At 41.4% G+C, this 60,948-nt stretch overlaps 1 protein-coding gene across 4 annotated transcripts; it reads right to left on the minus strand.

The window, feature by feature from the left end:
• Positions 1-10,176: 10,176 nt before the first annotated feature.
• Positions 10,177-59,428, minus strand: LOC101165044 (multiple C2 and transmembrane domain-containing protein 2). 4 transcript variants are annotated; one of them, XM_023953687.1, is made up of 23 exons: positions 59,205-59,428; positions 44,340-44,868; positions 36,388-36,502; positions 33,957-34,099; positions 33,793-33,869; positions 32,114-32,228; positions 31,953-31,979; positions 31,094-31,150; positions 30,657-30,827; positions 28,132-28,262; positions 26,107-26,293; positions 24,215-24,308; positions 24,045-24,147; positions 23,837-23,939; positions 23,552-23,653; positions 23,389-23,463; positions 22,244-22,363; positions 18,579-18,692; positions 14,310-14,351; positions 12,576-12,685; positions 12,333-12,442; positions 11,024-11,121; positions 10,177-10,643 (listed from the first exon to the last, which is right to left on the minus strand). In XM_023953687.1, exons 1-23 carry the CDS (start codon positions 59,210-59,212, stop codon positions 10,596-10,598), a joined length of 2,679 nt encoding a protein of 892 aa, XP_023809455.1. In that variant the 5' UTR covers positions 59,213-59,428; the 3' UTR covers positions 10,177-10,595. The 4 variants fall into 4 exon arrangements, with proteins under 4 accessions (XP_023809455.1, XP_023809456.1, XP_023809457.1 ...); XM_023953688.1 differs by having other exon boundaries at positions 59,266-59,427; XM_023953689.1 differs by lacking the exon at positions 31,094-31,150 and having other exon boundaries at positions 59,205-59,427.
• Between the last annotated feature and the right edge of the window lie 1,520 nt (positions 59,429-60,948).

Here is a 60,948-nt window from a genome sequence, read left to right on the forward strand (position 1 = left end):
ATGCACAAACGAAGCTTCTCTAAAGGAAATTATTATCGCTGCTAATTAGTTGAGTCAAAGCGAGGACGAGACTTCCTTTAATGCTCAAGTCTGCCATGAAAACAGCTTTTCATGGCAGACCACGCTGACACATGTGAGGAGGTTTTGTTTTCTGGCGTCTGAAAACACGGACGCAACTTCTGCTACAAGCAAAAAACAAAAAAACACACAAGCGTTTCCCAGAAAATCTGAGTCAAACGACTTCTGACGTTTTACATGTGTCCCACAATCGTGACAAAAGAAGAATAATTCACAAAATTAAACCTGCATGAGTAAAAAAAGTAGTTTTTTATGGTCACAAAAGGAAAAAAAACAGCCATTTTTAAGTTTGCTGATGCTCTGCAGCATCTTCCTCCTCAAAGACCCACTCTGATGAAAGTGGGGTTTTGAACATGTTTTTGTGGCATTTTTCCTAATGACTTTATGAAAAAAATGGCATTTTTTAAGTATTTTCTTTATTCAATTCTGGAATCAGTAGCAGACAAAATAATGTTGTTTAAAAATGAAGCTAATTGTGGCTCCGCTCCATTCTGATGACACACCCGTGTGTTTATTTTCCTCCTCCGAGCTGGAATCTGGCTCAAAACTGTGAAACGACTGGACAGCTCAGTTATGGGTGACGGGAACAGGGGGCGGGGTTGCTCTGCACCGAACTTCCAACGAACTGCAGAAAGTACGTTCTAGAAAGCAACATTTTGGGGGGATTTTGGCCAAAAACTGAGTCCTCTTCATGTTTTTATTTTTAAATCCCTGCACGAGTCTTCAATGGTTTCTCAGTCGCATCGAGAAGGTTCCTCATTTCTTTCTCCAGTCTTTTCTCCATTTGTGGTCGTGTGCGAAAGCTAAAAGTTTCCTTTTCAGCTTCTTCAACTGTGTAACTTTTTCTTTCTTTTCTGTAGCTGCGTGAGACGTTCCCCTGCAGTTTGGCAGGAATCAAAGAAAAAGGCTCATTTCTGTTACACATCCTTGCAGACGCTGACGCATCCGTAGAAGTTCAAATCCTGAAGGGCTCCATGTCTAAACCCTGGGGTGCTCCCATGATGCTTTGTGCTTGATGCTGGGATTGAGGCACACTGATGGTCCCAGCCCACAAATGCAGTGGTTTTTGGGACCAACATCCCATAATATCTCCATTAAACTTTACAGTTCTGACAAGCTCCCACCTGTTTGACCATATTAAACACAAAAGATCCATTTGATAACAGACTGGAACTCTAAAAAATCGTCCCAATGAGTGTCATCTTTAATTGAAATGTCGATCCTCATGTCATGTTGACCCCCCCATGCCCCCCGAAAGGTCCTGGATTTTGAGATCTGTGCGACAAAGTCCTGAAATTCCTCCATGGCTGCAGACAGAGGTGTTATTAAGCATCCTGAAATGACGCGGCCCGCAGGGGGTCCCGCCCGTGGAAAGGCGCTGTCCATTAGCTGTCAACAATGACCAGAGGGTCAGCCCCCCCATGGGATCGGTGAGAAAGGTATCGTCTCGTTCTGGGATCACACAGGCCCCATTGTCTCAAGCAGCCCGGGGTGTCATTGTGGGAACGGACGGCCTTCGCGTCCGCGGTTCGCCGAAGAATGGTCTTTCTCTGAGCCAAGGCCGCCAGGACTGTAAGGGATGAACGCCGAGAGGCTACGGAGCAGATTTGGAATGAGGCGCCCCCTCCTCAGCCGGGTTTGGACTCCCTCTTCCAGCGCTGACCTCCCATCTCCACCCCTGCTTAATAATGCCCGGGCCTTGGTCATTATTTTGGGCAGATGGAGACGGGGGCAGGCGGTGAAAGGAGTTGGTGTCACTCCTGAGGAGAGGATGGTAGGGATGACAGAGAAGAAAAAGCAAATCAGAGAAAAGATCAAAAGCAGAAGCTCTCCTTTCACTGGCCTGAAAGCGCTAAAGAGGATAAGGAACGATCGGGCCCGGAGTCCGCTGTCCTCTCTGGCAATTAGACTCAGCTGATGGAGAGAAAGGCTTGAATGGCAGGGTTCAAGGCCCTCTCTAGGACTCACACAACGGGAAGGAGTTCTTTCCCCGACGCCTCCTTTATCTGCCGCTCCTTTCAGAGTGTCACAAATGCAGCTGAAATATCTCTGAAAATAGACGGCACAATCCCCAATGCCAAACCTTAATCACGGTGGCTGATGAGATTGAGATGTGGTGGGGCGGGGGGGGCTCCCGTTCAAGAAAAAAAACAACGTTTTTTCTTGTTTTTCAGTCTATCTCCTCCATGCTTTACGTTTGAACATTTTCGTCTTCCGCTAAAGTTCTGCAGATCTTCTACTGTTTAGCATTCGCTTTCGAGGGGCCGCAGCCACGGGAACGCGTCCCCCAGGAGCCCATTACCGTCCTCTGCATATGCAGCAGTTTCAACGGGCCGTCGATCATCCTCAAGCAGCTTTGCGGCAAACTTTAGCAGCTTGTCACGCCGGAGACTCTGGGGGATTTCGGCTGCATCAGACATGGAAAAGAAAAAAGAGAATTATGACTATTTGGGTCAAGCAAATGTGATATGATAGAGGTTGTGCTGGGAAAGTTCTGGTTAGCAGGTGGAAGGAGCCTCGGCGAATTCAATCCAAAAGTCTGGTGATCGGATGAAAAGTCTGTTTGTCTTTCTGAGGGTTTGCTTAAAAACCCACTCAGATTTTTTTTTATAACTTTATTTTTAGTAGTTTTTGTCACAAGAAAACTAAACACAAACCAAAACAGAGGTGGGTTCTTGGTGCTTCATGGGTCTATTTGTTGGACAGGGTCCATTTCCCCCCACTTTTGGATGTAATCTCAGTCTGTATGTCTTTGTTTCAGTTGAATAAATGTCGTTAATTGTTGATGAGATGGGATCGACGTGCCCCCCACTTCCTGGTTAATGTTTTTTATTTTGGGGGCTAATGACACAACTTCAAGTAAATATTTGTCGCTTTGGTGGCTTGAGTTTCCCAAATAAAATAGTTCTGGTGCCAAAGGAGTTGCATATCCCAGCACTTTTGCATGTTACATCACCCACCACCTTCCAAAATCCTGTTACATTCGGACACTTCCAAAAATACACGGGAACAGCCCCCATCTGCTTCTCCACATCCTCGCCAACAGCTCTGGTTTGGTGGTATGGCGGTGTCTCCACCTGCTCAGTTTTGTTTACGATTAGTTATTTTTCCTGGTTATTTTTTCCTTTTAAAACTGTGTTTTTGTCAGATTTATAGAGTGTACTAATCAATTTATTATTGCTGTCTTTATATGCCTTCCTCCGCCCCCGAAGAGCCACTCTGTATCGCTGTCTTATAATAGTTTCTCATTTGTGTCTAAATCTAAATCCTATTGTGTGTTTAACCTAATAGATTGTATAAATAAATGTAAATAGATTGGTGGACGTCTTCGTTTTCCACTTCTGAGCTGCCATCTGCCTCAAAACTGTACGTCTGGATATTTTTTCTTGTTAGATTGGGGTCGTGACGGGCTGTGAGCTACAGGGAGAGCTCCTGAACCAAAGGGATGATGGGAAGGGGGGTCGGACTTACTCCATGCCAACAATTCCACCCACAACTCAGAGCTGAATTTCTAATGAACTCCTACCATTTTGCAGAAACTACGTCCAAGAAAACGACACAGGTTTTACGATTTTGGCATAATCGTAATGAAAAGAGAACACTTGGGTTAAACCCGAAGAGAAGCCGTTTGGGGTAGGGGAAGAATTCGAATTTGGCCTTTGAAAATAGATCAGAACATGATCAGAGTGGATCTGTGAAAATAAAATCCCGTAATTCAGCTGAACAGGTGAGTAAAGGTGGGCCGGAGGACTCTCTTCCCAATGATCCTGAATGTTCCTCTTCCTTCTGAAGGTGCTGCAACTGAGAATTCAAGCAGGAAAAGTCCGTCTCAAATTCTCCACAGGACATTTTAGGCATCCAGCTTCTGCTTTGTTGCAGTCACTAACTTGTTTTCCTCATAGCAGATGTTCCAGTTGTTGTGCTTCATCTTTCAAAGCCTTCTTTTTCTTCTGACAGATGTATTTGAGTTGGTTTGACCGCCTCAGCCTCTCAAAATCCCACCACTTGTGGAATCTTTTCCTCTTTCTATGCTTTTATTTTGAAGTAGACGTCGTAGACTGTCACTCTTTTCTTGTTCCTTACAGGGATTTGACCAGAAACCTTAAGATGTCTTCTTCTGTAAAACGCTGTACTACAGTGACATACTATGTACTACTACTTACCCACACAGTGTATTTTCCATTTTTGGTTGCTGTTGTTGTTTCTATCGTTTTGGTTCCTACAAAAGCGGTTCGGTGTGTATTTTTATTTAATTTATTTCTGTCATGTAAGTTACAGATGTTCTTCTGTTCCCCATTGTGGGATAAAAAGAAAACTTCTGGTTACTTTACCGACTGAAATACAGTCTTATTGGAATGACCTGGACCGAATTGTAAGGTAATGATCTGGAATGACTTGGTTTGTGACGTTGTATGATTTGTTTCCTTAGTTTGGTGTGGCTCCTTGAGATAACTTTGGTTGTGAACTGAAGATAAAGAACCGGCGTTCTCCGACGCATCCAGAACTGGAAACAGCTCAACGTTGGTTTTGTTTGAATGTCCTCACTTCTTCCTAAAAGACTATCTCACACTTTTTATTTTAATGCCAAATATGACATCACCCCAAAGTAAAAACAAAACAATTATGAACATTTTGCAGAGAATATTTATGAATCCACTGTGTTCTGATGATGGAAACTCGGATGATTTATAAAAAAGTAGGTTTTTGAATGACTAATGATCTGTATTTGCTAATCTAGTGAACATTGATGCCCTCTAGACTCTTGCAGAGACTTCTGGGAAATGTCTAGCCTCTGAACTTTGGAATTATAAATTCGGACAGCATGTAAAAATGGCGAAGCCTCTATGTAGAGCTTAAAGCACTGAATAGTTGGGACATTTCAAACATCTTGTTGAAACATTTCCTCTGTTCCGTCATGAATACTTTTTACTTTTACTTCGCTGTGATTTTGAGTTTGGTACATTTTGTAACTATGAAAGGTCCCCCACCCCCCCACCCCCCCCCCCCCCCCATCAAAAACGGTAACTGGATCATCTTGAAGCTTCAGCGTTTTTGGTTCAAAGCACCTGAAAAATGTGACCGACTTGGATGTATGACCACTAGATCCATGTTTTGGGGGGAGTACTACGTTCTTCCACGTCTGTCCTTCACAGTTAGGTTTGTGAGGAACATCTGCAGCAGAACCTGAACGTGTGGAGGAACCGTGTGTTCCAGCAGCTGGACCGTGAGGTCAGAGCGTGGAGGAGGCAGCGAGGGCACCACCCTGGCAGGAACATCCATCCGCTCCATCAACCGTCGTCCTGCAGATTCTCCAACTCAAACCATCGTTGGTCTCCCTGACCCGCCTGTGCTGACTCTCTCTGCGGGATCTTAAGGGCCCGTCGCACTCACGGGTCGTCCAAAATGATCCGGTTCTCCTCATAAATATTTTTTTTGTTTGGCGTTTCATGTCGCTCTGAGCGGTCGTCGCCTCAGGCTCTCATGGATGAAGGGCTTTGATGTGGGTCTGCTCTGGGACGGCTCGGCCACTCCCCCGCCCCCCTCCAGGTCTGGGTTCTGGACCCAAAATCCCTTCAGAGCAGTTTCAGATGAATGCGAGGGAGCAGTGGGAGGTGTCAACATGAAAATGAAGCCTATTATGGCTCACAGCCAATGAATTTAGATGAAATAAAGAGCAGAAAAATCAGAGGTTTCGGACAAAAGGAGGCTTGAAGTGACAGATGTTGATTCATCAGTTCTGACATTTTCAGAGTAAAACCCAGAAACTTCACCCGTTCTGCCGTCTGCAGTCAACAAAGAGCTTTGATGGATCTTAATAAATTGACAATCATCCAAATCATCTTTAGAAGGTTTTAAATCGTTTTTAGGATCCGTGTTGAAGAAAATCACCTCAAAATTTCTGCTTTTCGTGGAGTTCCAGAGTAAACGTGTTTGAATTTTCATCGTTAAGTTCACAAGACAAAAAAATGGTAAAAATATGAGATGATTCTGTGGATCACATGGTTCAAACGTTCACATTGGGAGTGGGGTCATCTGGACCCCACAAGATAGTGCATTGAACCTTCTTTCTTCAATGATTCTTGATCTTCATTGGTATCACCTTTATCCACCTTTGTCATGGTAGGGATAACGCGGCAATGTAAGGGTGGGGTCATCTGGACCCCACAAGATAGCACAAGGGTTAAGAAAATATTCTTCAGTGTTTTGTTTACATTAAGGCCTGATGCTAAATTAAGAGGAGGCCTGGAGGAAATGGGATTTTGCAAATTATCGACGTATGGCATGAAGGGGTTAATCCACACCAATATCAGAGTCTGCTTCATGAGTCAGACGTAAAAAAAATATATATATATATATTGATGATCAAACCAGAGGACGTCCACTTCATGGCGTCCTAAAATTCACTTGCAGATGAACTCTGATGCGATTCATTTCAGTGCGAGTGCAGAGCCAAACGGGGTAAATGATGCAACTTTTCATGTCATGGCACGATCACAAATCCAACTGCCACCCTCATCAAAAACCTTCAGGTTTTGTTGAGATTGAACAAAAAATCTGGTCTGAGTTTAAACTAAAGTCATGAATTTGACTTTGACAATAAACTGTAGCAGCCCCGTCAGATAATGGCTTTAATCAACATAATGTCCAAAGTGAAACATCTTTAGAATTTTTTTTTTATTAAAATAACTGAAATCAAACAATTGAAATAGTTTTCTGCAAATTAAGTTTTTGGATTTACTTTCCAAAGATGCTAAAGGAAAATCATCTCTTTGAAGGGACAGAAAATGACCAAACACACGGAATCCACGCAAACCGCTAATGATTTTGGGTAAATTGAACTGAAATACACTCCATTTCCAGAATATTAACTGGGTCGTGATCACTGACCCAGAAATGACTGGTCAACTCTGCAGCCTGTGACAAACAGTTGGTTTCTTCCAACTTTTGCAGAGAAGTCTCGCAGACTTTGTTTTTGATGCTTCATCTTCTAGAACAGACGGTACCGATCCAGAACCGTCACCCGAGCTACGACAGGCCCAACTGCCCCTGCAATCATCTACGACAAACGTATAACTTCCCTTTAAACCTTCAAACTGCCTCAGCTGCATGGAGAACAGTCTTGAACCAACAGAAGGAGACTCTCCTTCAGGATTTTCTGACAGAAAACAGAACTTCTGTTTTGGTTTAAATCCACATTATCACACTTCCACCACCGTGTTTGGCAGTTGCTGTGAGGAGATTTTTCAAGAACGGATTTCTTTGAAAAGTAAAGTTTGTGTTTACGGCTGTGAAATCAGGAATTCAGTTCAGTTCCGTTTGAATGCAGGAAAACTCATCCTACTTTGACACCATATCTCAGTCCATCCTCTTGGTATGACGTCCAGCCCCCTCCGCTGGTTTCATTCTTACTTGTCCAGTCGCCCTCAGTTTATCCAACTGAAATCCTCTAAGTCTCAACCCTCTCTCATTTTCTCTGGTGTCCCTCAAGGGTCTGTTCTCGGTTCCCTCCTCTTCATCACCTACCTTCAACCCTTGGCAATATATTCTGTAATTTCAACATTGATTTTAATTGTTTCGCTGATGACACTCAGCTCTACCTGTCCTATTTCACTCTAGTTTCTGAAGGAATATATATTTTAAAAACAGCTTTACCCGAACCCGAAGTAAGGCCGAATCTAAATTGCTTTCCTACCTCTCTGGTTCCTCCCTATTGCTCCAATTGCATGGGGGTTTGAAGCTGTAGTGGTGTCCGACAGAGTTTTTTATTTTTCTAAGGAGGAGCCGTGACAACTCAGTGAACTCTTCTCTTCCTCCTGCATGTCTGAAATAGAAGCCTGGTTCACCTTAAACTTCCTCAAACTTAACAGGGATAAAACCGAATTACTTCTTGGCGGTTCTAAATCCACCCGTGCCAAAGTTTCCAAATGAATATTTTCTATTGACTCCTCTTCAGGAGAGTTTGTTCTCCTCTCAGTCTCACATCAACAGCATTACTCGCTCTGCCTACTTTCATTTCCGTATCATTAATCGTCTCTGCCTCTCCGCTGCCATCTTGGTTCATAGTCTCTACTTCACTTCTCGCCTCGACTATTGCAATGCACTTCTCTCTGGTTTCCCCATAAACCTCGGAATAAACTTCACTTGGTCCAGAATCCAGCAGCTGCACTGGCTTCTGGTGGTTTTCAGGATTCAATTCTAACTTCTTCTCTCCACGTTCAAAGCCATCCGTAACCTGACTCCCTCTCATCTTTCTAACCTCCTCCATATTAGCACTCCCTCTCGCTCCGTCCCGTATGGTCACCATGGGATCGTACCTTCAGCTGCTCGGCTCCCCGACTCTGGAACTCTCTCCCCCCTGAACTCCGTAACATTGAATACTTTTCAATTTTTAAATCCAGACTCATTTGCTTTTCCAAATCCCAAATTTTTCTTCATCCGTTATCCGATTTTATTAAGAGGTCAATTTATTTATTGTGTTCTTAAAATGTTGTTAAAGTGATTTTGTGTTTTGCTTATGAATCTGTAAAGTGTCCTTGAGTGTTTTAAAAGGCGCTTTTAAATAAAATGATTATCATTGTTATTATTATTGCTTTGACCCGGTTCCTTCCAGATGGTTTACATCAAATCCAAATGATAAACTGTTTCTTACGGTGGGGGAGAGGTGCAAGACACACTGACGTTTAAGATACAACAACAAATCCCAGTACAAATGGACAAATGCTGAAACACAACAGCAAATCACAGAACAGATTACCGTTAAGCAGCTGCTCGCTTCCGTTCGTTTTTCTCTCCGTCTTCTGCTGTCGTGTTTTGCTGCTTAACGGAAAGGGAATACCCCCTTCTACCGGACGCGACGCCAAAACTTTACCTGGCATTGTTGTCACTTTTACTGTAGTAATGCAATTGAAAAAAATGTTTTGGACTGTTTTGTGTGTTTATGATGTCCACATAAAGAAAACCATAATAAATAACTTTAACTTGGTTGTCGTTTCCGGATTTGGTAATTTGCAACAGGATTCATTTTTTGTTCATTTAGTGCCGAGTTAGTGCTGGGATTTGTTGTTGTTGCATTTTAAATGTCTTGGCCATCGTAGCATCTTCACGATGGGCCACAAAAGGGATCAACAGAGCTTTAGCAGAGGATGGAAAGGAGCGAATGAGGAATGAAAAAGAGAAACAAACAAACCAAACACTTTCTGCAGAAACAGATTCTGTACATTCAGGAACCTAAAAGTGTAAACCGAATGAGGGATGTGCGTAGAGGAACAGAGCGGTCAGGAGAGCCTTTAACCAACAAACCTGCGTGTTCGCCAACAGATCCCCCCATCTGATGAAATCCGTGGACTTCCAAACGCTCCAGAGGCGGATCGCCCGGCTCCTCCCGGCATTAGTCCCCACACGATTTCACTTGGTAATGTGTAGCTCCTCGCCACTATACATATTCATGCGGGCCTATAAGTGGCAGATTGAGACGTCCTTGCAGTGTCCGTGACAGCAGGTTATTAATATTGAATGCTTGAGTCAACATTATGAGGAGACCAGGAGACACCCGGGTCATCGTCTCCACCTCCATCCTGCAGACTCTTGAACAAATTGTACTTCTTTAAAAAACAATGTATTCCTGTTAAGAGTTTGTGCAACTTATTTCACCATAAATTATCTTTAACACTGTATATATATATATATATATATATATATATATATATATTTAAGGACGTTTGTAGAAATTAACATCCAGGCTCAATTTTTTCCACACAAACTGAAGCCTTCTGAGAAGTTTCACACAGCTCCTGGATTTTTGTTGTTTGTTTCGTTTGTAATAGGGTGGTGGTGATGATGGTGTGTGTGTGTGTGTGTGTGTGGGGGGGGGGTTATCACGGCTGGCATGTTGTCACAGAAGCTGAGAGAAGGTCGCCGAGGTCCTCCTGCTCGTGGCGACGCCCAAGGGCCATCAACACGGCAGGAGGGTCCCGGGGAGGTCTCCCACCGCCTCGCTTCGTTTCATGAAAGCCTAATGAAGAGTCGGGGGGGAGGGGGGGTGGGTGCTGGTGGACGCCCACACTCTGAACACGAGAGAGCATTTAATGCAGCTGCAAATGAAGGATGAACCACCTTTTATGAAGCATATTTCACAATAAATAAACATGTTTACAGAGAGAGAGAGGCTGAAACATCGGATGAAAGTCTGCAGCGGAGACACCGCCTCGCTAATCCCTTCACATTTGACACAGAATAAAAACATAATTGGCTGTAAAAATTGATCAAAATGATAAATATATTAAGTGTTTTTTTTTTAAATGAACAATAATAAACAAAAAAAACAAGATTTACATTCATTTTGGGGAGGAAAAAAAAAAAAGATCATTTTTGGTTTCATGAGAATCCATTTCTGGACTAAAAAGTGTAGAAATGTTCCAAGAATGTAAATCAGCAGGATCTGATTGATATTCCTTCACTTATTAAAAAATAATAAAGACACTTGTCGATCCTCTTTGGTTTCCGTGGTCCCTCTTGTCCTAGAGAAGCTTCTTCTTCTTGCTGATCTTCAGCTCGTTGAACTGAACCTGCAGGAGAAAGCGGGTTTAGTGGAACGCAAAGCAAGTCCTCCAGAGTTCAGGATCGACCCGAGGGGAAGAATTCATCAAAAAATAAAACAGCGCTATTTTATTTATTTATGTTTTCCTGAGCTGGTGACCTAATGACGCCTCTCTCCGGCAGCGAAACCCGAGGACACGCGGGCCGCGTCAGGAGGAGTTCAGGCCTGGGAACCTGCAGCATCACAACCGAAAACTGAAATTATAGCGGCCCGCGTAATTATACAGACACGGCTAATTATACAGACGGGCCTGAAGAATATGCCTGCCGGTTGTGTCGCGGCGAGCAGCGAAGCCGGCGGTTCTCGGGGATTTGGGGCTTCCTGAGCGGCTGATCTCGCCCGGCTTACCTTCTGCACATCTGAGGGCGCCCGCGACAGGAAATCAACCAGCTCATTGTTGTCGATGCTGTACGGGTTCCGCAGTTTCTTGGTGAATTTATGGATACCTAAAACAAAGATCCAAACCAACACATCATTACGGGCGCTGTCACAGAGGAGCTCTTTGTTTCTGCATAAACAGACACTCATGCTGACCAAGAAACGCTGCTTCGGCACAGTTTTACTTTCTCTTAGGAAATTCTTTTTTTTGTTGTTGCACATTTGTCATTTAAGAGGAATTACAAAGACATTTCTGCAGCTTTAACCCTATCTTGTGGGGTCCAGATGACCCCACTCCCAACGTTAACGTGCCTCCGAGGCACGTTAACGTTGGGAGTGGGGTCATCTGGACCCCACAAGATAGCACAAGGGTTAAGGACTCACAGTCAGAACATTTATCCATGCAGAGAAAACCCTGGGGGAGTGGAGAACCTTCCCGGTTCTGAGCGCTCGACTCCGTTCAAACCAGAGTTCAACCGTCAGAGATCAGACTTTTGGACAAAAATGGATTTGAGTTTAGGAGAAAAAAAACATCTGGACGATCCATACGATCTGGACAAAAAGCTCGGAAAATTTCAGGAAAGTTCTGTTACGTTTGAAGTAAAAAAAAATTACCATTATTTTGGAAAAAAACAAAAACAACCTTCACAGCAACTGCCAAACACAGTGGTGGTAGTGTAATAATGTGGATTTAAACCAAGCCAGGAGTTCTGTTTTCTACCAGAAAAACCCTGGAGAAGAATCAAGAACTGAAGGTTCTCCAGCAGAACAATGATCCAAACAGCTACAATATCACCTCCAGATGGATTAGAAGACAGAAAACGAAGGTTTTGGAGCTGTTAAATCAAAGTGTGCGCCTTTTTTATAATGTTTTGTCTCCTTAAACAGCCGTTAATGGTGGAAAATCCTCACTATCACCACAAACTTGCTGTTTGAGTCGTTTTTTCCAAATATTTCATTCTGTCATGACTCTGATCACCCGTTTGTGTTTTTAAAACTGGTTTGACAAATACAAAAAGAATATCTCGAACGGGGAGAAATTACGGAGCCCCTAAAGGGACATCAAAGAAAAAAAAAACATTTCAAGTAAAATAGAAATAAAAAAAAACTAACTGGTGCGCACCAGTTATTACTGGTAAAAACAACGTTTTTTTTTTTTTGCTTCAACTGGTTTTTTTTTTCTTCAGTGGCCCTTTAGGGGCTCTGTAAGAATTCGTTTTTGGAAGTATGAAAGAATTAAAAATATAACTTCAGGAGGGACAACAAAGATGAAACTCACCCCAAATCAAGATGATGTAGCGCAGGGGAACGTAGAAGAGGAGAACCGTCGCCAGGGTGAAGATGAGCAGCGCCAGGCCAGACAGGAACGGCACCGACCAGTTGAACGTGCTGGAGGTCAAAAGACTCACTTAAAATCCACTGAAATGCTTCCCCTCTCAAGTTCCAGGGAAACCAAATGGCTCATCCCGAGGAACCAAGCCGTAGGAATCGATCAAAAGCTGGACATTTAATCCCGTCTCACTTTTTGATCCGTTCTCCAAAGGAGGCGATCTGGTCCAGCAGGTTCTGCAGCATCAGGATGGTGTCCTGGATCATGTAGATTTTACTGATCAGCCCTTTCTTCTCGGACTCCTGCAGGACAAACAAAGCCGCTGGTTCAGTCCTGAAAACAGCTGACACCACTTCTCCCTTTTAAAAGACCCACTTTGATCATCATTTGAGCTTTATTTTCTTCTTTTTAAACATTTCCTGTGGTCTTTTAATTTCGAATATGCGGTTTTTAGCCGCATATTGTTTATTTTCTAGAACCACCACATCACGCCAATATTCCAGCTTCTGCACTGTCTCCCGCTTCAATCCGTAATATCCTTCAAAATTCTCCTTTATCCTTTTAAAGCCGTCCACAACCACTTCCATTGCAGCACCGTCCCTAAGATCAGCATCCTCTCTGCACGTCCTTCAGCTGCTCTGACCCCAAACTCTAGAGTCCACCTCCACCTGACATTAGGAATCTAGACTGCCTTCCTACCTTTAAAACAAAACTCATCTGTTCAAGCCATCATATTCTTGGTTGTAACTTCATTTTTTTTACTCTCTTTGTTGCTTTTAATTCTGTTTTTAACTCGTCTTTTGTACAGTGTCCTTGAGGGCCCTGACAGGCGCTTTCAAACAAAACGCATCACTATTAATAGAGTTTCTGCAGGGCAGCAGGAGTTCGTCAGAAATTCACCTGGGTTGTGAGTGGAGCAACCCCGCCCCCACTTCCCCTCCTCTTCGCTTAGAACTCTCTGTTGACACGCTCTCCTGCTACCTTAGCGGATGCTTCAGAATGGAGCTTGTGGCCCGCCCAGCGTATTTTCTACGTCACAAATACGATCTTTTTCATACGATTCACAAGGATTTGAATACATAAATACAAACTTAAGCTTCATTTTCTTTCTATGTGTCCTCCATCAGACAGAATGTTATAAAATGTGTTTATTTAGGCTTAAAATTCTAAAAGATGACCTTCTCTTTGGGATATTTATTTGAAATGGAACTGGGCTGAGACATTCCCAGAGCCGCAGATTGAATCTGTGCTGGAAAGTCCTGCGGGGGGGGGGGGGGGCCTCGAAGATCACAATAAAGCCAAAAGCTCCAGCGGGAGGAGGGCTCGAAAGTAAACGTCTGTTCTCTCGGGTGAGGAGACTTAAGGGGGGGGAACATGTCCACATCAAACGCCCGTAGATGAACGCAGCATGAAGAGGAGGGGGCTCTGCCGGGACGCTGCGGGGGCGGGACGGATATTCCAGATGCGCAGTGACTGGAAAACCACATGCAGGACAAATACTTGTCAAATATCCATCACCGCGGCAGAGCTCTCAGGCCGATTGGAGGTCAAGTTCCCACTAGAAACCCCCCCCCCTAAATCAGAGCTAAACGGACCACTCCGAGCCCCCCCACAATAAACCGCTGTCACTCTGAAGAAACATGTCACGTCTTAAAAGCATTTCAACACAAACTTTCCAAAGGCGGCCTGGAAAAGCGTGCCAAAGAGCCGTCATTGGTTCCATACTGTCGGTGTTATGTGGCGTGTTAAGCTCTGAGCCCCCCCTACATTTGAACGCACAGCGGCGAGCAGAAACAGGTCAGGGAGGTCTTCATTAAGCCTAAATGCCTCTTGGTGTCGGAGAAAGTACAACCTGGCGGGAATCAGGATCACTCTGTGGAAGCCGAGGCGCTTAAAATAAATTAAAAAAAAAATTAAAAAACTCACCTTGTCATCCTCATCCTCCTCGTCCGCCAGGTCGATGTTGTCCTGAAAGAATAAAAATACCGTCACCACGGAGATCCAGACGGAGATCCAGACGGGGTCAGGTTCTGATCATTTTAGGAACCTAGACCCTAGCGGACTCCAACCGGATCAGAATAACGTCTCGAACCGCAATTCAAAACTGAGTTTTTCAAATTAAAAGCTGCATGTTTCTGGACTGAAAGGGAATGACCCACTTCATTTGACTCTTCTTTGCAACCTGAATTAGTGTCCTGTGGAGACTCCTTTGAGGGTGGAGCCCTTATCAACAGATGGATCATTACTTTATTCATTTATATTAAGAAAATAAATATTTATCAATGTTTTAGCGCAGCTAGAACAAACATTTTGAAACCTTTACTACATGTATCATCGCTTCATTTCCTAAGACAACTGGCTGATTGTTTGACAGATTCAAATCTCCCCTCTCCTCTTCTGTTCCCAAAATTCGACGATGCTCCATCACACAAGCATGTGAAGGTGGGGACCACCAGTTCTGCTCACATTTGTTCATAAACCCCCTCAGGGACCCCTTTTTGAATTCCTGTTAGAGGTTCCTCTGTCGGAAATCTTGGATCATCTTTGATCCACATGTTTAACACATCTGCACATCCTTTTCTTCCAGCAGCTGTGAAATCTCAACAAACTGCATTTCTGAGTCTCTCTGTGAAAAAAACAACTCATGTGTCTGTTTCTTCAAATCCAAAAAAAAAAAAAAAAAAAACGATTTTAGGGACAAGACCTGGCTTGAGAGACCACATCGGTCCAGCTCTACACTGATTTCAGTTTAATGATGAACTCATAATGATCTGTCACTTCGATTTTATCGACTAGAGCACCGGTCCCCAACCCCGGGCCGCGGACCTGTACCGGTCCGTGGGTCATTTGGTACCGGGCCGCAAAGAAAAAAAAAAAATCAAATAACTTACATGACTTCAGTTTTATTTATTTCGGAATCTGAAAGATGTTTTATTTTGAAAAATTGCCCAATTCTCTGTTCCATCCGTCTATGTCACTCTTGACGCAGGTCAATTCGCTCGTCTCCATCATGTGATCGGATACCGCTAAAATAAAACCCAGGAACTAGCAAAATGAAGTTGGAAAAGTTTCTTTGGCCAGTGGAAAAGGCTCAGCCAGGAGACAGAAGAGGAGCTCACATTTAATAGACAGCATCAGGAGTCCTACTTATAATACGGATTTATCCCAACGGGATATTCCCTCCAAACATTCAGCATTGTGGTCAGTCGGATTTTCCATGCACTTATTTGGAAGGCATGTTTAAATGTTATAATAATAGCGACCAGGGAGTGTTGCGGGCAGAGAGGACGCTGCTCATGTCATAATTCGTGTTTATTGTTATGTTTAGAAAATACCACAGTTTTCATGTAAGTCATATTATTGTGACTACGGGTCCTTTCATCTGGCAGTTAAGTTGTTTCAGCCTTAGTTATTTCTTCCTGTTGTGTTTACTTCTTTTTAGCACCATGAGTGTGGGGAGGGAAGGGGGGGAGAGGCCTGTGCGATGTACAATGTTTAGCGTGTCAAAATAAAAGCGCAGAGTACGTCTAATCACGTGTCTCTGCCTTTATTGCAGCGTTGCTGCAGCGTGTGTCCGCCACATTCAACATACCGGTCCGTGAGAATTTTGCCAGACATCAAACCGGTCCGTGGTGCAATAAAGGTTGGGGACCGCTGGACTAAAACATGTTTTTTCTTTGTTTTTCTTGACCCACAGGATGCTGCTTTACTGTCGTACCCAGGACGTCCTGGTCCAGAACCAGCGTCTGGCCTGTTTTGTGCTCAGAATCTTCTACAGAATAACTTTTAGATAGATCACCATTTATTGTCGAGTCACTTGGACAGTGAAATTGAAGAATTAGAAGCAAACAAAAATGAAAATAGAAGAGAAAAGGTATGGAAAAAGTACTAAAAAGGCTTGAAAATTACATTTTTGTGCTTTAAAAACCTTTTTTTAATTAACTGATTTTTGTTTGATTTATTATCTTTACATGAATCTGACTGTTTTGTTGCTATTCTGAGTGTTTGATTTATTTTCAAAGATTTTCAAACAAAGATGAACTGAAATAGAGACACAAAAAAGGAAAAAAAGTGTAAATTACATAGAAAAGTTTGAATCTGTGTTGAACAAATCTATTAAAGCGACTTTAGCAGAAGATTTCTGCTGCTGTGAAGTCAGATGTCCGCTTAGTGACTCGCTCAAAGTAGCCTCGTTTTTTTTAATTAATAATAATAATTCATAAATATATAATGAGTGGTTAATTTAGTTCCTTGGTTGGATCAATTATGAATTAAGAATATGAACCTTTATGAGACATTTCAATAAACAACGAGGTTCAGAAAAGACGGTGTCCTGCAAATCCTGAAGCTCTCATGATCTTCAGCTTAAAGTTGGCCGGAAAATCTTTGGTTTTTTTCATTTTTTAAATCTCACAACTTTGAGGGAAACTCTTCAGCCGTTTCAGGGTCTAAAATTAAAAATCATTCTAAATATATCCGTTAGAATTTGAACTTTTACAATATCTGAAAAGGACTGTGGTTAGGAAAATAAACCTCAAATGAGAGTATTTGTCGTGCTGAATCTCTTGAGAAATTCCAATTTGATGAGTGATTTTCTCCTAATCTTTATTTAAAATGTTCCCAGAAACACATAAGAGGGAGTTTTCCTTTTGAAACAAGTTCAGACACGCTTCACAGCTGATTCCTCAGAACGATCATTTTTCCTGTAGAAAATGTTTTCGAAAATCAAATAAATCTGCAGCAAAAAGGTCTTTAAATGTTTTTATAGAAGGTCCTGAACTTCTGCAAATGTTTTTAAGGTAATTTATCAAAGAAACACAACTCAACATGAGTCTGTTTACCAACTTGCTTCACTTTACGTCAATTCAGCTTAAAGTGAAAAAAAAAACAGAATTTTAAAAAAAAATTTGAAAACAGTTTTAAACTTAAAAGACAGTAAACTAAAAATAAATATTAAAAAAAAAAACTGGGGGGAAAAGTAAACTGAAGAAAATAAATTCTATTTTTGAAACCATACTAAAAATTAGATTTCTATAAAAAACCTAAAACTAAACCAAAAAGAAGTTTATTTGTAAAGGCTGCTATTTTGTATTTTCAACCTTTGTTTTTTTTGTTTCTCTCCCTCTTTTGCTTTCAGTCTTCAATTTACAGTTTCCATTCAGACTTTTTGTTTACGAAATTCATCCCATTTATATGTGGGGGCGGGGCTTTGTGCTCATTGGCTACTGGGATGTGATTGACACTGGGTGATCTCATTTCTGCTCCAGCAACATTTCTACATAAACAGTTTTCGGTTTATTGATTTTTTAGTTTCAAGTGTTCAATATTTCTTCAAATGTTGAAATATTTGTTTTTTTATGTTTCTGTATTTCTTTCAAGTTTCTAAATCCATTTTTTTTCCAGATATACAATCTTATTTTTCATTGACTTTAAGATTATCCTGATTTGACCATATTCCTTTCTTTTTTTTAAATTCTAGTTTACTGCTTTTTTTTTGTTTCAAATCCGATTTTTTTAAATAAACCAAGCTGTACAGAGGAGAGAATATGGAAAAGAGTTTATTACAGTCATTATTTGGTCAAAAATCCTTGTTAGCATCAGTCGTGCTTTTCCATAATGGCATTTCTTACGACTCCTGTAAAACGGTGGGAGGATTAAATCTCCATTTGAAGGGAGCCGCATTAAACTATTACAGCTGTTGTTCCTCCGTTGGGGCTCACCGCTCACTTTCAATGGGGAAAAAGCGACAGCAGTCAAAGTGGAGGGGGAAAAAACAAAAAAGCAGAACACACCGTGACCTTTTCAAAAGTGCTAAACATTTTTTTTTTCTCCCTGTTTGATCCGTCAAAACAAGAGCAGAGCTGCAGACCAATTACAGGGAGAAAGAGGCCGGACAAAAAAAAAACTAGAGGTGGAACGGAGAGAAAGGAAGTCGCGTTAGAAAACGGACAAGCACTGTAAATTGGCTGCAGACCATAATGCTCTCCTGGTCTATTCATAGAGTTTTCTATGCTTTTTGTGTGTGTTATTTCATTATTATGTATTATCAAGTCCAACTGGTTGCTATGGCAACATATCAGCTTTTTAACTGTGAGCACCAGTGTAGTTTTGGGGGCTCTTTATTTACTTATTTTTTAATTCTAAAGTGAAGAAGAAGAAGAAGAAGAAGAAAAGTTGAAGCTGATGAAAACTCACCAGATCCTCGGTGACTCTTCCGGACCGGACCTGGATGTAGTTCCACAGGAGGAGCAGAACCAGAGACAAAGGCAGCATGTAGGAGTCCCAGTACCAGATGGTCAAAGTGAAAACCTGTCAGATATGAAACATAGTCAAGCATTTGGCAGATTGACAACACCAGCCTCACATCTCTGCGGGACTGGAGCCACATGCAGGGCGACTGTCACCTCACCTGTGTGGCTCAGGTGAGTCCAAATTAACCCAAACATATAGTCAGCAGTCAGGGGGAGGGGGGGGTAAAAAAAAGGGGGTTACAGGTCACTTTAGGGGCTAATAAAAACAGAGGTGAACATCTGTGAAACACATCACTCTCCTCTGAGGCACCACCAACATAAAAGATATCAGATCAGACCCCTCCCACTCGGGAGTCGCCATTACCGCGACCACCACGGCTAAAAAAAAAGAAAACACAAACCCTCTCGCCTGTGTTATCGCAAGCCAAAACAGAGCCTGGGAGAGGAGATGAAACCGCTTCCTCGCCGCCGGCGTTCTGCTTTATTGGCGAGGACTCCATGAGAGTCACGCTTTAGTGCAACTGTACACCCCAGCCATAAAGATTGTGATAATTACAGCTCATTTCAGCTGGAGAGGAAGGGAAGACAATCCAGATCACAGCGGACTTAAGGGGGGGGGGCAACAAAAACAAAGGGACACCTAATGCTGGGGCAGCTACTGAAGAATAATTAGCAGAGAGCCGCAGGATTTTCACACAAGCGTTTTGGGGGGAGGGTTGGCGTGTAACAGAAATCCCTCCACACTGAAACCACAACACGGAGGGAGGAGCCTGTTCCGAGCCGCTAACATCAGACGGGTTTGGGGAGCGACAGTCCGAGTGAAACACTTCCAGAATCTGTGGCTCGGAATTGGAATGTTTTTAATACCAACTATCTAATAGAGGATCTGACATTTGGAACGTGGATTTAATGTGGGAACTGGAACGTCTCAAAGTTTCCTCAGAAGTCACAGAACCTCAGTCTTTTCATACCAGACTTTCTAACATGTTCAAAAATGTAATTTAAAAGAAATATTTTCTGATTAACAAACTAAATTGAGACGAGTTTGACAAACCGTCAACCACCCCGAAAGTCCTTTACGTTAAAGACTTCTATTATCGTCAAATCAGTAAAGATCTACAATTGGTACAAAGATTCAAGAACATTTTTAGTCTCCAACAATTAAGGAAGTATTACAGTCAAGTGAAATGAATATTAATAGGACGAAAAAAATACTTAACCTAAAAACAACAAAAATAACTTTTGTGTCTTCATGCAAAGAATAACGACAGCTCTCATCCAACAACCATCATCTGATGACTTTTTGTGTTTTTACAGTTTTATATATTTAGGAAAGATTTGTGTTTCCAAAAAGATTCAATACATTTTTAATAAATTAAAAATTAAGGATTTTTAGTTTTAAGATTTTATTACTTAAAACATTTTCGTAATTTGGTGTCTAATTTAATGAGTTATAAACAAATAGAGACAAATACAGACACACACCTGTGAGTCTCTCACACACACACACACACCTGTGAGTCTCTCACACACACACACCTGTGAGTGTCTCACACACACCTGTGAGTCTCTCACACAAACACACCTGTGAGTCTCTCACACAAACACACCTGTGAGTCTCTCACACCCACACACCTGTGAGTCTCTCACACCCACACACCTGTGAGTCCCTCACACACACATGTGAGTCCCTCACACACACATGTGAGTCTCTCACACACACACACACACCTGTGAGTCTCTCACCCGTACCTGTGAGTCCCTCACACACACATGTGAGTCTCTCACACAAACACACCTGTGAGTGTCTCACACACACCTGTGAGTCTCTCACACCCACACACCTGTGAGTCTCTCATCTGTACCTGTGAGTCCCTCACCCGTACCTGTGAGTCCCTCACCCGTACCTGTGAGTCCCTCACACACACACCTGTGAGTCTCTCACACCCACACACCTGTGAGTCTCTCACACCCACACACCTGTGAGTCTCTCACACCCACACACCTGTGAGTCTCTCATCTGTACCTGTGAGTCCCTCACCCGTACCTGTGAGTCCCTCACCCGTACCTGTGAGTCCCTCACACACACACCTGTGAGTCTCTCATTTGAGTCTGAACATTTATTATTGTGATGTGAACAAAAATGTAAACACAGAATCAGACAGAAAAGGTTCTGGTTTAATCCAAATGAATCCATCTCTTTGGATTTTCATGACTTTTGATTTGTTTTCTTTAAAGTGGTTCAGGATTAATCTGCTCATCTTCCCTAAACGCTGCCGCCGTAACTCTGCTAAAAAAGTTCTCTTCTACTCTGAAACCATTTCTCTGCTTTCATACTGAAATTTGACTGAGCTGTAAATAAAACATCGCTTTGTGATGTGAGGAATTCCGACAGAACCTTGAATATTTGATTATCCGGGCTTTCATGTATTATATGTTTGAGCGCTGCGAGGCTGACCTGGAGCAGCAGCAGCAATAAGAGCAGTGTGGGACTAATGCGAATAAACGTTTTCTGATGAAAAACTTTGTATCTGTAAATAAAACAGATCTGCTGATCAGGGGAGGGGCCCGGAGCCGCCGGGTTTGGAGCTTCTCGGCGGCGAAGCCCGCACCGCCGCCTCCACTCTGTCTGACAGCCGGCAGATGGTGCAGGTGGTTTGTCACTTCGTCTTGTCATACGGAGTGAAGCCGCGGTTCATGAGGCCTGCGTGGCGGTTTCCAGCAGCCATTCATTTCTCCTCGCCGCGGCTTAGCGAGCATTAGTGCTAGAACACGAGTACAGATGGTGCTGTCTGTCAAGCAGCAGTGGGAGGACGTGCGTCCGGGATCGCGCTCTCTTTCCGGCTCCCGTGATTTCTCCCTTCATCTGAGCTGACGGGTGAAAACATCTCCGTCTCTGATAGGCGCCGGAACATAAACGGTACAAGTGGAGGGTGGAGTTTTAAAAATAAATAAACACGCAAACAATCGCTGATTAAAGCGCACGGCGACCCCTGAACTCATCATACTGCCGTGCAGTTCATGCAGATGTAATCCTGCAATCTAAAACTAAATGCATCATAACTGCTGCCCGGCTCACGGCGCAAAACTTTACCGCCATCTACAGGACGAGAGCCGCAGAGCCGAAGGAACTTTCCGTGACCCTGGCCGCCTGAATATTTAATGAACAACTTGCGGAGTCCTTTTTTCTTTTTTATCGCGTAAGATCTGTGAGAGAGCGATGACGGGAGATCATGCCAAGAGCGGCTTCTCTCCGTCTGTACCTGCGCATCCAACATCTGCAGGACAGGGAGTCTGCCTCAACTGGGAACGCTTCCTTAATTGAAGCTACTCCTTAAATAAGCCAGCCCAGCTCGGTGTGGACGGGGTTAATGAGCTGTCAGGGAAGTAGAGCAAAAATAGACTCCGCTGGGACTGGACTCTCTCCAGCTGAGGCTCAAGTCTGCATCCAGGAGACGTGCAGACGCTCCGACAAAGAGTTTCTGGATTAAGATGCTCTCTGGGAGAGTTCAGGAAAGGGTTGGCCAGACTGTGGCTGAAGGGGGGGGGGGGGGGGGGGGGGGGGGGGGGTTGCAAAAAGTGCGTTGATAAGCAGTGCAAATACTTCACCAGGAAGGCCAGCAGGCTCCTCTGCACACTCTCCCACTGAAAGCAGCTTTTGATGTAGTGGATGGTCGAAAGGATGGCTCTGACCACGGCTTTTACTCGATTCACGTTTCTGGACAGAGCCTGAAAGACACAGACCGTTGAAATGACGACAAATTATTTCCAAACATTGGGACAGTTCTGAGCATTTTGGCAGTGGTTGGTAACAAAACAAAAACATAAAGGAATGAATTCTGGCATAAAAGCGGAGCTGCACGTCGTGAGCAGCGTCCTCGCTGCGAAAGGCGGCTTGGCCGTCGTACTGCCTGACAACAATGAGTCTTTGTGGGAAGCACAGACAGTCAGACTCCCCGTCTCGCACCCTGTCCTGCACGCTGTGTATCAAAGCGGTGCAGCCGAACAGCCAGCAGGAATTTGGACTTTAGCCTGAATCCTCTGATCTGAGCTCGAACTGCAACCTCTTCTTCAAAAGTTAATTTAGAATTCACTGCCATTTCCCCCTTTTTTTTTAATGGGGATATTTTATAATTTTACAGTATTTTAGGACTTTTTCTGTCTCTCAAAAAAGAAACCAAACGTGTTTATCGACAATCAATTTTAAATATTTTAGATAAAACTAGCTATTTGGTTTTAAAACCAAACTAATGTCGGAAAATTCCCAAAATGTTAAACCAATAAATAAAAGTAAGTTCTTTTTTTGTGGCTTTTTTTCTTTGTTTTTAAAATTGTACAATGATTTTTCTGCTTTTCTATTCAATCTTTGAGTTAATAATAATAAATTTGTATTTATTTGTCATTAAAAACCAATCCTTTGACATTTTGCACATCTTGTATTTGTATGCATATTTTGCACAAACAAACAAAGAAGATTAAATAATTAAATGTGTAATTTAATATATAAAGCTAATGTCAAATTGGCTAAACATGATGATGAATTTTTGTCTTTGCTGAATAATGAAAGTGCTTGGATCTTCTCTGTACGATGGTATTTTACTGCTTATTTTTGGCATTTTATTTGTTTTTACATCACACAAGTTGATTTACTTAATAATTGACTTCTTTAAATGTATTTTTGGCAGTTTATATCCTCTGAATTCAACTCTAAAATCAAACAATTGATGCGTCTTGGTGACAAAAGTGAAGCAAACCTTTTTGGAAAATTTGGGAGAATCCTCCAGGAAGATCCGCTCTCTGGGCTCAAATGTTCTCAAACTTGCTCTGACCTACAAACACAGAGACGACAGCGTGAAAGGCCCCTCAGAAATCCTGGTGTTTGTGTGAGTCGTCACTGCGGGCTGAACTCTTACTTACTGGGTTAAAAATAACCTCCATCTCCAGAGTGATGCTCCCCTTCATCAGCCTCCCCAGGTCCGGTTTCCTCAGCGGGTAGGTGGTCTGCTGTCTGTTGCGGATCTGCGGGACGGAGAGGGCATCAGGTGCTGAACTCGGCCATGAACCTGACCGTCAGTCGCCCCGGATCACATCTCAACAAGTCCTCAACCCGCTGACGTGTTAGCGCCCTCTTCACTTTCATTTAGGCGCAGAGTGTAAACAGATTGGCTGATGTTCTGCGTTGGGATGGCGGCGGCGGCGTACCGAGAGCAGAGGAATGGCGACTCTTCCTAGAAAGTCTGGCGCCTTGTCTCCGTCCTCATCAAAGACGGTCAGCAACAGGACGTCGTGAATGTCTTTGACAGGGCTGCGGGGACAGCGGGGGGGAGGACAGCAGACCCCCACAAAGCATCTGTTCAGTGGCGACGTTCCGTAAAAACTTTCACACGACGCGGAGGAAAAGCAAACTCACAACGTGAAGACCTTGTTCCACTCTGGGTGCAGGTTCTTGTAGACCGTGTTGCTCTGCAGTCGGTCGTTGCCCAGCTGCAACACGCAGTAAGGGTCGCTCTTACCTGCGGAAAACGCAAAAATGGTTAAGATGCGGCATCTGGAATAACTAAATCCAGATGTTGGAGGTACCATTCAGATCAGCGGACGTCAGATCAGTTGCCCGGATGAGTTTGACCTGAAGTAATCCAACGTCTCGCAGGTTCTTCAGCGAGCACTTCCAGCTCTGAGGAGACAGCAGGAGAGCATTCAAGCTGAAACACATCTGGATTAAAGGTTCCATCCAGCTGAGCCCAACCAAACTCCTCGTGTTCCACTTTGCTAGTCTGACATGAACAAAAGCGTCTCATAACTCTCATCTGTGGCTTGAACGACACTTCCTTCTACAGAAACGTCCCCTGAATCTAAACATGGAGGGCCTTAGGGCGCGTTTTTGGTCTTGTCTTGACCTGCGCAGCGTCAGTCATTCTTGCTTAAAGGCTCATCTTTTTATTCAAAGAAAGTGTTTCAAATCTTAGGAGCTATGGACTTATTTCTAAGGGAGCCTGTCTTTGCCCGTCACCTAAAACCTTCTTCACCCGCATGGCGCTGTGGGTTTTTGGGATGTTCAGCTCCGTTGAGGGTCATGGAGAGGAGCGGCTGCATCTTAAAGTGTCTTTCAGTTCCATCACTAAAAAAACTGAACTATAAGAAAGTAAAAAGACCAAGAGAATATGTATTTGTCTCGCAAAAAAAAAAAAAAAAACTTTTCAAGGAGCTTTTTCAATAGGAAATAATCTTAATTTAAGAAAAATTGTCTTCACTCTTTCCCTCTAAAATGAGAATTCTTGCTTATTCCATCTTGAGGGTGTATTCCTTTTTGCTTTTTTAAAGAAAATGTGTCACACTTTTGGACTTATATCAAAGGGAGCCTGTTTTTACAGTGCATCTAAGGCCATTTTCCCAGGCACCTGTACAGGCGCCACGGGGTTTTGGGTTGTCCGGGCCCGTAGAGAGTCGTGGAGAGGAGTGGCTGCGTCTTAAGGTCATGAAAATGGAACGCACCATTGTCACGCAAGAGGTGATTATAGACGCACTCATGATGTAGGGGCGATGCGGTCATCACCTTACGCCACACGTGGTCGTCCGTTAGTTATTGGCTGCTCACTGACTGCAGGCGAATGCTGCACACACAGAGTGTGCAGGTCAGTATCCATACGATGTACACACAAACGACACTCCACTTTTTTTGCTTATTTCTAACCGTCCGGCTGCACACGAGGAGCGTACACTCATCACATGAACAAAAAGTGCACAGTCCACTGTCTCTGGGAGGGTTGAAATAAAGGACAAAGCTGTACAACAAGCCTGCATCGAACCTCCTTATGTGCTGTTTAGGTGTCTCCGCATCCAAAAGTGGGACATTTTCACTCTACAGGATCACCGAGCGGTCTTTGATATGTCATGCATACTTCATAAAAGTTTGCCCCTTTTTCCGCCCGTAAGGGCAGTTCTGACTGAGGCTTTGCATTTTTCTTGAACCTCCTAGATTCCTCAGACTTGTTCTGTTGCACATTTCTGCTTTTTCAGCAGCAGATAGGACTTTCTCATCTCTGCGGGTCGCTAGACTTCTGGACGATTCCCTCTAAAGACGCAGCAGATTTGATCCTTAAACGCTTTCAAATGTGTGATCATCGTTTTTTGTTTTACCCATCAGGGTTAACGGAGGAGTCAGCAGCCTAAATGTCCAGATGATTGACTGTTTGGTTTCGATGGTGGCATCACCGATTCCCCTAAATATGAGGATCTCCTGGGACTTGATGAGCACCAGTTGAGCTGAAGACGGGACACATGCAGCCCTGTCTGATAAACGGAGATTTCCGCTGAGGCTGCAGATGGCGGCTCACATTTTGGCATCGGCGGCGTGAATCGACGAAGCCAATCTGCCTCGTGTCAACAGACCGGGCGGCTGCTGGTGCTTGTGGGCAGCGTTTGGTTGGCAGACCTATTCAATAAAAAGCAACAGCCCAGAACCCAGTACTGACGTAGCTTTCCCGCAGGGTTGACCGCTGCTGACGTTCGTCCAGGGGCGCCGAGGAGAGGTCGGTGATGGAAACGCCGCTGCACGGCCTCACTGTGAGCAGGAAGATCAGCTGGGCTTTGCCCAGGCCCAGATCCAGCGTGCACACCTTGCTTTTGTTGAACGGGACGCAGGAAACATCCACAGAGACCCTGAGCGAACAAACACACACTTTTAGATCATCTCCGTTAAAGATTTAACATTTACAGTCAGTTTTTTACGTCAGTAGAAGTCTATAAATACAGATAAAGCCGATGTTTTTACAAAAACAATGACATGTTTCAGATTTCCTTCGTTTTTGGATGCTCAAAGTCTTTAAAACTGAGAATCCCTAGGATTTTCAGTTATTCTCTGTACGTTAACCAAAACTGGCTTCTAGGAGTTGGGAATAAAAAAAAAAGAAGCAACTAACTCAAAGAAGCAACTACACCAACAAGAAAACATAAACCAAAACTTAAAACTTCATAAAACCTGATGAAATAATGCTTAAAGAGGCTTCAAAGAAGAGTCTACTGCTCTCTAGTGGTCAAACAAAGCATCACCAATTCCTGTTTCAACCTAAAAACGTGGGCTGCATCCAAGTCAACTGCTCCCAAACCCTAAATAACTACAGAAATATCTAGAACCCAGGAATTTAACATTATTCTGACACCATGCCAACTATTTTTTTTATTTTTTCTTATGGCAAATATATTGTAAAAATCCAATAAGATTTTTATGAATCCTATGATAATTGACAACTTTTTCAAACACAATGCATTGTGGTCTATTTTTGTTAATCAAGTGAGCACCAATGGTTTTTTGCAGAGAATTATGCGAAATTTCCAGGGCACTCGATTCTGGAATTGTAGATTCCCTGAAAAAAAAAGGCGAGCGCCCGAAATAGTGAACCAAGTACTGAAGGAATTGAGACAAAACCGTGAAGTTTGGAGAAGATGGAGGGACGTCAGCTTTGTTTTCAAAGATTTATGGAACACAGTTGAAACTATAAAGGTCTGACCACAACAATGCTTTTAGTTGTTATTCAGCTCATATTTTAACCTTTATACTTTTACTTTTACATTTAAAAGTTAAACAGCTTCACAGGACAATAAAAAAACAGCTTTTTCCAGTTTATGTCCAATTTTTATGCAATTTTAGGCTTATTTAAAGTGATTGTATTTATGGTTTTTGCTCATAGTTTAAAAAAACGTAAACAGCATTTTATTTTTTTAATTAAACATTTTAATATTGGTCAACAGTCTTTACTTGTGTTGCTTTTGTAAAGCTAATTAAATCATTTAACATTTTATTGTTAATTTAGGAGTTTTTAAAAACATGTTTGCTTCAGCCGTTAAGCAGCTAACTCAAAAAGTTTGGATTTGTTTGTGAAACTTAGTACTAATTATTAATCAACACTTATTTTTTGACAAAATCTTTAAACCAAATCTTAAAATAAACAGTTCTAGCATGCATGTTAGCTTCTTTTGTCTAGCTTTGGTTGTTTTTTTCAGCATATTTTGCAGCTAGCTCATTTATAAATGGGTAATTTATTAGTTTTAGTTACAATTGAAGATATTCCCTGTTTTTTTCTTATCGTTTTCATGAGTTTAGTTAGCATTTAGCATGAAATGCAGCATTTTTTGTGCATTTTAAATTTGTTCGGCATTGACTTTATCATTTTGCTGCTTTGAACCTGTTCACATATTTTAGCAGATATCATCTAATCCCATCTTTGCATATATTAATGGAAGATTTTCAAAGGTTTAGCCAGTTATAACACTTTTAACAAGCACCATCCAGCTCATGCTACATTTTCTTCCTCTTTCTAAAGTCATTTAGAAAAATTGTAAAGTCAGGACACATTTCTGATGTCACACCGATGGCTTCCTTTGGGTTAACATCAACAGATGAACTGAATTATGTTTATTCTCTGCATCAAAGTTGAGTTTTTTACTCTGTGTTGTATCTCTTAATCCTTCAAAAACTGAATTTCACTGAAGACACTCACACGCCTAAACACTCCTCGCTTTTGCGTCCGTCTTTGCAGCACAGCTCCACCTCCATGAAGGGCGGACCGTCGGGAAACTGGTTGAGGGTGAACTTTTCTTTCCACAAAGGGTTGCTCACTCTGTCGTGGTTCTGTGTCAGAAACAAAAGGTTTCAAAAAGACAAATTCAAGTCCCGCTCCGATCTTCTTTTCATGCATTTTCAAAACGTTCCCAGTGGTCTTTTAAGTATGACTATGCTGCTTTCAGCCGGAAAGAAGCATAGGACATAGTTTCTGTAGAGCAGCAGGAGTTCCTTAGAAATTCACATCGACCCCGCTCCCCCTTCCCGTTGCTGAGAGCCTGGAGCGTGGAGGATGTGGCCCGCCCAGCAACAAATAAGCTCCTTTTGTCTGCTCCTGATTCCTAATTATTTGAACATAGAAATACTCAGAAATGTCATTTTAAGCTTAATTGTTAAAAACACCATTTTTTATTTAGGCGCAGGGAAATAAAAAGAGGGTAAAACCTGCCTCCAAAAAAAAAAATATATACATATATATATTTTCTGTCTGGACTCATTGGATCAGAAAAAAACCCGCTTCTTTTTTTAATATTTCTGTTCCTCGTCAATAAGAAACAAAGGATGTGGATGAGAAGTAGACCAGACTCAAACGTTTACCCGAAGAAGTAAAGTTTTCTACTTCCGGTCAGGATTTGTTATTTTATTCAGTTGTTTTTGTTTTCATAGAAAAACCTTCAGATTCTTTCATTTGCACAGAAGCAAAACCATCTAACAGAATAAATCCTGCAGTCGAGGTGTTTTCTTCTCAACAAAAGCTGACGATAAATATTTCAATTACATTTTATTCATTTAGCTTAATAGTGCAACAATAGTCATCTCAATTCCTACAAATGTACAGAGTAATTCTACATTTTTAAATGTCACATAGATGTAAACACTAGTATCAGGCTTTTACGGCTAAGTTATCGGGTCAGACGTGTCAGAAATCCACTCCACTGCGTCTTACCAAAGAATTCAAACTAGAAAGTGTTTCTGAATGACCTCAGCTCACAAAAACTGTGTGTGTGTGTGTCTGTGTGTGTGTGTGTGTGTGTGCCTGCAGGTTAATGATTTTGTACTAATGTGAAAGAGAGAGAGATAGTTTAGATAAAGATGACATGACTAACAGGTCAGTCAGATGTCACTCAAAAGCAAAACAAAATATCAGAGATGACTGAGATTCCAGAGGTGAACAGGACAATTTTCGTTTACAACCAGGACTTTTACGAAGCAATGAAGAAGTGAACATGAAGAGGAACTTGAAGATGATTTGGGGATTTCCACAGGACGAAAAGTAAAACTACTATAAAATAAAATTTAAAAAAAACCTCCGCATTTACAATTTCATGAGTCACTTTGGACCAGAGGATGAGTAAAACCCCCAACTCCATCTGGATGAAACCCATCTGCTACACTATTCAAGCATGTAGTTGTAGAGTTAGAAAAGCTAATTCTTCTCTATGAGTTCTGGTACATCGCCTGTCCGTCCTGGGGGAGGGTCCCTCCGTCATTTGGACATCCCCCAAATAATCAGTATTTTTGAGGAGTTTTTCCTGACTGAAAAGGAGGGTCTAAGGGCAGAGATGCCCAGTTTGTGAAAAACTGTAACTGAACACAGCAAACGTTCACAGAGGCAAAACAAAAAGCTTGAAGGAATCCAGAAACTCTCAAAGAAAAACTTCAAGCAAACATTAAAACATTTCCCGTAATAAGAGAATAAACTATCCAGAACTGAAGACATCCACATGGTTCCATTTAGATATTACAACAGCTGTAGGAATGTTTTTAATTTAGATTTAGAGAATATTTTGTTAAAATAATTGGTTGAGGTTTTCCATTGAGAAGAAATTCACTATACGGCGTCTAGTAGAATCTGATCTGTGATAGGATCTATGATAAAAGACTAAAAACATAAATGGTTAAATAAAACAATAAACACTTTGCTATGAATGTTTTGCTAATATTTTTCCAAATTGATGGATCTCTAAGCTGAACCTGCCATGTTTGTCCACAAGAGGTCAGTGTTCCCACTGGTTTCATATTTGAGTCAAGAAATAAAAGAAAAATTTACAAAAAAATGACAAACAAAATAAATGTTAAAATATAAAACTGTAACTAATTTGACCCTAAATATTTTTATTTTGAATGCATCATTTTTAATCCTCTATCGAATCTAATTCCATTTCTTCCCCTAATCTAAGGCTTAGCTCATCATTTTTGGAAGTAGATGAAATACTTCAGTTTTTTAAAATTGATTTATTAGAATAATACCTGTATATCCAAGGAGAACTGACACAATTGTACTTTAACTTACAAGGAAGTGAAGCAGAGAAAACAAAAAGGCTTTAGGTCACACTTCTTGGAAAATTTTATCAGAAAATTTAAGGTTTTAGAAATAAAATAGCAGAGAGTAAGAAAGATAATGTGGGGGCAAAGCAAATGAGAGGAAAATAAAGATCAGAAATGGAGGAGCTGTCCCGGTACCTTGCTTTTGAACAGCTGCTCTCCTAGTTTGAAGCGGACAAAAAGATGACCGCTTTGCGAGTCCACGGGCAGCCTGACGGCGCCGACCAGCGTCACCCACAGCACAGAGGTCCACAGCTGGCTCTTCTTCTGAGACTCTACCTGGCCAAAGCTGCTGAGAATTCCTGAATTCTGCAGGGAAGAACAATCACATCCGAATTTCAAACTAAACCAAATAAAAAAAAAGGTTTTTCAGCTATTTATTGATCAAACTGTATTGAAATGTGTCCCTAATTACATCAATCGATTCACTTTTGTAGGAATGTGTTGTATTTTTATGCAAAAACCACGTTTTTTGTTATGAAAACACGACTGAGTTAAAGATTTGAATTTACATGGTTTTACTCTTTTGCTACATTTAAAGCAATCATAATTAAAATAATCTGAGAAATACATACATTTGCATTCAATTCTGCAATTAAACTGGGAAGTTTGCTAGACACGCCAAACTTTAGCTAAAAAGAACAAAAAGAAACACAATATGTTTAGAAAATCCAACAAGACTCCACTATAAAGCAGATATTCTTCTCTATCGCTCATAAAAAGATGCATTGTTAAACATCTGGCTGATGGTAAAGCGCGTAAAGATCAGCGTCATGCCGCCGTGACTTTAATCGAGGCGCATGCACATGCAGGAACACGCCTGGGCTTTAGCGGACTCGCCGGTCGAGCCATGCAGCAGCTTTCCAGACAAAGACATAGCATGCACAAACATCTGCCAGCTGTTCTGACTCATGACGAGCACAAGCAGGAGAGACGGTCCAGTGTTTACTGTAGCCAGACAGTCATGTGACACATGAAACGGCATGCAGGAGATGGCGTGCAAAGCAAGAAAAACACAAAACTATAAAACCTATTAGTGAGAATAAAACATCCCAGATCTTTCTTTTCTACATATCATCAGCTGAAAATGTGGCGTTGAGCTAAAACCCATCAGTTAACCCTTGTTCTATCCTAGGCACTTTACCGTTGGGAGTTGGGTCATCTAGACCCACTAGACAGTGCTCTGAACCTTTTTTCTTCAATGATATGTGATCTTCACTGGTGTCCATGGATTACATGAAATCTTTCCACCTTCATCCACCTTTGTCATGGTAGGGAGAACAGGGTAATGTAAGGGTGGGGTCATCTAAGATAGCACAAGGGTTAAATATTTGATTTCATTCGGGCAGCTTTAGAGTTAAAAACTGGGTCTAAATTCCCTCCTGTGATCAAAATTCAAAGGCTACCCTGCGACATCCCTCAGCCATGCCTTACCGCACTGCTTCGCTTTCGAGACCACCTCTGCAGACAGGAGCATGCATGTTAGGTGCAAAACAAAATGACAGTGGTTAGTTAGTAGGTCGCAAACAGCAATGCTGCACAGATGAAAACCTCCTTGAATCTATGCAGAAGCAGCAGCTGCAGGCCGGCCATACATTGCTTTTCTTGCTGTCTCCGTTTCTGGACGCGAGGGTCAGGTCTATCAGCACCGAGCCCATGTCCTCCTCCAGGCTGCCGGGGTCTTCCAGCGACAGAGACAGCTCATGGACCCTGAAGGGAGGAGACCATCAGCTGTTGTTGCATGAATGAACAGGAATAAATGGGTAGAGGCGATGGAGTGGGAGAACAACCATGCGGCGAGCACAAGAAAACATTCTGGAAATCGGAGCCTTTTAATAAACGGTTGCTTTCGCAGAGCCAAACGTACATTTTAATAATTTTTTGGTTTACTGTTCTGGAAAAACCACAGTAACATGTTCAAGTTTTTCAGCTTCGAAACACAGATCTGTAAATACTTTAAAGGGACTATTTCATGCAAAATCTACTTTTTTGAACTTTTAAGTGTATTATAATGTTCATTCCACACCGAAAACACCACCAAAGTGGTACTTTGAAAACCTGCCCTCTGAGCACCAGCCCCTCCCAATCCACAAAAACAACCGGATTCTCACATTGTGACATCACAAGGTGACGACCCGCCCCTTCCAGGAAGAGTCTGTGCTGCCAGCACCTCCCCCTAGGCTAACACACACGCCCACTTTCTCAGTGGAGCTAGCAGGGATCATCTAAACGCTTTCCTTTTTTATATGCACACAATGCACATCATATTTGCACAAGTTTGGATGTTGTTCATCTTCCTTGGCCAAATGAAATAAAGCATTTCTCCAGAAGGATCCATGATCTTTTAGTTTTCACCTGTAACACTAAAGCCTCGTTTCCACTCAGCCCAGTATTTTCAGTGTTTGGACCGGTTAGGGCGGAGCTACTGTCGACACACGATGAAATCCGTTGATTGGTGGAAGGTCATTGTAACAAAACTGTTCGGGGTGTGATGATAACCGCATCACCGCAGGTTTTTTTTTTGTTTTTTTCAAAGTTCTGCATATGGTGCATGATTGGAACTAAAATAAACACATTAAACCTGGGGGAAACCTTTTATTAGTGTTCTCCTTTGCTCTCTCTCCGCCTCTACGCTGCACGCGCTTCCTCTTCTCACACACACGCACGGTTTCAGTTATTTGTTCATAAAGAATACTGCGTTGTTATTGCATTTATTTGCAATGCGGCCGCCTGGGGATTTGTGTTTGGCGCCCCCTGCTGGTTCATCACTGCGGCGATCAAAAATCCCACACCGTCACAGCTCTAAAAGGGGCCAACATGTTCCTCATCCTGCCAGCAGTTTTCTCTCAAACATCATTAAGTGCTTTGTAGATACAAACAACCAAAGGCCAAGTTGACAGCTGCGATTGTGCCGTAGTTGCACTTCTCTAACGCAAAATTACGCTTGTCCAACTTTGAGTGGAAACTTTTGCCTTAATTGCCAGACCGTACCACTCAGTGGAAAGGAGGCTCAACTGAATGGTTTGACCAGAACAGAGACCATTTTAGCAGCAGCTTCAGAGGTCACGGAGCGATAACAGCGTCCTCTGCAGTCAGTATACAGCAGCAGCAGCAGCAGCAGCAGCAGCAGCAGCTTCTTGCTAGTTTGTTGTCTGTTTATAAAACCAGCAGAAAACCCCTCCGCCACAGTTTAAAACTGAAATTTTTTCCAATTTGTCTCTACAACATCCGTTTGGTTTGCAGGTCACACAGCTGCAGCCTGAACTTTACTAACTTGTCCATCTCCAACTCGCTCAGGAGGACGCTGGCCGAGCCCATGAAGTCGTCCGTTGTCAGGTCACGGTCGTACACCTGCGGCAGGACGAAGACGTTCAGGGGAGGAAACCACAGCTTTATCGTTCGTCGGTAACAACGACCCGTTTGGCCGCGGGAGGTTACCTTGATGTCAAGTTTCTGGTTCAGATCCCTAACAGGAATACTGATGCTCTCGTTCCAGACCGGGTTGAGGCTTTTGTAAACCACTTTACTTTTGTAGAAAGTTTTTCCATCTACCTTGAGTTTTACATAAGGATCACTGGTACCTGGAACAGAAATGGGGCAGAGAAGGAAAAGGTTTTGTCATTGGTCAGAATGGTGACAGACATTTAGGGTCTCCTAAGAACTGTGTGAGGCTGAAGACCCCTGAAGACACAGAAAAGCCAGAATGAGTAATGATTTTTTATTTTTTTAAATTCACATTTCACTCAAATAATCTGTTTTTATCATTTTCTGCCGTTTGTTTTTTTGGGGGATTTTTACCTAAACCATTGCATCTCAAGGAAGTTTGGACTTTTTTGATAATTTCCTGAGAAACATGGCTTCCTGGAACATGAAAGCGGCCTGGCCGAGTCAAACCGTCGCTCTTTATATGTGGTCTGAGGAAACCACAAGCTTCGGCATTCAGCCGCCTAAGGGTGTCAGTGCAAGTTTCCCATGGAGCCCCCTCCCACAACAGATGCACTAAGCCCAAACCATGACACTGCAGCCGTTTGCAAAGCCTTTTAACTGTTCTAATGACTACAATAGGAAATCCACACTAAATGACACATCTGCTCCACAGGAAGTGCAGGATTGGGTTCTTTCTAAATTCAGGGGAGTCTCTTGTGGTCCGAGTGTCGACTGTCTGAAACCAGAAGGTTTATTACCCAAAAGTCCTAAATAAACCAAAATGACAGTTTTCAGTTGAAGCGGTGGATGAGCGAAGGGGGGGGGGGGGGGGGGGGGTCAGCTCAGGGTTGGATGAGCTGAGCGTTGAATAATTGGAAATTATTTTATTTCACCTAATTGGTGTAAAAAACATTTCCCATTGGCAGGATTTCAGCTCTGTGGGCAGCTTGTGATTTCCCATCCTGCAGGCAGAAACATGAAACATCATAAAATACTTTTTTCTTAGCGTTTATTTGATTCGTTTTCAAAAAGACTTCGTAGGAATGGCTGTGTTACGGCTGTGCCCATATTTGGTTTAGTTTGTTCTGTGTTTTGTGTATTTTTCTTTTATATCAGAGTGGGACTTGTGTTTTTTGGGGATCTTTGCGTTTGTATGTCTGTTGTTATTTGCAGGTGTGCTGAAAAGGTTGTGGCCTCCAACTGGACCAGAGCTGGAGGAGGCTGCCTTAAAAGCACCACTTGGACCTCCCAAGTGCCATGAGAAGGGGAGCCTTGCAGCAACAGTCTCCATTGCAGTTTGGCCCTCTTCTCCATTTGGTTTTGGACTTAACCACCTGTTTAGTTTGTGTTGCACTTTGTTTTGTAGTTCTTTGTAGTTTTGTCCATGCCCATTCTGTTTAGTCTTTTGGTTTGTAGTTATGTTAAGTGAAGCTGTAGGGGTGAACTGCCAATTTTCTTTGGTACTTGTTTTCTCCGGTTTTTGTTAAGTTAGGGGGGTTCGTGTTTGTCTTTGTTTTCCATTTTCTTTACAGGTAAGAAAACAATATTTCAGTTAGGTGGGGGTTTTTTATTTTGCCCTTGGTTCACCCTGAAGCCGTTTTGCTTCACTTTTAATTATTGTTGGTCGTTGTTTATTTATTTGTAAATAAATTTGTTATATTTTTGAATGGAGACAATTCGTTTGGTTTTTGTTAGCCAATTTGTTAGGTACCCCTAGATACAGAAGGGGGCGTAACAGCTGCATATACTTCAGACTTCAGGAGTTTCATTTTTTTTTACGTTCTCTGTTGGAGTTCTTTGTGATTTTTATTAAGGAAAAGGTGAACCAAAAAAAAAAGGTTGTAAAACGCTGGTATTTGTCAGAAACCGTGTCCCTTTTTAAAACGACAACCGGCCGCTCTGACAAAGGCGCATCACGAGCGCGTGGATAAACAGCTGTTCATTGTCTGTTAAATGACCAGACTCAAACAACGATGCAGTGAAACAGAATCCTCCTCTAGAATCATCCTACCCTCCATCTCAGGTAAATACAGCCACACACAAAAGGCAAACATTTGATCCTCATTTCGACTGAGAGTGAAATAGAATAGGGCGCTTAACGGCGGGCGTGGCTCTGACAGGTCCTGCTCTGCCGCGTGGAATCCTGTCGGAAATCCTGTCGGGCCTCCTCCAGGAGCTTAAATGACACAGCAGCACTTTTTCTTTTTCAGGAGCTCGCTGTGTAATCAAACGTCACAAACGAGGTCAGGCTGAGCACACAAGTCTGGGAACATCAGGGATCAGAAGCAGCTTTTCTCCACCTTTCTGAGTGGACTGCAGCTGCTGCACATGGAAAGGTTGTATAATTCATCAGAGTGAAGTGGACTTCCCTGTTGTAGGGCCTCATTAACATACATGAGCGTGAAAACGCCTCGGAGCGGACAGGTCGGGGTGGGGGGCTTACCGCAGCGGTCCCTGATGACCAGGTTATGACCTTCCTTCAGGTTGATGGAGAGCAGGAAGCACTTGGAAGAGTCCAAATTCTCTGACCAGGTGGCGATCTCGCTTTCCATGTCAGTCTGGAGACGCAAACACATCTGTCACTTAAACAAATGAAACAGTGGTAACACAACATGAAAACCTTAAATAAAAAGTGGATTTTAGATCAAAACTGTCAGATTCTAGAGATGATTTGAACAAACAACATGGAAACAGCTTTTAAAGTACAGAATGAATGTTGTTTTATCAACACCTTACAAATATCTATACAAGGAAAAGTCACGAAAAAAAGACAGAAATAGCATGATTTCGTAAAGACATATATATACTGTATGTACATATATACAGTACAGACCAAAAGTTTGGACACACCTTCCCAATCAAAGAGTTTTCTTTATTTTTAAGACTATGGAAATTGTAGATACACACTGAAGGCTTCAAAACTATGAATTAACACGTGTGGAATTATATACATAACAAAAAAAAGCTTGAAACAACTGAACATATGTCATATTGTAGGTTCTTCATAGAAGCCACCTTTTGATTTGATTGCTGCTTTTTTTACTGCTGTCTTTGTGCGACGCAGAAAAGATGAACGGATGGACTCTACATGTCTGGTTCCCATCGTGAAGCATGGAGGAGGAGGTGTGATGGTGTGGGGGTGCTTTGCTGGTGATACTGTTGGGGAGTAATTCAGAATTGAAGGCATACTGAACCAGCATGGCTACCACAGCATCTTGCAGCAGCATGCTATTCCATCCGGTTTGCGTTTAGTTGGACCATCATTTATTTGTCTTGTTATTTTTTTGTCTTCTACCTCGTCCTGTCCAACAGCTGAGCAGACAGATGAGAGTTGAAAGCCTCTTGTGTTGGACATATTTTACTGTTACAATAGGGGTTATAAATCTTCTGACACACTAGGTGTATATTGGAATAAACCCCTTAAACTTTATTCAACTCACTCATATCTGTAACAGGCTTTTGTTGGACCGGACGGAAAAGAAAAGAAGAGAAGAAGAGAAAGGGATGGGGGGGGGGGGGGGGGTGATTAAAGAAGAAGGGGGTGGGGGGTAATATTGGCGAGCAATATTGGAGCTAACCAACCGTACAGTTATGAGTACGATGCCAGCCCAGATCAGGAAAACCAAAATGTACATGGATCTATTGTCTTGCAAGTGGATGCATCAGAATGGAGCAGAGCAGAGAGCCAGCATGTCTTCTACAAAACATACTATCTTATTTTAAAACAGATTTTTTTTCTCTGCTCCTGTTTTACAATTCCTTGAAAAAAGAAATTCTCAGAAATGCAAATTCAAGCTTTACTTACTTTCGTCCATCATCAGAAAAATGCCACAAGAAAATGTTAAAAACACCAAAAACACAGTTTGTACGGAGTGGGTCTGTAAAACCAACCCTGCTTTTTCTTCATTCAAAATTCAAAAAGCTTCCGTTCCCTGCAGACATGAACGTCTGCAGATCAAAGCTGCTTTCAGAAACACTCCGTCACAGACAAGGAACCGCCAAAAGCCAGCCATCGAGGTTCATTTTCAAACTAAATTATAGATATTAGGACTTACTTTTTGCTTTTCCTGTTTTCTGCAAAATCACAAGTACTCTGGTACAAAAGCAGAGAACAGGGTTCTTAAAGCACTCCTAAAGAACCGTTCAAGAATCTGATCTGAGCTCAAACCCTCCAACTGTTGATTAAAAATTCCTGTCTCCTGCGGACTCAACGGAGAAAACTCATAAACCTCATGATGGAAAAGGAGAAATTAGCTTCTGGATTAACACTTCTTATGAAAACGGTTTGACCAGCACCACTTCCCACATTTAGGGCATATTGCACGGATGAAAACTGGTCATGCATGAATACACGTGGAAAAAGTGAAAAAAGTAGTGGTCTCTATGTGAAATTTTCACAGATGTATCACAAATGAACCACGTTGAAACCACGGAAGAAATGTGAATAAACCACACAAAGAACACGTAAATCAGTGCGTGATTTCTGCGCTGTTTATATGCAATTCATTAGTGATTCGTGCATCAAATACGTCATTTTAAAGTGATATGTGGGCCGTATACGTGATATAAAAGATATACGTCGGTGGTACGTGGGAAAAGGCCGTTAGACATTCGTGGAACGGTCGAGGAAAGCCAAAATAATTGCACATGCATCTCACAAAAATCACGGACAATTGCGTATGATTTACGTAACAATTGCGTGTAAACTCCGTGAAATACGCATAAACTGTGTAATTCTCACCCAAACAGAAATGTTTAAACAGCTCAAAACCAAATTCACGTAAAGACCTGTTGGCCGAAACTATCGACGGACAACTGCGCACATTGACGAATGACGATCACAAGAAACACGCAAGAATTCTGTATCACACATGTATGGCGAAATACCGACATTTTATGTGTGGAAAATGCACATAATGGTTACGTAATGGTTATGCTACACTTTCCTGTTTTGTTTCTCTTAATTTTAGAGTCGATGTAAGACATTTTCCTCCCAGTTTAATCTACCAGTGTGGTGTTTCCTTCCTTTAGATAAAGTTTGTGCTCCAGAACTTCTGATCCCTACGATCTGACAGGACTCCTGACTCCTGAACAGGTCAGGTGGAGTTTGATATTTTTAGCTCGGTAACCTGCAGAGGAGGCCATCTTTGCAGAACGTCACGTTCACGGCTCTGAGTGAGTTTGGGAGAAGTTGAAGGACGGCAAACAAAACAAACAAACCTTCAGTTTTAAAGTTCATGGCTGCAAGTCCATGTGATTGTTTAGATGAGAAAGTGAAACATCTTCATCATTATCCTGAAGATGGTGTCAAAAGGTGAACTGTAGAGGAGCGCCAAAAATGTTGATGACTAATGACAGATTCACAAACGTCTGCCTTAGGATCACATCTGGATGAAAGCAGAAATGATTTGAGAAATTTGCCTTGGAGAAGATCCAAGGCATCAGACACTGGAATAATCTCCTTTCCCAAGATTAAAAATCACATGAAGCTCTGCCCCCACACCCTCCAAAAATCAGCTGCCCTTATGAACTATTTTTCAAAATAAAAGACTGAAATAAAAACAGGTTTAATTGAAAATGAAAACCGAGTTGACAGATGATAATTACTTCCTCCAACACGAGTACAGAGCAAATACCTTCGTCTAACAAGGAAGGTTCTACTGATAAGTCTTTTCTCAAAGATGTTTCTCTTTGGTTCAAATTTTTTCTTTCATTCTTTATCTCTCTCCTACTATCACACGGTCTTCTAAATTTTTCTCCAACAGAAAACTGTTTCATCAGAACCTTTTTGGAGCGGTTGACCTCCTCCAAAGCTCTGTATCGGGTTCCGCGGCGAACGAAGCAGCCAGAGGAACTTTGGGTTGTCGTCCACGCTTCTATCTATTGATGCTTTATTGCATTTCTGGTCACTGAAGTCACCAGTCACGCACTGAGACGTTTGTCAGAAAATAAAAGTTTTTCCCTTCCAAAGCTCCAAGTTTTCCTCTTCATGCTTTAAATCCAGAGGAGCTCAGACTCGCAGGGAAAATTAAATTTTTAAAGACATACTCCAATGAAAATTGTGTTTTTTGGTTATATTTTTGGTGTTCTTGTGACGTTTTTCTGATGGAAATTTTTGTTTAAAATTTGCATTTCTAATCATTTCTTTGTTCAAATCGTTATGGTTATCAGAATAACTGTTTATATGTTTTGCTAACATCTATGTTTCATGAAACTAAAAACGGTTACGGTAGTAAAGGGTGCAAATATTCAGTCTATTATTGTTATTATCCTGTTATAAGAATTTAAGAGTTCTGGTACATCGCCTGTCCGTCCTGGGAGAGGATCTCTCTTTTATGTGGACATCCCTGAGGATTTTTTTTTTTTTCTAAGGAGGAGGGTCTAAGGGCAGGGATGCCCAGTCTAGCCTTGTCTGTTTAGTTTAGTTTAGCCATTATCGATTATATTTTATGACTAATTTCATGTTTATTATACCAATACTGGTATTAAAGCCCATTGAGACGACTTTTGTTGCAGTATTTGCCTATACAACTAAAATTGATTAGAATCGAATGGGTGATGGGAATGGGGGGCCGGGCTTACTCTGCACCAACGGTCCCGCCCACAATTCAGAGACAAATTTCCGAAGAACTCCTGACACTCTGGAGAAACTATGTTCTAGAGAACGACATCGGTTTTTTGATTTTGACTAAAAACTGCATAATCGTTATTAAAGGACCTCTGGGAACGCTGACAATAGATCAAAAAGATGGTCAGAACCAGAGTCCACATACGGACTGAAATAGTCAAAAGTGGAGAGAATCTGAAGGTCTGAGGTCATGACTTATCAGAAAAGGTGGACTGGATTCTCCAAACTGGAACACAACTCATCATTGTTTTCTTATAACCAAACAGGTGTTCTACCTCCTCAGGTGTTTCAGGACACAAACGGGTCAACAGTCCCAGTTTACAACACCCAGAAAATAAACCAACAACGGAAACATGAGACGGGGGGGGGGGGGGGGGGGGGGGCGTGTCGCACTACACCACAAGGCTTCCACAAGCACACACGTCCTTTAAGTAAGATACTCCACAGACGACGCAGAACCTGAATGTTTGGACCTGAAATACTTTAACAGCACGGCTTCTGTATTCACTGACTGCTTCCATTCAATCTTCCTGTATGAATCACAGCCCCTAAAAGAAATACCGACCAGTAATCTGGAGACAAATTTGATTTGAAATGAAAGAGAAAAACAAATTCAAAGGTTTTTTAAACCTGAAGGAGAAAACTGAAAAACAAGGAAGTTATTTCTATTATGAAGCAAAAGTAAAAGAAATATATTTCCTGTAGAAAAATGCTGCAAAACTTGAATACATCACAGTCTGTGCACCAGAGGCCATCTTAAATCTCATTGTACTATGCACAATGAAAATAAAAGCAAATCTAATCTAGCTTTGAACGCACAGAAGAAACAGGGGAAACGGAGACGTCACCTAACACATTACTATGGTATTATAAATAAAATCACGTCATAGTTGGATGTTTTGGTTCTTTTAATGCTTTTTTCCCCCCAAACTAAAATCTTTGCCTCGAAGCCTTAGCGATCACACCGGCAGAAAAGACAACCGTCTAATCTGTTGCTGCGTCTACAGCGTCTCTTGGATTCGTTCAAGACGCTGGTGAAGATCAAGGCCGCCTCCAGAGGTTGATTAGCTGGCTTTTTGTTGTTTGTAGCAACCCCCACCTGTGCGGCGGCTTATCTAATGACTCACTCAGGGGAAACAGGTGAGATGGAAGCATGTGGGACCATTAACAAGATAACAGCAAAAACAAAGATTTATAGCCCTAGCTTCCATCGAGTGTTCCTGTGACCTCTAAAACGGTACCGTCAGAAGTATTAAGTCATCCATCCAAACTCGGAACCACGCAGGCTACTTCAAGAACGGGCCAGGCTCAGACGCCACCTTCAGACCTCCGGATCAGCTGGAGAACAGTGAGGAGAGTTTTATGAAGAGGGCTTTCTGTGACGGAGCCGCTGCATCCAACCAACCATCATCAGGTGTGCAGCAAAGCCTCCGCCTCTGCAGGTTTGACGCAGGTGAGATGGATCCCGCTTCTCCACCTGGAAATCTACCTGACGTGTCTGGATTTGGTTGTTGCCAGGAGAACTAGTTGGTAAATTTGAAGGAGGGAGAATTATGGTGTGGGCTTGAGCCTCTTAGTTCCAGTGAGAGGAACACCAAACGTTTAGGAAAACGTCTTCCTCCCATTTTTGTATGGAAGCGATTCTGTAGCATAATTAAAAACAGAAATGCTATTTCATTTTCAAAATGTAACTTTTTGACTCAAAATGAAAATGTCTCTTAGCAGCCGGACAAACAGAGAAAGCACTGACGTCATCGCCCCGCCTCCCCTCTGGAAATGCTTATTTGAATTGAATAATGCGATAATCTTCGCAGGGTGGATGTTAAAATGAAAATGCCATCCCCTCTTTGCATTTTCGTTTTAATAATGACACAGAATAAGCGGTTTTAAAGTAGAAAATGAAAAAGCATTTTGAAGGATTTTTTTTACCTTTTAATTTTGAGTCAGAAAATGCAGCTTCATTTTGAAAATGAAAAAGCATTTCTGGTTTTGTCTTTTGTTTTTAATTATGAGACAGAATCGCTTCCATATTTTTGTAGGTAGACTTTGAGGAGGTAGTGTACCATTTATCCATCTTCTTAACCTCCTGTATCCCTTTTGGAGTCACGGGTTGCCAGAGCCTGTCCCGGGTACGGTTGGGCGAAGGCGGGGTTCACTCTGGACGGGTTGCCATCCTGTCGTAGGGCACACAATCACTCCCACACACCCTCCCACATGCACACATAGGGACAGTTTACAGCACCCAATTAACCTAAACCCATGTTTCTGGTCTGTGGGAGGAAGCCACGCATGCATGGCTAGAACGTAGTAGTCGTTTGTGTGACCTCATACCACTTTTTTTGCCCTCTTATCACCATGACACCAGGGGAAAGCATATGCTAAAAGGCAAAAACAGAAAATTAAAATGTACAAGCTTCTCTGTCTGTATTAGAGGTCCACAAACTTGGAATATTTTAGAAAATGACGTTAAACAGTCTGCAACAATGTACATGTTTAAAAGGAAACTGAAATTGTTATTATTGTCAACATACTGTGAAAATGCTGCTCCAACCGAAACCATCTATTAACGTGTTTGTGATTTCTTTCTGTCTGTTGACACTTATATGACCACGCGCCAGAGTTTATGTTGTTCGAATTCATTGTCCCTATTGTCTAACACTTTCCACTATATTACCATCATTTCTCGCATTCTATTAGTATATTTTATTTATGAAATTATTTTCTTTTCTTTTCTTTTCCTTCCGCCACTTATCTTTTGTATTTTTATGCTTGTCTAAAATGCTGGACCCCTAATAATAAGCAGCTGCTTCTGGGATGTCCATTTTTTCCACATTCTGTATTGTGAGATTTGTTGCTTTCGACGCATTGTGGAAAAATAAAAATAAAATAAAATAAAAAAATAAAATAAAAATAAAATAAAACGTGCAATCTCCACAGAGAAGTGGATTTAAACCAGGGCCTTCTTGCTGGGACACGAGGGCGCTAACCACTGCTCCACCATGAAGCCCCAGAGTCCAGACCTACACATGATACAACACCTTACATTTAGAGTTGTCGTCCCACATAAATTAGCGTGTGACCTCTCAGATGGAGACGGAAGCAAACACTCCAAAACCTGAGGAAATCCTTCCGGAAGCAGGAGATACTGAAAGTGTTTTGTTCCTGTATTCAAGTACTTTTTTTGACAGATGATCGTCATTCGTTCTTTCTAGAAACTGAATGGGTAGCAAACTAGTGCATTTAATAAATTCTATATTTTTTTTTTAACTTACAATGTGATTTATCTTCGTAAATGCTTGTCAAAACATTTGGATTCTTGACATTGATTTTGTCGTCAGACGTTTTACATTAGGTAAGGATTTTTTTTTTAAAGGGCCCCATGTTATTGCTTGCCTGGGCCCCAAAAGCCCCCAAGTCCCCCACTGCTTTTAGCTTCCCAACAGCTCAAAAACTTGAATGTCATAAAACACCAAGCCGGTTTGCAGTCAACTGTTGATCTTGGAGATGGCTCTGCAGCAGAATCCTGCTTCCTGAAGTCAAACTTCACGAGATCTGCGCAAATAAAACCTGACACCTTCCCTCCCAAATGTGCATCAGGACTACTGCTTCAGTTTGTATTCTTACTTTTGTTCAGGCAAGAAATAAAAGAAGCCTTCGTCTATTCTCTTACTAAAGACGTTTCAACATTTCTGAAAGACTAACCCAAACAGGCAGCCTTCCTAAAACCATTTTATTCCTGGACGTCTGATGTTCTGTCGTCTCCATACCTGTGAATCTGGAGAGCAGTCCACAGAGGGAGCTTCGGGGCTGTAGACCGTGATCATCTCCGGCAGTGACAGCTCTTCGGCTTCCATACCAGCAGCAACTCTATTGGTAGTCTCGTGTCTTGTCGTTTCTGCAACGTTTTCGCTGCAGAAGTTCTGAGGAACGGCACCGTCTGGGGAGTCTGCAGGGACACTCAGTCTGTTGTCACTTTTGGCTCCACCTTTTTTCAACTTCAGGCCCTTCCCAATCTTTACTGAGGGTTTAGCAGACTTGCGTGGAGAGGAAGGGTTGCTGTGGATGTCATGCATCTGAAGGTTGGAGAATCCATCAGGGTAGTCCTGCTTCATGTTCCTGAAGTCTGGGACGGAGCAGCTCATTTGCCGAGTCAGCTTGGCGCCCGTCTTGCTGTTGGCTATTTTACCCCGCCGGACCATAATCTTTTGGCGCAGATTTTGCAGCATGTTGGGCTTCTTGGAATCCATGATAGACACGAGGCTCAGCTGGTTTCTAGACTCCAAGCATTGCTGATCGCTGCAGAGGGAGAAGCAGAGAGAGGCGCCTTATAGTGAGGAATGTTCTGCAGATTCAAATACAGTTCATGACATTTTGGACTCGCTTTATTATTTATATAGCCATTGTTCTCATTAGTGCAAATTGTGAATATGTTTTACTTATTGTATTTTCGATTTTTATGCATGTCTCTTTATTGTTGTTTCTTTTTCTGTGTCTTTGCTCCAGGGCCTGAGAGGACATCAACTTCACCTGTGCTGTGTTGCAACATCTTTTGCACATTTGACAATTAATAGATCTTAAATCTTATAAATGTAGAAGTTGGTAAAACAACTTTGACTTTAACAGCTACAATGCAATAACCAGAGGTCTGGTGTGTATTTCGTTAAGTTTTATATAGTTGCATATATATAACTATATAATTGTATATAGTTGCATGCATGCATGCATATATATATATATGCATGCATGCATGCATATATATATATATATATATATATATATATATATATATATATATATATATAAACATATGTGTGTGTGTGTGTGTGTGTGTGTGTGTGTGTGTGTGTGTACACTTTATGGCAATACAGACGCCGACATATTCGAACCAGACAACATCAGAAAAGAGTGATTGGTCGGACTCAGTCTGAGTCATCATTTCTATGGCAACCACTCTCACCAATCAGGAGTGAGCTTATTGGAATTACACACCCCTACCACTTAAAAGTGGGAGAATCTGTCAAACATTTTGAACGTTGGATGAGGGGGCCACCAGGCTCCACCTACTTTTATTGATGCATCTCATTGGTCGGTTTATAACATGAATAACTACCGAACAAAACAAAGAAAAAAATTACGATTATCAAGATGCTAAAAAAAAAGCATTAGAGCAAGAATTCTGACGAGTAATAGCTGCTTTTTCTCTATAGAAGTCTATGGGATTTTGGCTTCTTGGAGCCAACGGGTACTTCCTGTTTGAACACCAGAGGGGGGAGGGGCCACTTAGTCCAGTTCACTTAAACAGTCAATGTTCTAGACAAATTTTTTTTCTTCTTAACCCTAGAGAACCCAAGAACAAATATCTTCGGTGCTCTTGAACTTCATTTGACAATGTTTTTTGTTTGTTTGTTCATTCTGGGTAGCAGCAGATCGCAACAATAAAATAACAGCAGAGAAATGTGACCCTGTGGGTTCTTCTCTCTAAACAGAAAAGTGAAGTTTTTTCTTTGACCGTTTCATTATTAGCATGTGCTGTAGACAGAAGCAAATATACCTGAAATATTCAAATGGTTCAATCGTGAAGCGGGTTTGTTTTTCCTCCCAATATTTAAATGCTCTTCAGTAAAAACCTTAGAAAAACTCAATTTTGCTGCCCTGAATGACTGGGTTTTGTTGTAAAAACAGGAAAGAATATAATGAAAGGCAAATTTTTTTCCCCCCCTTAGATACCATGGCAACCACTGAGGACTTAGCAGAATCAAGTTATCAGGCACAAGAAAAACACAAACAGCTGGGACCTCCACGGTCGCTGGAGACCGTTATCGGTTTTTAGTGTTTGCTTGGCTCTGGTTGTGTATTGTATTGGAGGTTTCATAACATCAGTGCCTGACCTACGTAGACCACCAAGGCCTAAACCTGTAAATAATCTACAGCTCTATAGTTAGGCACTAAAGAACTGAATTTTAGGTCTTAACTTCAAAATACTTTTAGCTTCTTTAAATATTCTTTGCTTTGTTTGAGACTTTCACTTTGTTCTCAAGTGTCAATGTGGTTAGGCAAATGCGAGCCAAAACTCCCACCCCTCACAATTTTACTATCGCTGTTCTCACGGAGACAAAAAGTTTTGCATGTTAGTTTAAAACATGCAACACTCCTTTAAAGTCAAGCAGCCCTACAGGTGAGCCCTCTGCAGGTGAAAGACGAAGCACCTTGAGTGGCGGTAATACCACACTTTGAGGCATAGAGGGCGCTCTTTAGGTAGGTGTGTTTTACAGACATCCTGATAGACTGATTGTGTTTAGTGCTTTGTTCTTTGGTCTGGTTCCTCATGGCCACTGGTCACTGAAAGCAGCTTCAGCAAAGTCACAACGACGTGATGAAGCTGGACTAATGTGGCTTTTACAGAATATTTACAGTATATCTCCCTTGGAAAAGAGGTTTTCAATCTCAATGGGACTTTTCTGTAATTATGGGATATAATAAATGGTCGAGCGTCGACATATATTTTTATCTGATCTGTCTACATTCTTCCTTCAGAGGCCTGAAAACGATTGTTGATCATTGAAAAGTTCCCGTCCACCGAGTTCCTTTATTCAAAGAGGAAACTGTCAGATCCGAGGAACAAAGGCAGAGCCGCCCCACAACACCAAAAGATCTCAAAAATGCTCAAGTCAGTAATGAGTCATGTGAGAGTGGCAGTCAGGCCTGAACAAACATGCAGTTTGTTGATTAAAGAGAAAGTAACCGCCGCCTTATCTCTGTCAGCGATCATAGGCTGTTCTATCAGATATTAGCGCACAGCATTCATATTATTTATGTTCGCTTTGAGAAAGTGAGTGTACTGATTATAGCTTAAAGTCTGAATTCTGTGGCCTGACCTACATATGAGGATTACATGTAGGATCACTGAGGAGTAGGGAGGATAGCAGCCTGATCTGTTGCTCAACTCAACTTTCAACAGAAATGATCACACGGGCCGGTTTTCTGAGGCTGCGTTCTACCAGTGACTGTATGAAATAACTGGGTAAAATTACTTTTGGCTCCACTGAAATGAAGTAAATTCTGTCGCCACTATTGTGTGATATGGTTGTTGGGGCCAGATATCATCAGTGAGAAGTGTTTGAGTCGATCCAAGTCACAGTTTCTATAGCAACCACTCTCACCAATCAGGAGAGTTTGTTTAAAGGCCACACGCCTACCACCTGCTCCGTGTAAATAGAGAGCTCTCAGTAACGGGGAAGGGATGGCGGGGTTGCTCCATGCCAACAGCCCCACCCACAACTTAGAAATGAATTTCTAAAGAACTCCAACCACTCTGCAGAAACTATGTCCTAGAAAGCAGATTAGACTTTGGCTAAAAACAGCATCGTGATAATTAGAGGACGCTACAACACATCACAAGATGATCAGAGTCTTTAGGACGTGCAGAGAACTGACACTTTAGATTCAGTCCCAGACATGGACAGTCTGGTCTAAACCAAGGCCAAATCCAAAACCTTCCCCTACCCTTCCAACTCTAGGGGCATTTGGAGGGGTAGGGCTATCCGAAATAGGTTTGTTTTAAGGGCTAACCCTCGCGGTGGAGGGATGCCAAGCCCTCCACCGCGAGGGTGGTACGTGGAGGAGAATTTCTTTTTTTTACGTGGGTGTTCTCTGAAGAACAGAAGGTTACAATTAATTGTAAGTAATGACTTTTTGTTTAAGCATGACCATTTTAAAGTCAATTAACCGATGTTATGCATTTTCGAGGACTCGCCGACGTGGATGACTGGCGACTATTGATGACGTCATTGAGTGGTAGAGACATCCGAACTAAAGACACTATTTTTCCATAACTCCCCTCTTGGAGGGCAAAATTTAGGGGTAGGGGAAGAATTCGGATTTGGCCCGAAAGTTCCTTTATGGATACTTTTGAGGAAACACCAGCTGTCTGATATTTTGTCCTCACAAGTTGTGGAGCTCTTCTAGATATCTGTTATCTCATCTCCACAGGAAGATAGCTAACTTTTCTGTGTCTTTTGAGTGTTTATGATTATTGAATCTGTCTGTGAGAGCTTTGGCCTCATCTTTTCCTCTGCTACTGTGTGTATTTTATTATAATTTATTATAATTTTCCCGCTCTCTCGGATGGGTTCATGCATGGGAGCGAGCGTTGTGTTTAAAAAACACGTTCTTTATCCCAGGATGTTTTCCCACACAGCCGCCACAGCTTCCACTCAACACTAAAATCATTGTGTAGTCTTGTGAGTTCTTGACTTACCTGGATTATTAACCAGGAAGTAAAACCAGAAAGTGGCTTCTGGGGCGAAAATGCAGTTAATTCACTTCTGCCCTCACAGGAATAATGACCCCAATTTAAAGAACAATAAGCTTATTCAAATACATCAAAGGAGGCTGGTGATTAAATACGATTCTAGATCAAACAAAATCCACCAGATGAGGAGGATTTAAAAAAAATGGTTTTGAAGTTGAGTCTCATGTCAACTTTTAGCAGCCTTGGAAATAATTTTACTGTTAAATTTAAAACAAATGTGCTTAATGCAGTTTTGGGGTGGAAACGGCAATGCAATGTAATGGAAAACAACCATTTACATTTTCTTTTAAAGTTTAGGTTTTTCTTTCCTTTTATGTAAATAGCAAAGCACCATGGGAACTCATATTTCAAAATAAGTCTCAATGAGAAGAATCAGCTTTGTTGATATAATTTTGCCGAACAGATTTCATCATCAAACTATGATTCAACACACAGAACAGTCATCTTCTCCCACTTCAGAGGCAATACTTCACCTTCCACATCGCTTCCTACTTTACATGCAATAAAAAAACTTTCCAAGCAATAAAAATTAGTTAATCTTTACAAAAAAACGTTAAGAAGCATAAAAGCTTGGGGAAAATGAGATTTTCAGCTGCTCTCACCCAAACTGATTGAAAAAACAAACATATTTATGCTATAATATATACACCATGCAAAGCTAGAGGAGGGGCAGCCAGCATGGTCATATCTGATCCAACATTTTCAAAAAAGATGATGAATCCAGACATAAAGGAAATAGAGGCGGTAACACTACACATCCCCGCTCATCCATATGTTGTGTGTGTTACGTTCACATTGGCAGTGACTCAAACCCAATGGTAAGAACACACAGGAAATACAGGAGGTAGAAACGTCAGCAAAGCTGATCATGAAGAGAACGTGGAGCCAAACAGGGACTTTATCATGAGGATTTGGGAAACCTATACAACATTAAAAATGTTGGGGAGGAAGTTTTAATACAAGGATGAGCCAATCATTTATTGCTCTATGACATTAATTAAATCTTTTTCCTGATATTTGGTCCCTAGAATAGAAAAACAAACCGCCATTTTCCTCCCATAAAGCTTGACTTAAACTGAACTTTCACCATTATTCTGTTAGCGGGAACATTAACCATGTAAGCAGAGACTCTGTTTGGGGTGGGGTGAAGAAAAGTGTATAGGACAGAGTAAACCGCACTCCTTTTGTCTACTATAGAAATAAAATTACCTTACAGGTATTATTAAAGCAAACATTTTAAACAAGAAAAAGAAACCTGAGAAAATGTGACACAGCTGGATGATAACCAGCATAGACGGTCAATTTTTAATTATTCTAAATAAAAAAAAAACTTATCAGAACCAAATTGAGTCACCATGACAAGAAAACATTGAAATAACAAAAAACTTCATTTTTTTTAAGTCACATAAAGTTTGGTGCTTTAAAAAGAAAAACTTGAATAAAAAAACTAATTTGAAACAATGCCAGTAATGGTGTGGTAAATGGCCTTTTGGTCTTTTCCATTATTTTTCTTTTTGTTTTTTGTTACTATCATTAACCGTTTTCTCAGTTTAAAATGACAAGGTGATATATAAATAATGATTACTAAGACAGCACATCAAAGATTGATTACTATTTTAGACAAGTACAACTTACAATACATAAAAATGATCAGCTATGGCTCAATATTTTTACGTTTCCTGCCTTTTTAATCACCAATTGTTGCCATTCTGTCACCTTGTCCCCCCACAAACAGACAAGAGAACTACAGACACAGACACACAAAAGCACAGATTTAAACTTAAAATGTTAGCATAAAAAATGAGCTATAGTGGGGTGGAGGTTGAAATCAGTCTGTGTTCTGCAAAGGTTTAAAATCCAAGTGTAAAGATCAACACCCAAAGTGTCAAATAAAGACAAAAAAGTTGACATTTATGCTGCTCATAATCAGTATTCTTCCTTTAAAATACAGTGCTTTGGTACAAAAAATAAGGTCTTCCTCTACGCCACGTGTCAAAATTGTGGCCCGCAATTTTATTTTATGAGGCCCGCGAGAGCATAAAAGCTTTTAATTTCTTGAAATTTTTTCTTGTTGATTACATATTATTTATGTGTAGCTACTGTTGTAATTATTCAATGTTTGCAGGTATGTGTGCATGCAGACAAGTTGTTTTCATCCAGTCATTAGTTGGATGCAAGGCTGTGTGCAGCCTTTTTTGTAAAGTGTTACACGTGTAACATGTTCTTTGCAGCTCAGCTTTGTTATTTTTCTTTATTCAGTTTTCGTTTATTCAGTGGAAAAAATGTCAAAGGACTTGTGCTAGAGTCACAAGTTGTGTTTTCTATGCAACTGTAATTGACACTTTAAAAAGTTATAATTAATAAATATTGAGTAAGTTAACATTAAGGAGTAGTTGCATTTATTTTTCATTACATTTAGTTACATGTATAAGTTATATCTGGCCCTTTGAGGACAGCTACTATGCTGATGTGGCCCTCAGTGAAAATGAGTTTGACACCCCTGCTCTACGAAGATGACTGAATCTTATATTTTATAAACATTTTTTTTCAGGAGGGCAAACTACTTAGGGATCAATGAATCCTTTTTATGGATCAATGTGGACATCAAGGTGTCATCTGAAGATAAGTTTTGACATCTGGACTTATTGGATTTATTGCCCTTTGCCTAGTGAAAAACTTCGATAAGAAATCCAGATGTCAGGACTGAACTTCAAGACATCCTTTTCCACTATTTCAAAAAAAGTCTACAAACCATTTTTTCTTTTAAACGACTGTTCACACAGGTTCCAACATCTTCAGAGAAAAAATCATAGAGTACTTTCAGTTATGGTGAGAACTTGACACTTATTGTGGCTGAAAGTATTGTATCACCATATCACTCTGGGACATAGGGTAACAATTCTACACATTCATTTTCACTGGTTTTATTATAAAGAATCAAACCTATTTGTAGATTTTTTTTCAGAGATAGTCCTAAAGTTTGATCTTCAAGTTCAAAGTGGATGTCTATGTAGAAAGGGGCTTTAATGAAAACATGAAAAAAATCTTAATGGACAGAGAGTATACTGAACTGCATTATATCCATTGAACAACTGGTCTGTTTCCTGTTTGGGTATTGTTAGACAATCATTTTCTGTGGATCACCCTGTAGAGCAGCAATGAACAAGAGCTACTGGATAATAGATGCGTACGAAACTCAAAATGCGTTCAATTCAAATTCCATGCTGGCGATGATTTGCTACGATTTGAAAAAATATGCACGCAGGGTCTAACCCCCCTCCTCCAGCGTATGGTCTGTACATTGGTGAAAATGAGCATAACCGTGATAGGCCTTAAGAGAAACACATTTGTTCCAATTTCTGTCTTAGTCATCATGACAATTAAAAAAATCCTTTCTGAAAACAAAAGCAAAAGAAATCTGGAATGCAGAGAAAGGAGTACATCTATAAATGAAAGACAACAAAGATTGTTTGGCAGTTAGCTCTTTCATAATGGGTGAGATGCCTCAAAGAGTACGCTTGTGTAAATGACTGGTCTTATGTTTGCATACATTCAAGCTAATTAACATTTAGGAGATTCTTTGGTTTGTTTAAAATCCCCTTTGAAAGTTTGAACTGTCAACTTTCCTCATACCTTTACAGGTAGCACTTCCTGATTGGTGAAAGGATCATTAGCAAACATAGTATGTTTAGGACTTAAACCTTTGTCAAGACATTTAGGTTTTCCTTTTTGGACTGTAAGGCTTCAATGAAATCCTGTTAACCTAGGTGATGTGTTTGTGATCATTACCATACTAGAAAATCCAGCAATGTTTTTATCCTCAATGTTCTAGACTGGTGAAAGTAGGGTTTTTACCCAAAAATCTCTCAATACGTGGGAGTCCATACAGTAAAGCCGCCTCAAACCATTATATTTCCACTACATTGCTTCATAGTGGGTACACCGAGTAGCATATACTTAAGAACTGTCTCATCTGACTACATGACCTTCCCTCAATCCTCCTCTGGATCATCCAGATGGTCTCTGGAGAACTTTAGATAGACCTGGAAATGTGCTGGCTTAATTAGGCAGACCTCTGGAGCTCTGCAGGATTTAAATCCACTACAACATTATGTGTTACCAATGACAACCTTTAGTTACTGTGGTACTGTGCTCTCTTCGAGCCATTGTCCAGCTTAGGGATGCAATCTAATTGATTAAGGGTGTGGACAGGTGTCTTCTATACAGGTAGCCAGTTTAAACAGGAACCGTTAACACAAGTAACAAGTGGAGGATGGAGAGCTTCCTAAAGAAGAAGCAACACGTCTGTGAGGGACAGAATTCCTACTTTTTTGTTGGAGATAAATTCTTTTTTTGCACCATTTGACCTCTGCAACATTTTACAAATAATGGTGTATGATTTAAATTGAATACAATGGAATTTCCAGAATTCTCTTTTCCATTCCACCTCAGATGAACTTATACAAAAAAACATAGCGAATTACAGTTCAAATTTCGGTAATTACTAAAATTACTCTACTATAGAAACCCTCGTTACTTAGGTTTTGTAGGCTCCGTCATTTTCTCTCGGTGAAAAAAAACTAAATGTCGGTTAATAATAATAAAAATAATGATTGCGTACATGGCGCATTCGCATGTACCCATTGATTTGGGGATTGGTCAAAGTACAGGAATGCCCTCTTTGCTGCAGTCACATTGCTTTCCAAACTGGCTCAAAGATGAGACGAAAAGAAATGCAGCAATGAGTCTTCTTATCCCCGAGGAGCAGCAGAGCGGAGACCTGAACCGGGTCCTGATGTGTCGGTTGTGATTGAAACAACTTTAAAACCGCTCTTTGGTGTAAAAGACAAGAATCGGCTCCTTCCTGGAAGTCAGTTTTTCTATGTTAAATCGACCTTACTTTTGTTTTTTTTAAGCGGTCAATGCGCTTACTCATTGTGAGGGAATACATGAGGTCAGCTAAAATGAACATGGAAGCATTAAACAGTTGTTTTCAGAAGAGTGGCATAATTTCAGATGTGATAGATATAAATAAAGACGTCACAGGTTTTTTCCACATCTCACTTTGAGCTGTGACATTGACCACATGTGTTGAAACTTATTTTTGTGACATTTTTCACAATGCTGTCTGAATTCTAATGAAGCCAGGTTGTGTCTTGAACCAGGTTCATACTTTGTATGAGATCACTGCTTCAAAAATAAGTTACATAAAGGACAAGAGGATCTTGTTTGTGCTGCTTTTACATTTGAAAATTTGTATATGAGAGGGAAAAAAAGTCAAGTAATGAGTAGTGAATTACTTTTTTAAATAGGTAATAAGTAAAGTAATTTAATTAAAATTTGGATCCAGTAACTTAGTAAAGTAATCAATTACTTTTTAGAAGTAATTTAACTAACACTGATTATGATGAACATTTTAGACCTCTCTCATTTTTTAAGTGGGACAACTTGTAGAATAACTTTTTCTTCCCTCATTGTATGCAAAGTTGATGCTATTCATGGGTCTTTAATGTTTCTTTTTTACGGAGCCCCTGTCCTGACATGGAAAAAGTAAAATCTATCTCATTCCCACAAATTAATATCTTGTTCCCACAAATTAACACAGAGACACGGAAGTAGCGGATGTAAAGTGACTATGTCCGGAGAATCGCTGCGGTATGCCGAAGCAGCAAGCTTGGGCATCCTAAATCTTATGATATTTTTCTTATATTGATGGAGACAATAATAAATGGATCATTCTTGTTTTTCTTTTTCCTTTCTTAAACGAATGTGGGTCACAGAGACACGGAAGTTACCGCTGAACGCGGCTTTTGCGACAGGACGGAGAACATATCCGTGTTTATAAATGACTTATGACGTGAATAATTAATTCGTGCACACGAAGTAATTATTTTGTGGAGATGGAATATTATTTTGTGGAAACAAGATATTAATTGGTGGGAACGAGAAATAATTTATTTTTACCTTGTCAGGACACGGGCTCCGTACGTGTTGGTTATTTTGTTAAGTGTTTCTTTGTGTGTTCAAGAGACGATTAATAGTTTGGTCTGGTGCTGGGAGAAGCCAGCCACAGATAAGAGCTTCAGCTTTTGAGGGTAATGTCAACATCTTGGTGCTGCAATTCTACTGATTTGCTTTCCTGATAGCCAATTATTCTTTCTGATCATAGTTTAGAGGAGAGGTGGGCACTGAGGGCCGCATTCCTGCATGTTTTCCAGCATACCCTGCTCTGGCATGTCCTGATTGGCTGGACACACCTGAACCAGGTAATCAGCCATGAGTAGAGCAAGACTATCTAGAAATCATGCAGACACCGGCCCTCGAGGCCTGGAATTGCCCACCCCTGGTTTAGAGCTAAATTGTTTCTTTGTTTGGAACCAAACTCTTAAAACAATTTTGGAACATGTTTTTTTGGTCATCTCTTCTGAGGATTTGGAGTTTCTCCGGTGACTTTGGCATACTCACTTAAGGTCCCACTTCAGTGAAAGAAGAAAGTGTTTTTGGTGTTTTTAACATGTCCTTGAGGCATTTTTCTGATGATGGAGGACATTTATTAGGAAAATTAAGCTTAAAATTGCATTTCTGAATATTTCTTTATTCAAATTGTTGTGAATCAGAAGCAAGTAAAAAAAAAGTGTTTGAAAAAAAGCGTATTTATTTTGTAGAAAATACACTGGATTGGCCACGAAGTCCCTACTCAGCAAGAGGGAGGTGTTGCTCTATCTTATTGGTCCTGCTCACAACTCCAGGTTGAATTACTAATGAACCCCTGCAGCTCGGCAGAAACTATGTCCTACAGAACGACACAGGTTTATTGATTTTGCCTAAAAACGGCCCAATCATAACTAAAAGACCACTGGGAAGGCTTTGGAAGTAGATCGGAGTGGGTCTCCAATGGAGTGCGACAGAATGGATTGGCTGTGTCTAATCACTCGAAAATGACTAACTGAAAGAGCACGGCATCAGTTTACGAGGGCATCATGCTGGTTGTATTGCTCATCTTTGTGCCTTTGAGCAAGGCTAATGGCAGGCTTTTCTTACTTATGACTATGGTTTATTGTCTGGATAGTTGAACTACATACATCCTCACTGCAGCAATAACCCAGCAACCCAGAACCAATTATGTTAACGAGTAAACAGGAGGAGAGAGGTCAAAGGTCAGCAAACCATGAACATGCATAAGGAAAGGGTGTGGTTATGTGTAAAAACATCTGTTCTTTTTCCTGATCCTGAGCCCACCAGACCGTCCTCTGCAGGCTACAAACAGACACGTCAATGATTAACTTTAAACACCACCTGTGAATCAGAGAGCATCATGGGAGCAGCGCCAAACCCACTAAAATGACAATGAGAGGAACATCCAACATCCATCCATTTAGTCAACGGAAAGAGAAAGCCGCTGGATGAAGGAGCGTGTGGCCTCGTGGCCGAACAGACTCTGGAAGCAGCAGATGATCAGAGCCGCATCGCTTCCACTTCTCCAAAAAACAAAACAGCTTTTCATGAATACAATGGCTGCTCCTTTCCTATACTCCAATCCAAACCACAGCACACATGAAGGCTGCAGGGATGACGTCCGCAGAGGTCAAGAAGGCACCGACAGTGTCCATCCATCTGCAGCCTCGGCCTCAAAGCCACTGGCCTTACATTCAACCGCTTATCTGACTCTTATGCAACACTAAGGACATACGGTGAGAAAAAACAGGGGTGGTCCTTAAAGTCCCACTCTGATCATCTTTTAATCTATTGTAAAAGCGTTCTCAGTTGTCTTTTAAGTGATGATTTAGCCAAAAAAAAAACACCAGTCGTTTTCTAGGTCATAGTTTCCGCAGATTGGCCGTAGCTTACTAGAAATTCACTTCTGAGTTGTGGGTGTGACGTTCGGTGCAGATCAATGCAGCTCCTACTGCCCGTCACCCATCTGTTTACCCGCTCTCAGCCCCTTACACCCCAAACTCGACACTTTACTGGGGCAACAAATTAGCGAGCAATATTGAAGCCATCCAGCCGTACAGCTTTGATCCAGATTCCAGCTCAGACGAGGAAACTGAAGACGTACACGGATCTATTTGTCTGCAAGTGGATCCATCAGAATGGAGCTTAGCGGCTGAGTAGCTCGGTTGGTGAGGTGAGAGGTTACCATACAGGAATCCAGGGTTCGATTCCCGGAGAGGAACAAACAATGGTACTGGGGGCAATTACCATAGCAATGGCGAGCAGTTAACATCACTCAGTGAGGGTGCCTTAGGCAAGACCCTTAACGCTACTGCCTCCGGAGCGCAGTTAAGCTGCAGCTCACCGCTCCCCCAGGGGATGGGTCAAATGCGGAGAAGAATTTCCCCATTGAGGGATAAATAAAGTATACGAAAAAAAAAAAAAAGCAGAGAAGGAACCTTATGTATTCTGATCGTAAAAAAATACAATCTCTCTCAAACGGCATTCATTCGTCTGCTCCCTATTCATAACAATTTGGCTGAAGAAATACTCAGAAATGCAATCTTGAGCTTAATCATCAGAAAAATGCCCCAAGAACGTGTTTAAAAACACCAAAAAAATTATTGTTATCGGAAAGGTTTAAGGCCAAAGAAAAATGTAAAAAGATGGCAGGATAATAACTGAGATTGGGCTGGAAGCAGATCCTACCGACGTGGTGTCAGGACAAAAAAAGGTTTTAAAAAAAGCAAAAACAAACGTAGGGCAGACCGTTTCCTGTTGATTTGTTTTCCTTTTCCCAGACCAATAGAAGGACAAAGACGCAGTTTACCTTGACAAGATTTGACCGCTGCCCTGCAGTCCTCCTCATGTCCATCATGACTATCAGTTACTCTTGATAACAGCTAACCCCCCCCCAAACATGTCAAGATAAATGACACCTTCATCCTTCCATGTGTCCATTCATCTGTTTATCTCGTCCGATCTCTGAGCACGAAGGATGAGCTGACCCAAAAAGTTCATTCAGGAAAACCACTTTAATGGTTTAACTTTGCCAGACAGCAAGCAGTTCATTTCACAAGCTGCAGCTTTGCGAGTTTACCAAACGAGCACAGCCGTCTGCAGCAGACAGCAGAGGAAGGGGAAACGTGTAGAATGCACAGATTTCTTTCCCCCCACTTACAGACTAGATGAGGTTTTCTAGTGAAAAACTGGTCAAAATAGTTTAAAAATAGACAAAGAAGTCTGAGCTACAACAGTAAAAGCGCTCATTTAAACTGAAAAGTGTTCCCAAAGAGCAGAAATCCTCTGTTAGTTCATCTGAAAAGCCCATCGAGACGACTGTTGTTGGGATTCTGGGCTATACAACTAAAATTGAATTGAAAAACAAATCCACAGATGTGACTTTTTGACTGTCCCAAACGAGGTCAGCTTGCCTGGAATAAAAAAAAATTCCAAATCGCCCCGGAGACCACAAAGAGCGGATCATGATGCCAGGCTAATCCCTGTTTAACTCTTGTGCTATCCTGGGAACTTTAACATTGGGAGTTGGGTCATCTAGACCCACTAGACAGTGCGTTAAACCTTTTTTCTTCAATGATTTGTGATCTTCACCGGTGTCCATGGATTACATGAAATCTTTCCACCTTTATCCACCTTTTTCATGGTAGGGCGAACACATCAAAGTAAGGGTGGGGTCATCTAAGATAACACAAGGGTTAAATTTCAGAGCTCTTGGGCCGACTTGGTGATCGGGTCCTGCTGGTTTTCTTGCATCTTCTAGAAGTCTGCATTCTTGAAGCACACAGACAGACTACTATGCAAGACTGTGTGCAAAGCTGCTCACTTTTCCCCTTTCAGCACCGTGGCTTGTGTTAGGAAACCACACCATCACCCCGTCATGTCAGAACAAGACAAGAAGCCGCTTCCTGACATGATTTCATAGCCGTTTGCTTCATCATAGCCTGCAAAGACTGAGCAGGATTAACACAGACTGACTGAGGAGCCAGGAAACTAGACATGCCACATGTGTGGAGGGGGGGGGGGGGAAAACACACATTTACATTAAATATAAAGATCCCTGGAGGTGGATTTAGGTGTAAATGAACTCAGCTTTTCATTAAATAGTACTTTTAAAAGAAAATTGTTATTAGTTGTCCCCTTAAAAACGATGAGAAACGTAAAACTAGAAGTGAAAATGGCTCCATCCTCATCCAAACTACTAAATTACTTTTACAAACCATTTTATCACACATAAAAAAAAAATTTACAATAAGGATTCACTCAAACCCATAGAAAATCCGCCCCCCGCCCACCAGGGTAACATTTTAAACAGTTAAGCGTGTTCTCCAAGTGGCCAACAGGTGAAGTATTTCCGGACAGGACTCACCTGGCCATGTTGACGAACGCCACAGGTAGCTCTCTGCGTTTTGAGAGAATCTGACACTCACCTTTTTATATGGCTTGAAACCTGCCGGAGGGCTTTTCACTGTTCTAATCATGATTTCCTGAAAGTGAAAGTACGCAGCGGCAGTGGAGGTTGCCGGTTAGAAGCTCCGGCAGACATACTTCCTCTCTTCCTCCTCCTCCTCCTCCAGCATCAAAAGTCAAGGCACGTCATGAAAGCAACTGAAATTCTTTCAACATAAAAGCTTTTCCGGTGGGGAGGATTCACAAAAAACCCTTAAAAGTGTCTCAAAATAAGTTCGAATGGTATTAAAAAGCGGAATATAAATAATAATAATATTTATATCAAAGTTTTGTTAAATCCGTATTGAAATTTCAAAGTTTAACTTCTTATGTTAAGGCTTAACATAAAAAAAACTGTTTCCGGTTAGCTAACATTTTAGCTAGCTTGCGGTGGTAAACAAAACATTTGTGATTAACATTTTGTATTTTTGTGTTCCAAGAAAACTGTATTTCAATAAAGCATTGAATATTGTAGACTTGCTGACCTTTAGTTGTAATAAAATAAAAAGTTTACACATGTTTAGTCACTTTAAGTGAAAACATAACTTTTTTTTACTAAATGATGCAGTTATGTAAATAAATAAAGACATTCATGTATTTTACATTAAGTGCGTATGTGCGTTGTTGTTTTTTTTCACAAGACAAAAAATGCTTATAAAAAGAAAAAATACTTCAAGGAAAAAGTATGCGGTTGATGTGGTTTGTAGTGAGTTGCAGGAGTTGGTGACAAAACCAAATAGTGCAAAACGCATGCTCAACAACAACAAGGAGTCTTTTATTTCAGTCATAGCAAAGTCCTTAAAGACTCAGAATGAACTAATCTTTAAATTTAAATTAAACAATATTCCGATACAGTGCGGAATAACCTTATAAAAAAACAAAACGTATTTAGTCAGCCACCAATTGTGCAAGTTCTCCTACTTAAAAAAAGATGAAAGACCAGTAATTTTCATCATAGTTATACCTCAACTATGAGAGACAAAATGAGAGAACTAAATCCAGAAAATCACATTGTCTGGTTTTTAAAGAATTTACCTGTATATTATGGTGGAAAATAAGTATTTGGTCAATAACAAAAGTACAACTCAATATTTTGTTATATGCCCTTTGTTGGCAATGACACCAGTCAAACAGAGGTTTTCACTCAAAATCTGATGATACATGGCCTCATTCATTCTTTCCTTTAAACAGATTTGTCGTCCTGGTCCCTGGCTGAAAAACAGTCCTGATGCATGATGCTTCCACCTCCATGCTTTACAGTGTTCTTTTGATGCAACTCAGCATTCTTTCTCCTCCAAACACGACGAGCAGGGTTCTTACCAAAAAGGCTATTCTCGTTTTATCTGACCATAAGACATTCTCCCAGTCTTCTTCTGGATCATCCAAATGCTCTGTAGCAAACTTTAGACGGGCCTGCACATGTACTGGCTTTAGCAGGGGGACACGTCTGGCCCTGCAGGGTTTGAGTCCCTGGTGGCGTAGTGTGTTATTGATGGTAGCCGTTGGTACTTTGGTTCCAGCTCTCTGCAGGTCATTCACTGGGTCCCCCGTGTGGTTCTGGGATTTTTGCTCACCGTTCTTGTGGTCATTTTGGCCCCACGGGGTGAGATCTTGTGGGGATCAGATGAAGAGAGATTATATCAGTGGTCTTGTGCGTCTTCCAT

This window comes from Oryzias latipes, chromosome 3, assembly GCF_002234675.1.
Source record: "Oryzias latipes chromosome 3, ASM223467v1".
In the NCBI taxonomy this organism is placed as follows: Eukaryota; Metazoa; Chordata; class Actinopteri; order Beloniformes; family Adrianichthyidae; genus Oryzias; species Oryzias latipes.

Coding starts and splice junctions, on each gene's coding strand:
- LOC101165044 (XM_023953687.1), bottom strand. Junction 26,294..28,131: donor AGCGAGGAGTGTTTAGGCGT/GTGAGTGTCTTC, acceptor TTGTTCGCTCAG/GGTCTCTGTGGATGTTTCCT. Junction 24,148..24,214: donor GACGTCCGCTGATCTGAATG/GTACCTCCAACA, acceptor CGTTTTCCGCAG/GTAAGAGCGACCCTTACTGC.